Source organism: Anomaloglossus baeobatrachus, chromosome 7 (genome assembly GCF_048569485.1).
Source record: "Anomaloglossus baeobatrachus isolate aAnoBae1 chromosome 7, aAnoBae1.hap1, whole genome shotgun sequence".
Classification (NCBI taxonomy): Eukaryota; Metazoa; Chordata; class Amphibia; order Anura; family Aromobatidae; genus Anomaloglossus; species Anomaloglossus baeobatrachus.
In genome coordinates, this window is record NC_134359.1 from 309,359,319 (window position 1) to 309,431,407 (window position 72,089).

Here is a 72,089-nt window from a genome sequence, read left to right on the forward strand (position 1 = left end):
TGTATTTGCTCCTTGTGGTGACCCCTCTGTATTTGTTCCTTGTGGTGACTCCTCTGTATTTGCACCTTGTGGTGTCTTCTCTGTATTTGCTCCTTGTGGTGACTCCTCTGTATTTCCTCCTTGTGGTGACTCCTCTGTATTTGCTCCTTGTGGTGACCCCTCTGTATTTGCTCCTTGTGGTGACTCCTCTGTATTTGCCCCTTGTGGTGACTCCTCTGTATTTGCTCCTTGTGGTGACTCCTCTGTATTTGCTCCTTGTGGTGACTCCTCTGTATTTGCTCCTTGTGGTGACTCCTCTGTATTTGCCCCTTGTGGTGACCCCTCTGTATTTGCCCCTTGTGGTGACTCCTCTGTATTTGCTCCTTGTGGTGACTCCTCTGTATTTGCTCCTTGTGGTGACTCCTCTGTATTTGCACCTTGTGGTGACTCCTCTGTATTTGCTCCTTGTGGTGACTCCTCTGCATTTGCTACTTGTGGTGACTCCTCTGTATTTGCTCCTTGTGGTCACTCCTCTGTATTTGCTCCTTGTGGTGACCCCTCTGTATTTGTTCCTTGTGGTGACTCCTCTGTATTTGCACCTTGTGGTGTCTTCTCTGTATTTGCTCCTTGTGGTGACTCCTCTGTATTTGCTCCTTGTGGTGACTCCTCTGTATTTGCTCCTTGTGGTGACTCCTCTGTATTTGCTTCTTGTGGTGACTCCTCTGTATTTCCTCCTTGTGGTGACTCCTCTGTATTTGCTCCTTGTGGTGACTCCTCTGTATTTGCTCCTTGTGGTGACTCCTCTATATTTGTTCCTTGTGGTGACTCCTCTGTATTTGCTCCTTGTGGTGACCCCTCTGTATTTGCTCCTTGTGGTGACTCCTCTGTATTTGCTCCTTGTGGTAACCCCTCTGTATTTGTTCCTTGTGGTGACTCCTCTGTATTTGCACCTTGTGGTGACTCCTCTGTATTTGCTCCTTGTGGTGACCCTTCTGTATTTGCTCCTTGTGGTGACTCCTCTGTATTTGCTCCTTGTGGTGACTCCTCTGTATTTGCTCCTTGTGGTGACTCCTCTGTATTTGCTCCTTGTGGTGACTCCTCTGTATTTGCCCCTTGTGGTGACCCCTCTGTATTTGCTCCTTGTGGTGACCCCTCTGTATTTGCTCCTTGCGGTGACTCCTCTGTATTTGCTCCTTGCGGCGACTTTTCTGTATTTGCTCCTTGTGGCGACTCCTCTGTATTTACTCCTTGTGGTGACTCCTCTGTATTTGCTCCTTGTGGTGACTCCTCTGTATTTGCTCCTTGTGGTGACCCCTCTGTATTTGCCCCTTGTGGTGACTCCTCTGTATTTGCTCCTTGTGGTGACTCCTCTGTATTTGCTCCTTGTGGTGACCCCTCTCTATTTGCCCCTTGTGGTGACCCCTCTGTATTTGCCCCTTGTGGTGACTCCTCTGTTTTTCCACCTTGTGGTGACCCCTTTGTATTTGCTCCTTGTGGTGACCCCTCTGTATTTGCCCCTTGTGGTGACCCTCTGTATTTCCACCTTGTGGTGACCCCTCTGTATTTGCCCCTTGTGGTGACCCCTCTGTATTTCCACCTTGTGGTGACCCCTCTGTATTTGCACCTTGTGGTGACCCCTCTGTATTTGCTCCTTGTGGTGACTCCTCTGTATTTGCTCCTTGTGGTGACCCCTCTGTATTTGCTCCTTGTGGTGACCCCTCTGTATTTGCTCCTTGTGGTGACCCTCTGTATTTGCCCCTTGTGGTGACTCCTCTGTATTTGCTCCTTGTGGTGACCCCTCTGTATTTGCTCCTTGTGGTGACCCCTCTGTATTTGCCCCTTGTGGTGACTCCTCTGTATTTGCTCCTGTGGTGACTCCTCTGTATTTGCTCCTTGTGGTGACTCCTCTGTATTGCTCCTTGTGGTGACCCCTCTGTATTTGCTCCTTGTGGTGACCCCTCTGTATTTGCTCCTTGCGATGACTCCTCTGTATTTGCACCTTGTGGTGACTCCTCTGTATTTGCTCCTTGTGGTGACTCCTCTGTATTTGCTTCTTGTGGTGACCCTTCTGTATTTGCTCCTTGAGGTGACTCTCTGTATTTGCTCCTTGTGGTGACTCCTCTGTATTTGCTCCTTGTGGTGACTCCTCTGTATTTGCTCCTTGTGGTGCTTCTGTATTTGCTCCTTGTGGTGACCCTTCTGTATTTGCTCCTTGTGGTGACTCCTCTGTATTTCCTCCTTGTGGTGACTCCTCTGTATTTACACTTTGTGGTGACCCCTCTGTATTTGCTCCTTGTGGTGACTCTTCTGTATTTGCTCCTTGTGGTGACTCCTCTGTATTTGCCCCTTGTGGTGACCCCTCTGTATTTGCTCCTTGTGGTGACTCCTCTGTATTTGCTCCTTGTGGTGACTCCTCTGTATTTGCTCCTTGTGGTGACTCCTCTGTATTTGCTCCTTGTGGTGACTCCTCTGTATTTGCACCTTGCGGTGACTCCTCTGTATTTGCTCCTTGCGGTGACTCCTCTGTATTTGCACCTTGTGGTGACTCCTCTGTATTTGCTCCTTGTGGTGACTCCTCTGTATTTGCTTCTTGTGGTGACCCTTCTGTATTTGCTCCTTGAGGTGACTCCTCTGTATTTGCTCCTTGTGGTGACTCCTCTGTATTTGCTCCTTGTGGTGACTCCTCTGTATTTGCTCCTTGTGGTGACCCCTCTGTATTTGCTCCTTGTGGTGACCCCTCTGTATTTGCTCCTTGCGGTGACTCCTCTGTATTTGCACCTTGTGGTGACTCCTCTGTATTTGCTCCTTGTGGTGACCCCTCTGTATTTGCGCCTTGTGGTGACTCCTCTGTATTTGCTCCTTGTGGTGACTCCTCTGTATTTGCTCCTTGTGGTGACTCCTCTGTATTTGCTCCTTGTGGTGACTCCTCTGTATTTGCTCCTTGTGGTGACTCCTCTGTATTGCTCCTTGTGGTGACCCTTCTGTATTTGCTCCTTGTGGTGACCCCTCTGTATTTGCACCTTATGGTGACTCCTCTGTATTTGCTCCTTGTGGTGACTCCTCTGTATTTGCTCCTTGTGGTGACTCCTCTGCATTTGCTACTTGTGGTGACTCCTCTGTATTTGCTCCTTGTGGTCACTCCTCTGTATTTGCTCCTTGTGGTGACCCCTCTGTATTTGCTTCTTGTGGTGACTCCTCTGTATTTCCTCCTTGTGGTGACTCCTCTGTATTTGCTCCTTGTGGTGACTCCTCTGTATTTGCTCCTTGTGGTGACTCCTCTGTATTTGCTCCTTGTGGTGACTCCTCTGTATTTGCTCCTTGTGGTGACCCCTCTGTATTTGCTCCTTGTGGTGACTCCTCTGTATTTGCTCCTTGTGGTGACCCCTCTGTATTTGTTCCTTGTGGTGACTCCTCTGTATTTGCACCTTGTGGTGACTCCTCTGTATTTGCTCCTTGTGGTGACCCTTCTGTATTTGCTCCTTGTGGTGACTCCTCTGTATTTGCTCCTTGTGGTGACTCCTCTGTATTTGCTCCTTGTGGTGACTCCTCTGTATTTGCTCCTTGTGGTGACTCCTCTGTATTTGCTCCTTGTGGTGACTCCTCTGTATTTGCTCCTTGTGGTGACTCCTCTGTATTTGCCCCTTGTGGTGACTCTTCTGTATTTGCTCCTTGTGGTGACTCCTCTGTATTTGCCCCTTGTGGTGACTCCTCTGTATTTGCCCCTTGTGGTGACTCCTCTGTATTTGCTCCTTGTGGTGACTCCTCTGTATTTGCTCCTTGTGGTGACTCCTCTGTATTTGCTCCTTGTGGTGACTCCTCTGTATTTGCTCCTTGTGGTGACTCCTCTGTATTTGCTCCTTGTGGTGACTCTTCTGTATTTGCTCCTTGTGGTGACCCTTCTGTATTTACTCCTTGTGGTGACTCCTCTGTATTTACACTTTGTGGTGACCCCTCTGTATTTGCTCCTTGTGGTGACTCCTCTGTATTTGCTCCTTGTGGTGACTCCTCTGTATTTGCTCCTTGTGGTAACACCTCTGTATTTGCTCCTTGTGGTGACTCCTCTGTATTTGCTTCTTGTGGTGACTCCTCTGTATTTGCTCCTTGTGGTGACTCCTCTGTATTTGCCCCTTGTGGTGACTCCTCTGTATTTGCTCCTTGTGGTGACTCCTCTGTATTTGCTCCTTGTGGTGGCCCCTCTGTATTTGCTCCTTGTGGTGACTCCTCTGTATTTGCCCCTTGTGGTGACTCCTCTGTATTTGCTCCTTGTGGTGACTCCTCTGTATTTGCTCCTTGTGGTGACTCCTCTGTATTTGCCCCTTGTGGTGACCCATCTGTATTTGCTCCTTGTGGTGACTCCTCTGTATTTGCTCCTTGTGGTGACTCCTCTGTATTTGCTCCTTGTGGTGACTCCTCTGTATTTGCACCTTGTGGTGACTCCTCTGTATTTGCTACTTGTGGTGACTCCTCTGTATTTGCTCCTTGTGGTCACTCCTCTGTATTTGCACCTTGTGGTGACTCCTCTGTATTTGCTCCTTGTGGTGACTCCTCTGTATTTGCTCCTTGTGGTGACTCCTCTATATTTGCTCCTTGTGGTGACTCCTCTGTATTTGCTCCTTGTGGTGACCCCTCTGTATTTGCTCCTTGTGGTGACTCCTCTGTATTTGCTCCTTGTGGTGACCCCTCTGTATTTGTTCCTTGTGGTGACTCCTCTGTATTTGCACCTTGTGGTGTCTCCTCTGTATTTGCTCCTTGTGGTGACCCTTCTGTATTTGCTCCTTGTGGTGACTCCTCTGTATTTGCTCCTTGTGGTGACTCCTCTGTATTTGCTCCTTGTGGTGACTCCTCTGTATTTGCTCCTTGTGGTGACTCTTCTGTATTTGCTCCTTGTGGTGACCCTTCTGTATTTACTCCTTGTGGTGACTCCTCTGTATTTACACTTTGTGGTCACCCCTCTGTATTTGCTCCTTGTGGTGACTCCTCTGTATTTGCTCCTTGTGGTGACTCCTCTGTATTTGCTCCTTGTGATGACTCCTCTATATTTGCTCCTTGTGGTGACTCCTCTGTATTTGCTCCTTGTGGTGACTCCTCTGTATTTGCTCCTTGTGGTGACTCCTCTGTATTTGCCCCTTGTGGTGACCCCTCTGTATTTCCACCTTGTGGTGACCCCTCTGTATTTGCACCTTGTGGTGACCCCTCTGTATTTGCTCCTTGTGGTGACTCCTCTGTATTTGCTCCTTGTGGTGACCCCTCTGTATTTGCTCCTTGTGGTGACCCCTCTGTATTTGCTCCTTGTGGTGACCCCTCTGTATTTGCCCCTTGTGGTGACTCCTCTGTATTTGCTCCTTGTGGTGACCCCTCTGTATTTGCTCCTTGTGGTGACCCCTCTGTATTTGCCCCTTGTGGTGACTCCTCTGTATTTGCTCCTGCTTGGTGACTCCTCTGTATTTGCTCCTTGTGGTGACTCCTCTGTATTGCTCCTTTGTGGTGACCCCTCTGTATTTGCTCCTTGTGGTGACCCCTCTGTATTTGCTCCTTGCGGTGACTCCTCTGTATTTGCACCTTGTGGTGACTCCTCTGTATTTGCTCCTTGTGGTGACTCCTCTGTATTTGCTTCTTGTGGTGACCCTTCTGTATTTGCTCCTTGAGGTGACTCCTCTGTATTTGCTCCTTGTGGTGACTCCTCTGTATTTGCTCCTTGTGGTGACTCCTCTGTATTTGCTCCTTGTGGTGACTCCTCTGTATTTGCTCCTTGTGGTGACTTCTCTGTATTTGCTCCTTGTGGTGACTCTTCTGTATTTGCTCCTTGTGGTGACCCTTCTGTATTTACTCCTTGTGGTGACTCCTCTGTATTTACACTTTGTGGTGACCCCTCTGTATTTGCTCCTTGTGGTGACTTTTCTGTATTTGCTCCTTGTGGTGACTCCTCTGTATTTGCCCCTTGTGGTGACTCCTCTGTATTTGCTCCTTGTGGTGACTCCTCTGTATTTGCTCCTTGTGGTGACTCCTCTGTATTTGCCCCTTGTGGTGACCCATCTGTATTTGCTCCTTGTGGTGACTCCTCTGTATTTGCTCCTTGTGGTGACTCCTCTGTATTTGCTCCTTGTGGTGACTCCTCTGTATTTGCTCCTTGTGGTGACTCCTCTGTATTTGCTCCTTGTGGTGACTCCTCTGTATTTGCTCCTTGTGGTGACCCCTCTGTATTTGTTCCTTGTGGTGACTCCTCTGTATTTGCACCTTGTGGTGTCTCCTCTGTATTTGCTCCTTGTGGTGACCCTTCTGTATTTGCTCCTTGTGGTGACTCCTCTGTATTTGCTCCTTGTGGTGACTCCTCTGTATTTGCTCCTTGTGGTGACTCCTCTGTATTTGCTCCTTGTGGTGACTCTTCTGTATTTGCTCCTTGTGGTGACCCTTCTGTATTTACTCCTTGTGGTGACTCCTCTGTATTTACACTTTGTGGTGACCCCTCTGTATTTGCTCCTTGTGGTGACTCCTCTGTATTTGCTCCTTGTGGTGACTCCTCTGTATTTGCTCCTTGTGATGACTCCTCTATATTTGCTCCTTGTGGTGACTCCTCTGTATTTGCTCCTTGTGGTGACTCCTCTGTATTTGCTCCTTGTGGTGACTCCTCTGTATTTGCTCCTTGTGGTGACCCCTCTGTATTTGCTCCTTGTGGTGACTCCTCTGTATTTGCCCCTTGTGGTGACTCCTCTGTATTTGCTCCTTGTGGTGACTCCTCTGTATTTGCTCCTTGTGGTGACTCCTCTGTATTTGCCCCTTGTGGTGACCCCTCTGTATTTGCTCCTTGTGGTGACTCCTCTGTATTTGCTCCTTGTGGTGACTCCTCTGTATTTGTTCCTTGTGGTGACTCCTCTGTATTTGCACCTTGTGGTGACTCCTCTGTATTTGCTCCTTGTGGTGACTCCTCTGTATTTGCACCTTGTGGTGACTCCTCTGTATTTGCTCCTTGTGGTGACCCTTCTGTATTTGCACCTTGTGGTGACCCTTCTGTATTTGCACCTTGTGGTGACCCTTCTGTATTTGCACCTTGTGGTGACCCCTCTGTATTTGCTCCTTGTGGTGACCCCTCTGTATTTACTCCTTGTGGTGACTCCTCTGTATTTGCTCCTTGTGGTGACTCCTCTGTATTTGCTCCTTGTGGTGACTCCTCTGTATTTGCTCCTTGTGGTGACTCCTCTGTATTTGCTCCTTGTGGTGACTCTTCTGTATTTGCTCCTTGTGGTGACCCTTCTGTATTTACTCCTTGTGGTGACTCCTCTGTATTTACACTTTGTGGTGACCCCTCTGTATTTGCTCCTTGTGGTGACTCCTCTGTATTTGCTCCTTGTGGTGACTCCTCTGTATTTGCCCCTTGTGGTGACCCCTCTGTATTTGCTCCTTGTGGTGACCCCTCTGTATTTGCTCCTTGCGGTGACTCCTCTGTATTTGCTCCTTGCGGCGACTCCTCTGTATTTGCTCCTTGTGGCGACTCCTCTGTATTTACTCCTTGTGGTGACTCCTCTGTATTTGCCCCTTGTGGTGACTCCTCTGTATTTACACTTTGTGGTGACCCCTCTGTATTTACTCCTTGTGGTGACCCCTCTGTATTTGCTCCTTGTGGTGACTCCTCTGTATTTGCCCCTTGTGGTGACTCCTCTGTATTTGCTCCTTGTGGTGACCCCTCTGTATTTGCTCCTTGTGGTGACCCCTCTGTATTTGCCCCTTGTGGTGACTCCTCTGTTTTTCCACCTTGTGGTGACCCCTTTGTATTTGCTCCTTGTGGTGACTCCTCTGTATTTGCCCCTTGTGGTGACCCCTCAGTTTTTCCACCTTGTGGTGACCCCTTTGTATTTGCTCCTTGTGGTGACTCCTCTGTATTTGCCCCTTGTGGTGACCCCTCTGTATTTCCACCTTGTGGTGACCCCTCTGTATTTGCCTCTTGTGGTGACCCCTCTGTATTTCCACCTTGTGGTGACCCCTCTGTATTTGCCCCTTGTGGTGACTCCTCTGTATTTCCTCCTTGTGGTGACCCCTCTGTATTTGCTCCTTGTGGTGACTCCTCTGTATTTGCTCCTTGTGGTGACTCCTCTGTATTTGCTCCTTGTGGTGACCCCTCTGTATTTGCCCCTTGTGGTGACTCCTCTGTATTTGCTCCTGTGGTGACTCCTCTGTATTTGCTCCTTGTGTTGACTCCTCTGTATTGCTCCTTGTGGTGACCCCTCTGTATTTGCTCCTTGTGGTGACCCCTCTGTATTTGCTCCTTGCGGTGACTCCTTTGTATTTGCTCCTTGTGGCGACTCCTCTGTATTTACTTTTTGTGGTGACTCCTCTGTATTTGCCCCTTGTGGTGACCCCTCTGTATTTGCTCCTTGTGGTGACTCCTCTGTATTTGCTCCTTGTGGTGACCCCTCTCTATTTGCCCGTTTTGGTGACCCCTCTGTATTTGCCCCTTGTGGTGACTCCTCTGCATTTCCTCCTTGTGGTGACTCCTCTGCATTTGCTCCTTGTGGTGACTCCTCTGCATTTGAACCTTGTGGTGACTCCTCTGTATTTGCTCCTTGTGGTGACCCCTCTGTATTTGCTCCTTGTGGTGACCCCTCTGTATTTGCTCCTTGTGGTGACTCCTCTGTATTTGCTCCTTGTGGTGACTCCTCTGTATTTGCTCCTTGTGGTGACCCCTCTGTATTTGCTCCTTGTGGTGACCCCTCTGTATTTGCTCCTTGTGGTGACCCCTCTGTATTTGCCCCTTGTGGTGACCCCTCTGTATTTGCCCCTTGTGGTGACCCCTCTGTAATTGCTCCTTGTGTGACTCCTCTGTATTTGCCCCTTGTGGTGACCCCTCTGTATTTGCCCCTTGTGGTGACTCCTCTGCATTTCCTCCTTGTGGTGACTCCTCTGCATTTGCTCCTTGTGGTGACTCCTCTGTATTTGAACCTTGTGGTGACTCCTCTGTATTTGAACCTTGTGGTGACTCCTCTGTATTTGCTCCTTGTGGTGACTCCTCTGTATTTGCTCCTTGTGGTGACTCCTCTGTATTTGCTCCTTGTGGTGACTCCTCTGTATTTGCTCCTTGTGGTGACTCCTCTGTATTTGCTCCTTGTGGTGACTCCTCTGTATTGGCTCCTTGTGGTGACTCCTCTGTATTGGCCCCTTGTGGTGACTCCTCTGTATTGGCCCCTTGTGGTGACTCCTCTGTATTTGCTCCTTGTTGTGACTCCTCTGTATTGCTCCTTGTGGTGACCCCTCTGTATTTGCCCCGTGTGGTGACTCCTGTATTTGCTCCTTGTGGTGACTTTTCTGTATTTGCTCCTTGTAGTGACTCCTCTGTAGTTGCTCCTTTTGGTGACTCCTCTGTATTTGCTCCTTGTGGTGACTCCTCTGTATTTGCTCCTTGTGGTGACCCCTCTGTATTTGCTCCTTGTGGTGACTCCTCTGTATTTCCTCCTTGTGGTGACTCCTCTGTATTTGCTCCTTGTGGTGACTCCTCTGTATTTGCTCCTTGTGATGACTCCTCTATATTTGCTCCTTGTGGTGACTCCTCTGTATTTGCTCCTTGTGGTGACTCCTCTGTATTTGCTCCTTGTGGTGACTCCTCTGTATTTGCTCCTTGTGGTGACCCCTCTGTATTTGCTCCTTGTGGTGACTCCTCTGTATTTGCCCCTTGTGGTGACTCCTCTGTATTTGCTCCTTGTGGTGACTCCTCTGTATTTGCTCCTTGTGGTGACTCCTCTGTATTTGCCCCTTGTGGTGACCCCTCTGTATTTGCTCCTTGTGGTGACTCCTCTGTATTTGCTCCTTGTGGTGACTCCTCTGTATTTGTTCCTTGTGGTGACTCCTCTGTATTTGCACCTTGTGGTGACTCCTCTGTATTTGCTCCTTGTGGTGACTCCTCTGTATTTGCACCTTGTGGTGACTCCTCTGTATTTGCTCCTTGTGGTGACCCTTCTGTATTTGCACCTTGTGGTGACCCTTCTGTATTTGCACCTTGTGGTGACCCTTCTGTATTTGCACCTTGTGGTGACCCCTCTGTATTTGCTCCTTGTGGTGACCCCTCTGTATTTACTCCTTGTGGTGACTCCTCTGTATTTGCTCCTTGTGGTGACTCCTCTGTATTTGCTCCTTGTGGTGACTCCTCTGTATTTGCACCTTGTGGTGACTCCTCTGTATTTGCTCCTTGTGGTGACCCCTCTGTATTTACTCCTTGTGGTGACTCCTCTGTATTTGCTCCTTGTGGTGACTCCTCTGTATTTGCTCCTTGTGGTGACCCCTCTGTATTTGCACCTTGTGGTGACTCCTCTGTATTTGCTCCTTGTGGTGACTCCTCTGTATTTGCTCCTTGTGGTGACTCCTCTGTATTTGCTCCTTGTGGTGACTCCTCTGTATTTGCTCCTTGTGGTGACTCTTCTGTATTTGCTCCTTGTGGTGACCCTTCTGTATTTACTCCTTGTGGTGACTCCTCTGTATTTACACTTTGTGGTGACCCCTCTGTATTTGCTCCTTGTGGTGACTCCTCTGTATTTGCTCCTTGTGGTGACTCCTCTGTATTTGCCCCTTGTGGTGACCCCTCTGTATTTGCTCCTTGTGGTGACCCCTCTGTATTTGCTCCTTGCGGTGACTCCTCTGTATTTGCTCCTTGCGGCGACTCCTCTGTATTTGCTCCTTGTGGCGACTCCTCTGTATTTACTCCTTGTGGTGACTCCTCTGTATTTGCCCCTTGTGGTGACTCCTCTGTATTTACACTTTGTGGTGACCCCTCTGTATTTACTCCTTGTGGTGACCCCTCTGTATTTGCTCCTTGTGGTGACTCCTCTGTATTTGCCCCTTGTGGTGACTCCTCTGTATTTGCTCCTTGTGGTGACCCCTCTGTATTTGCTCCTTGTGGTGACCCCTCTGTATTTGCCCCTTGTGGTGACTCCTCTGTTTTTCCACCTTGTGGTGACCCCTTTGTATTTGCTCCTTGTGGTGACTCCTCTGTATTTGCCCCTTGTGGTGACCCCTCTGTTTTTCCACCTTGTGGTGACCCCTTTGTATTTGCTCCTTGTGGTGACTCCTCTGTATTTGCCCCTTGTGGTGACCCCTCTGTATTTCCACCTTGTGGTGACCCCTCTGTATTTGCCTCTTGTGGTGACCCCTCTGTATTTCCACCTTGTGGTGACCCCTCTGTATTTGCCCCTTGTGGTGACTCCTCTGTATTTCCTCCTTGTGGTGACCCCTCTGTATTTGCTCCTTGTGGTGACTCCTCTGTATTTGCTCCTTGTGGTGACTCCTCTGTATTTCCTCCTTGTGGTGACCCCTCTGTATTTGCTCCTTGTGGTGACTCCTCTGTATTTGCTCCTTGTGGTGACTCCTCTGTATTTGCTCCTTGTGGTGACTCCTCTGTATTTGCTCCTTGTGGTGACTCCTCTGTATTTGCTCCTTGTGGTGACTCCTCTGTATTGGCTCCTTGTGGTGACTCCTCTGTATTGGCCCCTTGTGGTGACTCCTCTGTATTAGCCCCTTGTGGTGACTCCTCTGTATTTGCTCCTTGTTGTGACTCCTCTGTATTGCTCCTTGTGGTGACCCCTCTGTATTTGCCCCGTGTGGTGACTCCTGTATTTGCTCCTTGTGGTGACTTTTCTGTATTTGCTCCTTGTAGTGACTCCTCTGTAGTGACTCCTCTGTAGTTGCTCCTTTTGGTGACTCCTCTGTATTTGCTCCTTGTGGTGACTCCTCTGTATTTGCTCCTTGTGGTGACCCCTCTGTATTTGCTCCTTGTGGTGACTCCTCTGTATTTCCTCCTTGTGGTGACTCCTCTGTATTTGCTCCTTGTGGTGACTCCTCTTTATTTGCTCCTTGTGGTGACTCCTCTGTATTTGCTCCTTGTGGTGACCCCTCTGTATTTGCCCCGTGTGGTGACTCCTGTATTTGCTCCTTGTGGTGACTCCTCTGTATTTGCTCCTTGTGGTGACTCCTCTGTATTTGCTCCTTGTGATGACCCCTCTGTATTAGCTCCTTGTAGTGACTCCTCTGTAGTTGCTCCTTGTGGTGACTCCTCTCTATTTGTGCCTTGCGGTGACCTCTCTGTATTTGCTCCTTGTGGTGACTCCTCTGTATTTGCTCCTTGTGATGACCCCTCTGTATTAGCTCCTTGTAGTGACTCCTCTGTAGTTGCTCCTTGTGGTGACTCCTCTCTATTTGTGCCTTGCGGTGACCTCTCTGTATTTCCTCCTTGTGGTGACTCCTCTGTATTTGCTCCTTGTGGTGACTCCTCTGTATTTGCTCCTTGTGATGACCCCTCTGTATTAGCTCCTTGTAGTGAGTCCTCTGTATTTGCTCCTTGTGGTGACTCCTCTCTATTTGTGCCTTGCGGTGACCTCTCTGTATTTCCTCCTTGTGGTGACCCCTCTGGTATTTGATCCTGTAACAACCAACGCTCAACTTACCAGCCTCCAAGAGCTTACTCGTCAGGAAGGCACGAAAGGTTGGGTGCTGGAGCATCTAGCCTCCGTTGACGAACGGTTGACGTCCCTGCAGAATGCTACCAGCCACCCCGCCACACCCCCAATCTTGGCGACTTCAGGTCCGACTCCTTTCCCAGCTGGCAGTCCGCCCCCTCGTCTCCCCAGGACCTCAGGACGCTGGTGATGAGGACCGCTCCACTGTGGCATACTCTCAGGACACTGGTGATGAGGACCGCTCCTCTGTGGCATACTCTCAGGACACTGGTGATGACCGCTCCTCTGCAGCATACTCTCAGGAGCTGGTGATGATGATGACCGCTCCTTTGTGGCATACTCTCAGGACACTGGTGATGATGACTGCTCCTCTGTGGTATACTCTCAGGAGCTGGTGATGATGACTGCTCCTCTGTGGCATCCTCTCACGACGCTGGTGATGATGACTGCTCCACTGTGGAATAGTCTCAGGACATTGGTGATGATGACCGCTCCTCTGTAGCATACTCTCAGGAGCTGGTGATGATGACCGCTCCTTTGTGGCATACTCAGGAGCTGGTGATGAGGACTGCTCCACTGTGGCATACTCTCATAACACTGGTGATGACCGCTCCTCTGCAGCATACTCTCAGGAGCTGGTGATGAGGATGACCGCTCCTTTGTGGCATACTCTCAGGACACTGGTGATGATGACCGCTCTTCTGTGGCATACTCTCAGGACACTGGTGATGATGACCGCTGCTCTGTGGCATACTCTCAGGACACTGGTGATGATGACCGCTCCTTTGTGGCATACTCTCAGGACACTGGTGATGATGACCGCTCCTCTGTGGCATACTCTCAGGACACTGGTGATGATGACCGCTCCTCTGTGGCATACTCTCAGGATACTGGTGATGATGACTGCTCCTCTGTGGTATACTCAGGAGCTGGTGATGATGACCGCTCTTTTGTGGCAAACTCAGGAGCTGGTGATAAAGATCGCTCCTTTGTGGCATACTCAGAAGCTGGTGATGATGACCGCTCCACTACGGCATACTCTCAGGACACTGGTGATGATGACTGCTCCTTTGTGGCATACTCAGGAGCTGGTGATGATGACCGCTCCTCTGTGGTATACTCAGGAGCTCGTGATGATGACTGCTCCTCTGTGGTATACTGGTATACTCAGGAGCTGGTGATGATGACTTCTCCTCTGTGGCATACTCTCAGGAGCTGGTGATGATGACTGCTTCTCTGCGGCATACTCTCAGGACATCTGTAATGATGTAACATGGGTAAAAGTCTAGAATCTAAGCCTTCAGCTTTGTTTTTGTCTGGGTCTATGACTCTTTATAATGGACAGTATGACATTTTCACCTCAGTGGCGATAGCTTAGTTGGGGATCGGGTTCATATGACAACGGTAGCATACAGAATATAACCAGAGCACCAATACTTCTAAGCTTCCATCATTAAATGAGTTGAATTACGAGGTTTGAGGTATACAGAGTAATCGGCAGAAGCTACAATGGTGAAGTCCATCAAGGATGAAGCCCTTTATCAGTGTGCAGAGATTTCCAAAGAAAACCCGTGTGTAGTGGATCCCGCCATCAGTGTTTCGCAGCCTCCATCACTAGCAGCCACCACCTTTGCAATTCGCAGATTTCTCCAACTACAGCGACCACGTCCAGATGGGTTCACAGATGCCATGTGACTTCTCTGTGGCATACTCTCAGGACACTGGTGATGATGACCGCTCCTCTGTGGCATACTCTCAGGACACTGGTGATGATGACCGCTCCTCTGCAGCATACTCTCAGGACACTGGTGATGACCGCTCCTCTGCAGCATACTCTCAGGAGCTGGTGATGATGACTGCTCCTTTGTGGCATACTCAGGAGCTGGTGATGATGACCGCTTCTTTGTGGCATACTCGGGAGCTGGTGATGATGACCGCTTCTTTGTGGCATACTCAGGAGCTGGTGATAAGGATCGCTCCTCTGTGGCATACTCTCAGGACACTGGTGATGACCGCTCCTCTGCAGCATACTCTCAGGAGCTGGTGATGATGACCGCTCCCTTGTGTCATACTCAGGAGCTGGTGATGAGAACCGCTTCTCTGTGGCATACTCTCAGGAGCTGGTGATGATGACCGCTCCTTTGTGTCATACTCAGGAGCTGGTGATGAGGACCGCTTCTCTGCAGCACACTCTCAGGACACTGGTGATGAGGACTGCTCCTCTGTGGCATACTCTCAGGACACGGTGATGATAACTGCTCCACTGTGGCATACTCTCAGGACACTGGTGATGATGACTGCTCCACTGTGGCATACTCTCAGGACACTGGTGATGATGACCACTCCACTGTGGCATACTCTCAGGACACTGGTGATGAGGACTGCTTCTCTGTGACATACTCTCAGGAGTTGGTGATGATGACCGCTCCTCTGTGGCATACTCTCAGGAGCAGGTGATGATGACTATTTATCTGCGGCATACTTTCAGGAGCTGGTGATGATGACTGCTCCTTTGTGTCATACTCAGGAGCTGGTGATGAGGACCGCTTCTCTGTGTCATACTCAGGAGCTGGTGATGAGGACCGCTTCTCTGTGTCATACTCAGGAGCTGGTGATGAGGACCGCTTCTCTGTGGCATACTCAGGAGCTGGTGATGAGGACCGCTTCTCTGTGGCATACTCAGGAGCTGGTGATGAGGACTGCTTCTCTGTGGCATACTCAGGAGCTGGTGATGATGACTTATCCTCTGTGGCATACTCTCAGGAGCTGGTGATGATGACCGCTCCTTTGTGTCATACTCAGGAGCTGGTGATGAGGACCGCTTCTCTGTGGCATACTCTCAGGAGCTCGTGATGATGACCGCTCCTTTGTGTCATACTCAGGAGCTGGTGATGAGGACCGCTTCTCTGTGGCATACTCTCAGGAGCTCGTGATGATGACCGCTCCTTTGTGTCATACTCAGGAGCTGGTGATGAGGACCGCTTCTCTGTGGCATACTCTCAGGAGCTCGTGATGATGACTGCTCCTTTGTGTCATACTCAGGAGCTGGTGATGAGGACCGCTCCTTTGTGTCATACTCAGGAGCTGGTGATGAGGACCGCTTCTCTGCAGCACACTCTCAGGACACTGGTGATGATGACTGCTCCACTGTGGCATACTCTCAGGACACTGGTGATGATAACTGCTCCACTGTGGCATACTCTCAGGACACTGGTGATGATGACCGCTCCTCTGTGGAATACTCTCAGGACACTGGTGATGATGACTGCTCCTCTGTGGCATACTCTCAGGACACTGGTGATGAGGACCGCTCCTCTGTGGCATACTCTCAGGACACTGGTGATGATGACCGCTCCTCTGCAGCATACTCTCAGGAGCTGGTGACGATGACCGCTCCTTTGTGTCATACTCAGGAGCTGGTGATGAGGACTGCTTCTCTGTGACATACTCTCAGGAGTTGGTGATGATGACCGCTCCTCTGTGGCATACTTTCAGGAGCTGGTGATGATGACTGCTCCTTTGTGTCATACTCAGGAGCTGGTGATGAGGACTGCTTCTCTGTGACATACTCTCAGGAGCTGGTGATGAGGACTGCTTCTCTGTGACATACTCTCAGGAGCTGGTGATGAGGACTGCTTCTCTGTGACATACTCTCAGGAGCTGGTGATGAGGACTGCTTCTCTGTGGCATACTCAGGAGCTGGTGATGAGGACTGCTTCTCTGTGACATACTCTCAGGAGCTGGTGATGATGACCGCTCCTTTGTGGCATACTCTCAGGAGCTGGTGATGAGGACTGCTTCTCTGTGGCATACTCAGGAGCTGGTGATGATGACCGCTCCTTTGTGTCATACTCTCAGGAGCTCGTGATGAACTCAGGAGCTGGTGATGATGACTTCTCCTCTGTGGCATACTCTCAGGAGCTGGTGATGATGACCGCTCCTTTGTGTCATACTCAGGAGCTGGTGATGAGGACCGCTTCTCTGTGGCATACTCTCAGGAGCTCGTGATGATGACCGCTCCTTTGTGTCATACTCAGGAGCTGGTGATGATGACTTCTCCTCTGTGGCATACTCTCAGGAGCTAGTGATGATGACCGCTCCTTTGTGTCATACTCAGGAGCTGGTGATGAGGACCGCTCCTCTGTGGCATACTCTCAGGAGCTCGTGATGATGACCGCTCCTTTGTGTCATACTCAGGAGCTGGTGATGAGGACCGCTTCTCTGTGGCATACTCTCAGGAGCTCGTGATGATGACTGCTCCTTTGTGTCATACTCAGGAGCTGGTGATGAGGACCGCTCCTCTGTGGCATACTCTCAGGAGCTCGTGATGAGGACCGCTCCTTTGTGTCATACTCAGGAGCTGGTGATGAGGACCGCTTCTCTGTGGCATACTCTCAGGAGCTGGTGATGATGACTGCTTCTCTGCGGCATACTCTCAGGACATCTGTAATGATGTAACATGGGTAAAAGTCTAGAATCTAAGCCTTCAGCTTTGTTTTTGTCTGGGTCTATGACTCTTTATAATGTACAGTATGACATTTTCACCTCAGTGGCGATAGCTTAGTTGGGGATCGGGTTCATATGACAACGGTAGCATACAGAATATAACCAGAGCACCAATACTTCTAAGCTTCCATCATTAAATGAGTTGAATTACGAGGTTTGAGGTATACAGAGTAATCGGCAGAAGCTACAATGGTGAAGTCCATCAAGGATGAAGCCCTTTATCAGTGTGCAGAGATTTCCAAAGAAAACCCGTGTGTAGTGGATCCCGCCATCAGTGTTTCGCAGCCTCCATCACTAGCAGCCACCACCTTTGCAATTCGCAGATTTCTCCAACTACAGCGACCACGTCCAGATGGGTTCACAGATGCCATGTGACTGATCTTTCCACGTGGTGCTTGAATTATTTTTCTACTGAATACCCATTTACAAATTTTTCCTAGGATCCATCGTCAGAATTTCAGTTTTGTGCAGAGAAAGTATTACCGCGAGACATAATGGTAATTCAGGGAGTACGCCATAACCAGCACCTCCATCAGTCTCCTCTGCTGTGACCGTTGTGTCCAAGGCTCGGTCAATGGAGAACATCCTCTTGTATATTATCCTCCATCAGTCTCCTCTGCTGGTAACGTTGTGTCCAAGGCTCGGTCCATGGAGAGGTCCATTCTCTTGTATATTAGATCAGAAGCATCAGATTTCAGGTGTGAGTGCAGATACTGAGGATGCTGCATAACACATTGAGTATACAGTGCTAGCAGGGACACAACCTGCACTGCCACCTACATGTACCCTTACCGCTTGACATTAAACCTCTCAATTATGAATGAGGGACACCTACTGTGTAGTGTGATGCAGTAAATTCTTGTTTTCCGCCAAGGTGCTTTCCTGACCTTCGCAGGTCTTTGCAGTGACCCACATACAAGTATCCAGCGTGCCTGTGTGTCTGGCCTCTTCGCGACCCATTCACGTGGCCGGAGGGTCCTTCATTCTCTACCTGGACAGTATGGTGTAGCATGGTGCTGATCGTTTCCTGCTCGACCATTGTGGAAATTTAGAACTGTCCCACCGGATCTGGAATAGTTATGATGTATGACAGGCACCCGCCAAGAGGGGCATATGCCCCCCATACCCACTGCAAGTATCTGTCCACCTCACTGCGGCAGCAATCAGGGTAGAGGGCCTGTGAGCACCACACCGAGACCAGCAGTGCTGAAACAGCAGGAGACAAGTGCAAGGATAGCCGATAGCCTGTACCTGCCCCTGCTCTCCCCAGCGCTGCCCATATTTGGGAGGTTACCGCGCACCAACATTACAGATCACACTCTGATCAGGGTTAAATTGGTGTAATGATGTCACAGAGGTCGAGGCATAAAAGAACAGTCACCTCATTACCAAACTGTACCCCAAATCCTCAGACTCCTAACATTAAATATAATCCAGTTCCAATCTTCAGTGCAGGAGACGACGTCAGAGGCGGAGCAGCAACGAAATGTATCATGCAGAACGTAAAGGGAGGCAGTATAGGAGGTGGCGCAGAGACAAGCCATTATAGGAGGTGGCGCAGAGACAAGCCATTATAGGAGGTGGAGTAGAGACAAGCCACTACAGGAGGTGGTACAGAAACAAGCTATTATAGGGGTGGAGCAGAGACAAGCCATGATTGGGGTGGAGCAGAGACAAGCCATTATAGGGGTGGAGTAGAGACAAGCCACTACAGGAGGTGGTGCAGAAACAAGCTATTATAGGGGTGGAGCAGAAAACAAGCCATTATAGGAGGTGGCGCAGAGACAAGCCATTATAGGAGGTGGAGTAGAGACAAGCCACTACAGGAAGTGGTGCTGAAACAAGCTATTATAGGGGTGGAGCAGAGACGAGCAATCATTGGGGTGGAGCAGAGACAAGCCATTATAGGGGTGGAGCAGAGACAAGCCATTATAGGAGGTGCAGCAGAGACAAGCCATTATTGGGGTGGAGCAGAGACAAGCCATTATAGGAGGTGTCACCGAGACAAGCCATTATAGGAGGTGGAGCAGAGACAAGCAATTATTAGGGTGGAGCAGAGACCATCCATTATAGGAGGTGGCACTGAGACAAGCCATTATAGGGGTGGAGCAGAGATAAGCTATTACAGGAAGTGGTGCAGAAACAAGCCATTATAGGGGTGGAGCAGAGAGCAGAGTATAGGAGGTGGAGCAGAGAGAACTCATGAATGTGGTGGGGCAGAGCGAGAACTCATATTGGGTGGAGCTGAGATCCCACAATAGGGGGAGAATCATATTATAGTGGGTAAAGCATAGAACATCTCATTATAGGGGGTGGAGCAAAGTTCATTATTGGGATGGAGCAGTGGGATAAGCTTACTAAAGGGGTAGAGCAGAGAGAAGAGTTCGTTATACAGGAGTATATCAGCAAGGAGCTCAGCATAGTGGGGAGAAGAATGCAGCTCAGAATGTGGGCGGGGGGTAGCAGAAAGTCGCATAGCCTTGGAGAGCAGGGGCGAGCTCAGCACGGGGGGGGGGGGAGCAGGGGCGAGCTCAGCACGGGGGGGGGGAGCAGGGGCAAGCTCAGCACGGGGGGGGGGGAGCAGGGGCGAGCTCAGCACGGGGGGGGGGGGAGCAGGGGCGAGCTCAGCACGGGGGGGGGGGAGCAGGGGCGAGCTCAGCACGGGGGGGGGGGAGCAGGGGCGAGCTCAGCACGGGGGGGGGGGAGCAGGGGCGAGCTCAGCACGGGGGGGGAGCAGGGGCGAGCTCAGCACGGGGGGGGGGGGAGCAGGGGCGAGCTCAGCACGGGGGGGGGGGGGAGCAGGGGCGAGCTCAGCACGGGGGGGGGGGGGAGCAGGGGCGAGCTCAGCACGGGGGGGGGGGAGCAGGGGCGAGCTCAGCACGGGGGGGGGGGGAGCAGGGGCGAGCTCAGCACGGGGGGGGGGGGAGCAGGGGCGAGCTCAGCACGGGGGGGGGGGGGAGCAGGGGCGAGCTCAGCACGGGGGGGGGGGGAGCAGGGGCGAGCTCAGCACGGGGGGGGGGAGCAGGGGCGAGCTCAGCACGGGGGGGGGGGAGCAGGGGCGAGCTCAGCACGGGGGGGGGAGCAGGGGCGAGCTCAGCACGGGAGGGAGCAGGGGCGAGCTCAGCACGGGAGGGAGCGGGAACGAGCTCAGCACGGGAGGGAGCGGGAACGAGCTCAGCACGGGAGGGAGCGGGAACGAGCTCAGCACGGGAGGGAGCGGGAACGAGCTCAGCACGGGAGGGAGCGGGAACGAGCTCAGCACGGGAGGGAGCGGGAACGAGCTCAGCACGGGAGGGAGCGGGAACGAGCTCAGCACGGGAGGGAGCGGGAACGAGCTCAGCACGGGAGGGAGCGGGAACGAGCTCAGCACGGGAGGGAGCTGGAACGAGCTCAGCACGGGAGGGAGCAGGAACGAGCTCAGCACGGGAGGCGAGCTCAGCACAGGGGGGAGCAGGAACGAGCTCAGCACAAGGGAAGGAACAAAGAAGCCCAGTACAGGGGAGTAGCGAAAAGGAGTGCAGCATGAGGGGGGGAATTATAAAGGAACACAGTATGGGGGGAGCAGGAAGTACAGCATGAGGGGTAGCAGAAAGGAGCACAGTATGGGGGGTGGTAGCAGAAAAGAGCACAGTATGGGGGTTGGTAGCAGAAAAGAGCACAGTATGGGGGGTGGCAGCAGAAAAGAGCTCAGTATGGGGGGTGGCAGCAGAAAAGAGCTCAGTAGGGGGGGTGGTAGCAGAAAAGAGCACAGTAGGGGGGGTGGTAGCAGATAAGAGCACAGTATGGGGGGTGGTAGCAGATAAGAGCACAGTATGGGGGGTGGTAGCAGAAAAGAGCACAGTATGGGGGTTGGTAGCAGAAAAGAGCACAGTATGGGGGGTGGCAGCAGAAAAGAGCACAGTAGGGGGGGTGGCAGCAGAAAAGAGCACAGTAGGGGGGGTGGTAGCAGATAAGAGCACAGTATGGGGGGTGGTAGCAGAAAAGAGCACAGTATGGGGGTTGGTAGCAGAAAAGAGCACAGTATGGGGGGTGGCAGCAGAAAAGAGCACAGTAGGGGGGGTGGTAGCAGAAAAGAGCACAGTAGGGGGGGTGGTAGCAGAAAAGAGCACAGTAGGGGGGGTGGTAGCAGAAAAGAGCACAGTAGGGGGGGTGGTAGCAGATAAGAGCACAGTATGGGGGGTGGTAGCAGAAAAGAGCACAGTATGGGGGTTGGTAGCAGAAAAGAGCACAGTAGGGGGGGTGGCAGCAGAAAAGAGCACAGTAGGGGGGGTGGTAGCAGAAAAGAGCACAGTAGGGGGGGTGGTAGCAGAAAAGAGCACAGTATGGGGGGTGGTAGCAGATAAGAGCACAGTATGGGGGGTGGTAGCAGAAAAGAGCACAGTATGGGGGTTGGTAGCAGAAAAGAGCACAGTATGGGGGGTGGCAGCAGAAAAGAGCACAGTAGGGGGGGTGGTAGCAGATAAGAGCACAGTATGGGGGGTGGTAGCAGATAAGAGCACAGTATGGGGGGTGGCAGCAGAAAAGAGCACAGTATGGGGGGTGGTAGCAGATAAGAGCACAGTATGGGGGGTGGTAGCAGATAAGAGCACAGTATGGGGGTGGTGGTAGCAGAAAGGATCTAATTAAAAAAGGTGTAGCAAAGGGTGGGGGTTATCATTGTAAGGGAGGCTAACATGGAGAGGATTAGCGTAGGATATGCAGGGAATGAATGCATTATAATATCAACCTCTCAGCACAGATCACGTCTCACCTTATAGATGCAGATAAATATACATGTATATACACAAGTTTTAGGTCCATATTGTTCGTCAGAGCTCGCCGTCCGATTAGCTGCATACGCTTTGATCAGTCTTTACGATGACAGAACAATCAAAAAATCACATAAAAACAGAAGGCGACGCAACCAAAATATATACAAATAAAAGTGAAATGTGGGGGGGGGGGGGCATCGTGCATCTCAGGACAGGGACACTAACCAAGTGCAACCCCTAGAATGGTTGTAAACAAGAACCTTCCATTCATTTCCATGTGGAGTGCAAAACGTGGCAACTGCTTCCTGTCTGTCCACAAGGCACCGCCATGGGCACATTACAGGGGCCAGAGAGATAAAAGACATGCTGGAAATATAAGGAAAAGAGGTCTAAAGTCAAATTCTCCTGAACGGACCACATTGTACAGATGTCACAGATGAGTCGAGGCCACTGTCACACACGTCTATATACAGAGGACATAGAGCAATGGCAAAAGCTGTGGCTGCAGATCAAGGCGTGCAAAAAAAAAAAAAAAAGTGCCTTGGAGTGAAGGATTTCCAGTTCTGAGATTTCCTATGACAAAGCGCGAGGGTTTACCAGTTCCCTAGTTGGCACAGCAGAGTCAGGGACCACAGGAGCACAATCCATAAGACTCTAGAGTGACCTACAAGCGCCCCTCAGAAGTAAGTGTCATGAGCCGCATTGCTCTCTGTGGCCCCAGAGCCACTGTTCCTTGGGGAGTCTGCGGCAGAAGAAGATTCTTTGCGCCTGAAGGAGAACTTCCGTTCCTTCCTCGGTCGAGATTCTGCTTTCTCTCGTTCTTTCTGCGCTCGCTTTTCCTCCTTCTCTTTCTGTTTTTCCCGCTCTTTCTCCTTCCTCCGCTCTTCTCGCTCTTCTTTTTCTCTCCTCTTTTCTTGCTCACGTTCTTCTTTCCCTCTTTTTTTCTCTTGCTCCTTTTGCTTCTCCTTGCCCTTCTTGGTAACTTCATTGGGAGGTCCGAGAGGAGCCTTGTTGGAGGTGGGAGATGGCAGGGCAGGGCGCAGTCCTTCAGACACCACCAAGGATTCTGGCTGGACAGCGAGTGCCGGCGTGGTCGGAGGGGAAGGTCGTCGGATGCTGGACAGGCTGAGTCGGCTGCCGCTCAGGGTGGGATTGAGACGCATCTTCTCTTCATAGATCTGCTTGGCTCCATGTAAACGTCTGGAGGGTCGGTACTGCAACTCCCCACGATTCTCCCTCCATTTCCGTAACTGTGTGTTGCTCTCTCTCTCGATTAACGAATCGGTGACAGGAAGAGAACTCACCTGTGAAAACAGAGATCAATGTGAAGACCACCCACAAGACCACCCATCAGACTGTACTAGGGTGGAGAGCTCACCTCAGGGAGCAGGACCTCCTCCTGCATACAGTAAACCGGGAGACTACGCAGCTTCTCCATTGTCTCATACATCCCCTGACAGCTTCGCAGCTTGTCCACCGAGCCCAGAGTGTGCCGTAGTAATACCAGTCCCACGCGAAATACGATCTTCACCCCTTCAATAAGATATACATTAATAGCATGACGTACAGCAAGACCCCCCCGTACTGCATCACGCCCTCATACCTTCACAGAAAAACATGTCCCACACACGCAACACAGATGACCAGGGTAGCGTGCGGGAGAAGATACACATGAACCACTCCGTCATATACAGGATGGGATCAATCTTAAACTTCTTCAGGTGTCTGTAGGCCATGGGGCAAATCCTGCGCAATAGGGCAAAGAAAATCTCTCCATCCAACTGTATGGCTTCCTAAAGGACAGCAAGAGGAATACTGAGCCTGATAGGAAGGAAGCGGCAACTGACATGATTGCCAAGTGACTGACAGGCGCCAACATGGAGGCCGGCCAAGGGACTGACGGGCGCCTACATGCAGGCCGGCCAAGGGACTGACGGGCGCCTACATGCAGGCCGGCCAAGGGACTGACGGGCGCCTACATGCAGGCCGGCCAAGGGACTGACGGGCGCCTACATGCAGGCCGGCCAAGGGACTGACGGGCGCCTACATGCAGGCCGGCCAAGGGACTGACGGGCGCCTACATGCAGGCCGGCCAAGGGACTGACGGGCGCCTACATGCAGGCCGGCCAAGGGACTGACGGGCGCCTACATGCAGGCCGGCCAAGGGACTGACGGGCGCCTACATGCAGGCCGGCCAAGGGACTGACGGGCGCCTACATGCAGGCCGGCCAAGGGACTGACGGGCGCCTACATGCAGGCCGGCCAAGGGACTGACGGGCGCCTACATGCAGGCCGGCCAAGGGACTGACGGGCGCCTACATGCAGGCCGGCCAAGGGACTGACGGGCGCCTACATGCAGGCCGGCCAAGGGACTGACGGGCGCCTACATGCAGGCCGGCCAAGGGACTGACGGGCGCCTACATGCAGGCCGGCCAAGGGACTGACGGGCGCCTACATGCAGGCCGGCCAAGGGACTGACGGGCGCCTACATGCAGGCCGGCCAAGGGACTGACGGGCGCCTACATGCAGGCCGGCCAAGGGACTGACGGGCGCCTACATGCAGGCCGGCCAAGGGACTGACGGGCGCCTACATGAAGGCCGGCCAAGGGACTGACGGGCGCCTACATGTAGGCCGGCCAAGGGACTGACGGGCGCCTACATGCAGGCCAGCCAAGGGACTGATGGGCACGAACATGCAGGCCAGCCTTGGGAGTGACTGACACTAAGGGATAGCCAAGCGCCGAAGGACATTCTCAGGAGTGATGGGCACCTCGGGAGGGCCAAAGTCAAGCAAACTGGCCAAGGGACATGTAGACCGGTCAAAGGACTGACGGGCCGACAACATGCAGGCCAGCCAAGGGACTGACGGGTGGCAACATACAGGCTGGCCAAGGGACTGGGATTGACGGGCGCCGACATGCAGGCCAGCCAATGGACTGGGACTGATGGCACAGATGCAGGCCGGCCAAGGGACTGACGGGCGCCTACATGAAGGCTGGCCAAGGGACTGACGGGCGCCTACATGCAGGCCGGCCAAGGGACTGACGGGTGCCCACATGCAAGGCCGGCCAAGGGACTGACGGACGCCAACATGCAGGCCGGCCAAAGGACGCAGACATGCAGGATAAGCAAATGTCTGACAGGCACTGACAGTGCAATGATGGATGGGACTCACCAGGCCGGCACTGTAATATCCTGGGAGATACTTGTCACAGATTTGGACGAGGCACCAGAACGCTTGCTGAGGATGACACAATCAGAGACAATAAGGGAGCGGGAAGTGGAATGCAGCTCTGCTATACACTATCTTCACTACCATACATACAGTTGTAATCAAAAGTTGACATACCCCAGTAGATTTTTTGCTTTCTTGGCCTGTTTTCAGAGAATATGAATGATAACACACTATCTTTTTTTCCACTCATGATCAGTGGTTGGGTGAAGCCATTTATTGTCATCTACAGTATTTTCTCTTTTTAAATCATAATGACAACCAAAAACATCTAAATGACCCTGATGAAATAAGTTCTCATCCCCCAGTTCTTAATACCATGTATTGCCCCCTCTAAACATCAATGACAGCTTGAAGTCTTTTGTGATAGTTGTGGATGAGGCTCTTTATTTTCTCAGATGGTGAAGCTGCCCATTCTTCTTGGTCAGAGGTTAAAGCTGCCCATTATTCTTGGCACCTCCAGTTCCTGTAAACTCCTGGGTTTTCTTGCATGAACTGCATACTTGTGTTCTCCCCAGAGCGGCTCAATGATATTAAGGTCAAGAGACTGAGATGGCCACTCCAGAATCTTCACTTTGTTCTGCTGTAACCAATGACAGGTCGACTTGGCCTTGTGTTTTGGATCGTTATGTTGAAATGTAGTCCCATGCGCAGCTTCCGGGCTGATGAGTACACATTTGCCTCCAGTATTTGCTGATAACATGCTGCATTCATCTTTCCTTCTGACCAAGTTTCGTGTGCCTTTGTAGCTCATAAATCATCAGCAATCCACCTATGTGCTTTACAGTGGAAATGGTGTTCCTTTCATCATAGGCCTTGCTGACACCACTCCAAATGTAACGTTTATGCTTGTGGCCAAAAAGTTCAATTTTTGGTCTCATCGCTCCAAATCACCTTGTTCCAGAAGTTTGGAGCCTCGTCTCTGGGCTGTTTGGTGTATTGTGAGATACTTTGTGACATTTGAGCAGTAATGGCTTTATTCTGAGGACTCGACCATGCAGTCCCATTTTTTTTTCCAGTGCCTCCTTATTGTGCATCTTGAAGCAGTGGCACCGCTAGTTTTCAGTGAGTCCAGGATTTCAGCTGATGTTATTTGTGGGTTTTTCTTTGGCTCCTGACTGTTGTGGCAGATATTTTTGTTGGTCTACCTGATCGTGGTTTGTTTTTTACAGAGCCCCTGATTTTCCATTTGTTAATCAGTTTGAACACTGCTGACTGGCATTATCAATTCCTTGGATCTCTTTTTGTATCCCTTTCCTGTTTTATACAATACAACTATCTTTTCCTGTAGATTCATTGACAATTCTTTTGCTTTCCCCATTACTCACAATCCAGAAATGTCAGTGGCTGGATGAAAGATGCAAGAGTCTGTCTGGACCCCAGAAATCACTCAGCTTTTATGCACTGATTACAAGCAGACAGGGCACAGGTGAGGAGGTCACCTTTATTCGGGTCACCTTCTGTGCATGTTATCAGCCAAAATCACCAGGGTGTGAGAACTTTCCATCAGGGTCATTTGGATGTTTTTGGTTGTGATTATGATTTATAAAGAGAAAACACAGTAGATGACAATAACCATGAGCGGAAAAAAAAGATTGTTATAATTCATATTCTCTGAAAAAAGGCCAAGAAAGTAAAACATCTGCCCGGGTGTGTAAACTTTTGAGCACAACTGTATAGTGGGGGAAATAAGTATTTGATCTCTTGCTGATTGTGTACGTTTGTCCCCTGACACAGACATGAACAGTCTATAATTTTAAGGGTCGGTTAATTGTAACAGTGATAGAATATCCAAAATACAATCCAGAAAATCACATTGTATAAATTATATAATTGTATTTGCATTTTGCTGAGAGGAATAAGTATTGGATCCCTCTGGCAAACAAGACAATACTTGGTGGCCGTCCCCTTGTTGCCGCCCAGCAGTCAGGTGTTTATGTAGTTGATGATGAGGTTTGATGTCAGGAGGATTTTGCTCCTCTCCTCTTTGCAGATCATCTCTAAATCTAAGATTTTGGGGCTGTTGGTTGGTCACTCAAAGCTTCAGCCACTTCATGACCTTATTGTGCTTCTTTTTGAGTCACTCTTTTGTTGCCTTAACTGTATGTTTTGGGTCATGTTGTGCTGGAAGACCCAGCCACGACCCATTTTTAATCAACTGGAGTAGGAAAGAAGGTTGTCACTCAAGATTTTATGGTACATGACTACACCCATTGTCCCATTGATGCGGAGAAGTAGTCCTGTGCCCTTAGCAGAGACACACCCTCAAAACATAATGTTTCCACCTTCATGCTTGACAGTGGGGATGGTGTTCATTGGGTCATAGGCAGCATTTCTCTTCCTGCAGACACGGCAAGTTGAGTTAAGGCCAAAGAGCTAAATTTTTGTTTCATCGGAACCCAGCACCTTCTCCCAATCACTCTCAGAATCATGCAGGTGTTCACTGGCAAACTTCAGACGGGCCAGCTGCACATCAGCCTTCTTCAGATGGGCCGGCCGCACATGGGCCTTCTTGATCAGTGGGACTTTGCGGGCACTATTATACGGTGTAATGTGTTACCAATGGTTTTCTTGGTGACCGTAGTCCCAGCTGCCTTGAGATCAGTAACAAGGGATTCCCCCCATGTAGTTTTAGGCTGATCTCTCACCTTCCTCATGATCCTGGAGACTCCACAAGATGAGATTTTGCATGGACTCCAGATCGATGGCGAATGACCCTCATTTTGTATTTCTTCCATTTTCTTACTATTGCACCAGCAGTTTCTTCTTCTCCCCCAGCGTCTTATGGTTTTGTAGCCCAATCCAGTCTTGTGCAGGGCTATGATGTTCTCCATTCCAGTCTTGTGCAGGTCTATGATCTTCTCCATTCCAGCCTTGTGCAGGTCTATGATCTTCTCCATTCCAGCCTTGTGCAGGTCTATGGTCTTGTCTATTCCAGCCTTGTGCAGGTCTATGATCTTCTCCATTCCAGCCTTGTGCAGGTCTATGATCTTCTCCATTCCAGCCTTGTGCAGGTCTATGATCTTCTCCATTCCAGCCTTGTGCAGGTCTATGATCTTCTCCATTCCAGCCTTGTGCAGGTCTATGATCTTCTCCATTCCAGCCTTGCGCAGGTCTATGGTCTTCTCCATTCCAGCCTTGTGCAGGTCTATGATCTTCTCCATTCCAGCCTTGTGCAGGTCTATGATATTCTCCATTCCAGCCTTGTGCAGGTCTATGATCTTCTCCATTCCAACCTTGTGCAGGTCTATGATCTTCTCCATTCCAGCCTTGTGCAGGTCTATGGTCTTCTCCACTCCAGCCTTGTGTAGGTCTATGATCTTCTCCATTCCAGCCTTGTGCAGGTCTATGATCTTCTCCATTCCAGCCTTGTGCAGGTCTATGATCTTCTCCATTCCAGCCTTGTGCAGGTCTATGATCTTCTCCATTCCAGCCTTGTGCAGGTCTATGATCTTCTCCATTCCAGCCTTGCGCAGGTCTATGGTCTTCTCCATTCCAGCCTTGTGCAGGTCTATGATCTTCTCCATTCCAGCCTTGTGCAGGTCTATGATATTCTCCATTCCAGCCTTGTGCAGGTCTATGATCTTCTCCATTCCAACCTTGTGCAGGTCTATGATCTTCTCCATTCCAGCCTTGTGCAGGTCTATGGTCTTCTCCACTCCAGCCTTGTGTAGGTCTATGGTCTTCCCCATTCCAGCCTTGTGCAGGTCTCTGGTCTTCTCCAGTCCAGCCTTGTGCAGGTCTATGGTCTTCTCCATTCCAGCCTTGTGCAGGTCTATGATCTTCTCCATTCCAGCCTTGTGCAGGTCTATGATCTTCTCCACTGCAGCCTTGTGCAGGTCTATGGTCTTCTCCACTCCAGCCTTGTGCAGGTCTATGGTCTTCTCCAGTCCAGCCTTGTGCAGGTCTATGGTCTTCTCCACTCCAGCCTTGTGCAGGTCTATGGTCTTCTCCATTCCATTCTTGTGCAGGTCTATGGTCTTCCCCCATTCCAGCCTTGTGCAGGTCTATGGTCTTCTCCACTGCAGCCTTGTGCAGGTCTATGATCTTCTCCACTGCAGCCTTGTGCAGGTCTATGGTCTTCTCCACTCCAGACTTGTGCAGGTCTATGGTCTTCTCCACTCCAGCCTTGTGCAGGTCTATGGTCTTCTCCACTCCAGCCTTGTGCAGGTCTATGGTCTTCTCCATTCCATTCTTGTGCAGGTCTATGGTCTTCCCCCATTCCAGCCTTGTGCAGGTCTATGGTCTTCTCCATTCCAGCCTTGTGCAGGTCTATGGTCTTCTCCATTCCAGCCTTGTGCAGGTCTATGATCTTCTCCATTCCAGCCTTGTGCAGGTCTATGGTCTTCTCTATTCCAGCCTTGTGCAAGTCTATGATCTTCTCCATTCCAGCCTTGTGCAAGTCTATGATCTTCTCCATTCCAGCCTTGTGCAAGTCTATGGTCTTCTCCATTCCAGCCTTGTGCAAGTCTATGATCTTCTCCATTCCAGCCTTGTGCAGGTTTATGGTCTTCCCCATTCCAGCCTTGTGCAGGTCTATGGTCTTCTCTATTCCAGCCTTGTGCAAGTCTATGATCTTCTCCATTCCAGCCTTGTGCAAGTCTATGATCTTCTCCATTCCAGCCTTGTGCAAGTCTATGATCTTCTCCATTCCAGCCTTGTGCAGGTCTATGATCTTCTCCATTCCAGCCTTGTGCAGGTCTATGGTCTTCTCCATTGCAGCCTTGTGCAGGTCTATGGTCTTCTCCATTCCAGCCTTGTGCAGGTTTATGGTCTTCTCCATTCCAGCCTTGTGCAGGTCTATGGTCTTCTCCATTCCAGCCTTGTGCAGGTCTATGGTCTTCTACATTCCAGCCTTGTGCAGGTCTATGGTCTTCTCCATTGCAGCCTTGTGCAGGTCTATGATCTTCTCCATTCCAGCCTTGTGCAGGTCTATGGTCTTCTCCATTGCAGCCTTGTGCAGGTCTATGGTCTTCTCCATTCCAGCCTTGTGCAGGTCTATGGTCTTCTACATTCCAGCCTTGTGCAGGTCTATGGTCTTCTCCATTCCAGCCTTGTGCAGGGCTATGGTCTTCTCCATTCCAGCCTTGTGCAGGTCTATGGTCTTCTCTATTCCAGCCTTGTGCAAGTCTATGATCTTCTCCATTCCAGCCTTGTGCAGGTCTATGGTCTTCTCCATTCCAGCCTTGTGCAGGTTTATGGTCTTCCCCATTCCAGCCTTGTGCAGGTCTATGGTCTTCTCCATTCCAGCCTTGTGCAGGTTTATGGTCTTCCCCATTCCAGCCTTGTGCAGGTTTATGGTCTTCCCCATTCCAGCCTTGTGCAGGTTTATGGTCTTGTCCCTGACGTTCTTAGAAAGCTCTCTGGTCGCCCATGTTGTGAAGGTTAAAGTCTGAGTGATTAATGGAGTGTGTGGACAGAAGGCTTTATACAGGGGACAATGTAATACAGCGTCTGTAATGCAGGGAACGAGGGGATTAGGAGCGGCTAAGTGTCTGTAGCCAGAACTCTTAGGCTATGTTCACACGCGACATCTTTTTTCTGACTGCATCATTTTCCTGTGGTCTCAGAAATTGCAGCTTGTGGCCCAAAAATGCATGACAATTTGCTGCATTTTTTAAAGGAGAAACAAAACATGATAGCATAACTTGATAGATAGCTAGAATAGATAGAGAATAAATAGATAACAGATAATAGAAAGAACATATAGAATAGATAGAAAGAAATAACAGCTCAATACAGTGATAGCTCGCTTTTCCAGCTGTTTTTTAAATTTCATTTTTGTTAAAAAAAAAAAAAATGACATGGGGTCCCCCCCATTTTTCATATCCAGCGCAGGAACAGCAGCAGATACAGACTGCAACTCTCAGCTGTCTGCTGTACCTTGGCCGATTATGAAAAATAGAGGGGATCCCACTTTTTTTTTTATTTACTTAAAAAAAAAAAAAAAAAAGACATGGGGTCCCCCCATTATTTTAAAACCAGACAAGGTACAGCAAAAAATTGGGGGGGATGATATTATTAGGTTGGGAAGGGCCATCGTTATTTGGTCCTTTCCAGCCTAACAACAGACAACAGCAGGCCCCAGCCACCCCAGAAGTGGTGCTGCTGGACCCGGCTCTTCCTGTTGCCCTGGTGCGGTGGCAATTGGGGTAATAAGGAGTTAATAGCAGCCCACAGCTGCTACTAAGCCCTAGATTAGTGATGGCAGGCATCACTAATCTAAGTGAAATGAAATAAACACATACAACGAAATAATGCTTTATTTTGAATAAAAGACAAAAAAGCCCCCCCCTTTCACCACTTTATTAACCTCCAAACACCCCTCCAGGTCCAACATAATCCACATGAGGTCCCACAATGCTTCCAGCTGTGCTACATCTGACAATCACAGCGAGCGGCCATAGAACAAGACTGCCCGCTGTGAGCTCCATGCAGCACTTGAAGTGAGTCTCGCGATAAGCAATGATGTCACTCAAGTTACCCGCGGCCACAGCTGGAGTCCTCCACCTGTGACCGCAACTCACCCAAGTGACTGAAGTGAGCTGTGCGATCAGTGGGACTTCACTCAGGTTATTTGCTGTCACAGGTGGAGACCATGGCCATGCTGTGGCTAACCTGAGTAACATCACCGCTGAGCGCGCGGTGTTGCGACCTGAACTTCACAGCGGGCAGTTCTGTTCTATGGCGCTCGCCGTGAGCTTCAGATATGTAGCAGTACTGGAAGCGTCGTGAGATCTCGTGTGAATTACGTCAGACCTGAAGGGTTGTGTTGGGGTTCATAAAGTGATGAAAGGGGGGGCTTTTTGTCTTTTATTCCAAATAAAGCATTATTTCTGTGTTTTTGTTTATTTATTTCACTACAGTTTAGTGATTGGAGGGTGTTTCATAGACGCCTGCAATTACTAATCTAGGACTTAGTGGCTTCTATGGGCTGCTGCCATTATCTCCTTATTATCCAGATTGCCACCGCATGAGGGCAATCGGATGAGCCGGGTAAAGTCCCGGGACCGTCACATCTTATGGATGCGGCAATTCCAGGCGGCTGAACATGGCCTTAATGATTGGTCGGGATCCAATACTTATTCCTCTCTGCACAATGCAAATACATTTATATAAGTTATACAATGCGATTCTCTGGATTGTATTTTGGATATTTTATCACTGTTACAATTAACTGACCCTTAAAATTATAGACGTTCCTGTCTGTGTCAGGGACAAACGTACACAATCAGCGAGGGATCCAATACTTATTCCCTTCACTGTACACCCCGCTACACACAGCAGAGGGGTAAGCCGTTACCTCAGCCGGCATGTGCATGAGCAGCACCGCTGCCACCGGAGCCTGTGCCTGGCAGTATCCTTCTTCTGGCCGGTATATGGTGTACGCCTTCAGGATGCGGTACAGATCCTGCTGCCTGTCAACGGAGAAGAGAGAAAGCATGGGGCACAATCCATCTACAGGTTGCCGATGTAGCGCCCCTGAAGCCATCAGGAGCTACAAGGAACTGCATCCTGTCAAAGATGCAGGGCCTACCCACAAGGACCCAGAAGACCAGTGCCGGTAACACCAAAACACATATAACCCCAGTTTTTCCCTTCCCCAAGGACTGGTGACAGGCTAGGGTTGGACGCAATGGATGGTCACCTGGGGCTGGAGCCGAGCCAGTCCACCAGACGACAACCAGGGAGGAGGGGTCAGACAGTCAGTCAGTGACAGTGAGAGGAGACGGACGTAACCGCACTGACAGGAGAGTAACAGTGACCTGTCAGGCACAGGCATGTGGTTGCCGGTGGAGTACTCACGGAACTATAGCACCTACGGGGTACAGAGCCCTAGGTCAGGCAAACGCTCCAGGCAGACCTGATAAACTCTGCACGGTGAGGACCATCCAGGACCTCACTGACTGTAAAGTCCGGGGCACCAGCAGTAACGGGAGAACCTGGGACCAGAACAGAACACCGCCCCTACTGTACAGGGTTCAGACTGCCAGCCGTACGGGCTAAGACTGAAAGACAACCAGGAGGGGACCCCCAGATGCTCCAAGCCGCGGGGACCCACCAACCAGAGACAGGTGCAGGGGAAATAGCCACCAGGTCACCCACCGGCACTGGGAGTAAGAGGACCAGTGGTGAGGACCAGCCTTCTCCGGGATGCCAGCCATAACAACGCTGTGAGTACAGAAGCCAGATACACTGCAAGCCCTTGTGTGGCTACCTTCTTTCCACGCCTAACTCCATCACCTATCCCCTGGGCCTACTAGTGGAGGACCCAACATCCAAGCTGCCACTAACACCAGCCCCAGCGGTGAGAGACTGTGCAGCGGTGGCCCTACCAAATAGCCGCAACCCGCAAGTGGCGTCACAACAAAAACTCTATTATCAATCCCATGTACATAACCCAAGCGAGCCCCAGGGTCACGAAACCGGGCAACGGCCCCCCAGTGACATATCCCAGCTATACACCGCCCGGGACCGAGTACCCCATAGCCCTGGGGCGAGTCACCGGCAGCTTCTCCAGGAGGCAGCCAATAACATCAACGTCGCCATATACCCCACCTTATTTGTGCTCCACCCTTCATCCTGCCCCCATCTTACCCGTGTCCCCCTCGTGCAGCCCCCATCTTACCCGTGCCCCCCTCATACTGCCCCCATCTTACCCGTGTCCCCCTCGTGCAGCCCCATCTTACCCATGTGCCCCTCATACTGCCCCCATCTTATCCGTGTCCCCCTCGTGCAGCCCCCATCTTACCCGTGCCCTCCTCGTGCAGCCCCATCTTACCCGTGCCCTCCTCGTGCAGCCCCTATCTTACCCGTGTGCCTCTCATACTGCCCCCATCTTACCCGTGCTCTCCTCGTGCAGCCCCCATCTTACCCGTGCCCTCCTCGTGCAGCCCCCATCTTACCCGTGTGCCCCTCATACTGCCCCCATCTTACCCGTGCTCTCCTCGTGCAGCCCCCATCTTACCCGTGTGCCCCTCATACTGCCCCCATCTTACCCGTGCTCTCCTCGTGCAGCCCCCATCTTACCCGTGCCCTCCTCGTGCAGCCCCCATCTTACCCGTGCCCTCCTCGTGCAGCCCCCATCTTACCCGTGCTCTCCTCGTGCAGCCCCCATCTTACCCGTGTGCCCCTCATACTGCCCCCATCTTACCCGTGCTCTCCTCGTGCAGCCCCCATGTTACCCGTGCCCTCCTCGTGCAGCCCCCATCTTACCCGTGCCTCCTCGTGCAGCCCCCATCTTACCCGTGTGCCCCTCATACTGCCCCCATCTTACCCGTGCTCTCCTCGTGCAGCCCCCATCTTACCCGTGTGCCCCTCATACTGCCCCCATCTTACCCGTTCCCTCCTCGTGCAGCCCCCATCTTACCCGTGTGCCCCTCATACTGCCCCCATCTTACCCGTTCCCTCCTCGTGCAGCCCCCATCTTACCCGTGTGCCCCTCATACTGCCCCCATCTTACCCGTTCCCTCCTCGTGCAGCCCCCATCTTACCCGTGTGCCCCTCATACTGCCCCCATCTTACCCGTTCCCTCCTTGTGCAGCCCCCATCTTACCCGTGTGCCCCTCATACTGCCCCCATCTTACCCGTGTCCCCCTCGTGCTGCAAACATCTCATGGAAAGGAAATTGTCGGTGAAGGTCTTTCTCGATTACATCCAGCCATTTGGGGTCTCCTTGTTGTCGCTCCATTTCCTACAATTGTAAGAGAAAGCATCAAATCCGAGCAGGAACAACCGGAGAGGAACGGCCTCCTCCACCCATTATCATGGCGTCCGCTCACCTCAAATTTTCCAGGATTTTTCGTCAGAAGATCATGGCTATTAGAGAGGTACTGCCAGGCCTTGGCCCTGAGGGACGAGGGGATCCCCTTCCTGCACCTCAGCTTCACCTGCAAACAAAGAGCTACAGTGACACAGACCAGGGGACAATAGCGCAGCAGCTGTAAAGTGAGAGCTGGCAACAAGCGCGCGTCCACAGCCTCCCCTGGTCCCCCGCACGTGCTCCATAGCCGCCCCCCCCAGAACTCCCCCCCGCTCCACAGGTGCCCCCGCTCCACCTATCACTGACATCCCGTCACCTCACCTTCTGAAATCGCCGTGTCAGCCATTTATCCCATGTACTGAACATGTCCAACCATTTCAGCTCTCGCTGGCGAGCGATCTCCACAGGAATGGCGGTGTCTCTGCAAAAGGAAGAAAAGCGACTATAGCCCTGAACATAGACACCTCCCACGCCTCAAATTACCGCCACACACCTCATCACACGCCTCGTATCCCCGCCACACACCTCGTATCACCGCCACACACCTCATCACACGCCTCGTATCACCACCACACCTCATCACACGCCTTGTATCCCCACCACATCTCATCACACGCCTCGTATCCCCACCACACCTCATCAAACGCCTTGTATCACCGCCACACCTCATCACACGCATCGTATCACCACCACACCTCATCATACGCCTCGTATCACCGCCACACCTCATCACACGCCTCGTATCACCGCCACACCTCATCACACGCCTCGTATCCCCACCACACCTCATCACACGCCTCGTATCACCGCCACACACCTCGTATCACCGCCACACCTCATCACACGCCTCGTATCACCGCCACACCTCATCACACGCCTCGTATCCCCACCACACCTCATCACACGCCTCGTATCACCACCACACACCTCATCACACGCCTCGTATCACCACCACACACCTCATCACACGCCTCGTATCACCACCACACACCTCATCACACGCCTCGTATCCCCACCACACCTCATCACACGCCTCGTATCACCGCCACACCTCATCACACGCCTCGTATCACCACCACACCTCATCACACGCCTCGTATCACCACCACACCTCATCACACGCCTCGTATCACCACCACACCTCATCACACGCCTTGTATCCCCACCACATCTCATCACACGCCTCGTATCCCCACCACACCTCATCAAACGCCTTGTATCACCGCCACACCTCATCACACGCCTCGTATCACCACCACACCTCATCACACGCCTCGTATCCCCACCACACCTCATCAAACGCCTCGTATCCCCACCACACCTCATCACACGCCTCGTATCCCCACCACACCTCATCACACGCCTCGTATCCCCACCACACCTCATCACACGCCTCGTATCACCGCCACACCTCATCACACGCATCGTATCACCACCACACCTCATCATACGCCTCGTATCACCACCACACCTCATCACACGCCTTGTATCCCCACCACATCTCATCACACGCCTCGTATCCCCACCACACCTCATCAAACGCCTTGTATCACCGCCACACCTCATCACACGCCTCGTATCCCCACCACACCTCATCACACGCCTCGTATCACCACCACACCTCATCACACGCCTCGTATCCCCACCACACCTCATCAAACGCCTTGTATCACCGCCACACCTCATCACACGCATCGTATCACCACCACACCTCATCATACGCCTCGTATCACCGCCACACCTCATCACACGCCTCGTATCCCCACCACACCTCATCACACGCCTCGTATCACCGCCACACCTCATCACACGCCTCGTATCCCCACCACACCTCATCACACGCCTCGTATCACCACCACACACCTCATCACACGCCTCGTATCACCACCACACCTCATCACACGCCTCGTATCACCACCACACCTCATCACACGCCTCGTATCACCACCACACCTCATCACACGCCTCGTATCACCACCACACCTCATCACACGCCTCGTATCACCGCCACACCTCATCACACGCCTCGTATCACCACACACCTCATCATACGCCTCGTATCACCACCACACACCTCATCACACGCCTCGTATCCCCACCACACCTCATTACACGCCTCGTATCACCACCACACCTCATCACACGCCTCGTATCCCCACCACACCTCACACGCCTCGTATCACCACCACACACCTCATCACACGCCTCGTATCCCCACCACACACCTCATCACACGCCTCGTATCACCACCACACACCTCATCACACGCCTCGTATCACCACACACCTCATCATACGCCTCGTATCACCACCACACCTCATCACACGCCTCGTATCCCCACCACACCTCATCACACGCCTCGTATCCCCACCACACCTCATCACACACCTCGTATCACCACCACACACCTCATCACACGCCTCGTATCCCCACCACACCTCATCACACGCCTCGTATCACCACCACACCTCATCACACGCCTCGTATCACCACACCTCATCACACGCCTCGTATCCCCACCACACCTCACACGCCTCGTATCACCACCACACACATCACACGCCTCGTATCCCCACCACACCTCATCACACGCCTCGTCTCACCACCACACACCTCATCACACGCCTCGTATCCCCACCACACCTCATCACACGCCTCGTATCCCCACCACACCTCATCACACGCCTCGTATCTCCACCACACCTCATCACATGCCTCGTATCTCCACCACACCTCATCACACGCCTTATATCACCACCACACACCTCATCACACGCCTCGTATCACCACCACACCTTATCACACGCCTCGTATCCCCACCACACCTCATCACACGCCTCGTATCCCCACCTCATCACACGCCTCGTATCCCCACCACACCTTATCACACGCCTCGTATCACCACCACACACCTCATCACACGCCTCGTATCCCCACCACACCTCCTCACACGCCTCGTATCCCCACCACACCTCATCACACGCCTCGTATCCCCACCACACCTCATCACACGCCTCGTATCCCCACCACACCTCATCACACGCCTCGTATCCCCACCACACCTCATCACACGCCTCGTATCACCGCCACACCTCATCACACGCCTCGTATCCCCACCACACACCTCATCACACGCCTCGTATCACCACCACACCTCATCACACGCCTCGTATCCCCACCACACCTCATCACACGCCTCGTATCCCCACCACACCTCATCACACGCCTCGTATCACCACCACACCTCATCACACGCCTCGTATCACCACCACACCTCATCACACGCCTCGTATCACCACCACACACCTCATCACACGCCTCGTATCACCACCACACACCTCATCACACGCCTCGTATCACCACCACACACCTCATCACACGCCTCGTATCCCCACCACACCTCATCACACGCCTCGTATCCCCACCACACCTCATCACACGCCTCGTATCTCCACCACACCTCATCACACGCCTCGTATCCCCACCACACCTCATCACACGCCTCGTATCACCACCACACACCTCATCACACGCCTCGTATCACCACCACACCTCATCACACGCCTCGTATCCCCACCACACACCTCATCACACGCCTCGTATCCCCACCACACCTCATCACACGCCTCGTATCCCCACCACACCTCATCACACGCCTCGTATCCCCACCACACCTCATCACACGCCTCGTATCCCCGCCACACACCTCATCACACGCCTCGTATCACCGCCACACACCTCATCACACGCCTCGTATCCTCACCACACCTCATCACACGCCTCGTATCCCCACCACACACCTCATCACACGCCTCGTATCCCCACCACACCTCATCACACGCCACGTATCCCCACCACACCTCATCACACGCCTCGTATCCCCACCACACCTCATCACACGCCTCGTATCCCCACCACACCGCATCACACGCCTCGTATCCCCACCACACCTCATCACACGCCTCGTATCCCCACCACACCTCATCACACGCCTCGTATCCCCACCACACCTCATCACACGCCTCGTATCCCCACCACACCTCATCACACGCCTCGTATCCCCACCACACCTCATCACACGCCTCGTATCCCCACCACACCTCATCACACGCCTCGTATCCCCACCACACACCTCATCACACGCCTCGTATCCCCACCACACACCTCATCACACGCCTCGTATCACCACCACACACCTCATCACACGCCTCGTATCACCACCACACACCTCATCACACGCCTCGTATCACCACCACACACCTCATCACACGCCTCGTATCCCCACCACACCTCATCACACGCCTCGTATCCCCACCACACCTCACACACCTCGTATCCCCACCACACACCTCATCACACGCCTCGTATCCCCACCACAGCTCATCACACGCCTCGTATCCCCACCACAGCTCATCACACGCCTCGTATCCCCACCACACGCCTCGTATCCCCACCACACCTCATCACACGCCTCGTATCCCCACCACACCTCATCACACGCCTCGTATCCCCACCACACCTCATCACAAGCCTCGTATCACCGCCACACACCTCATCACACGCCTCGTATCCCCACCACACACTTCATCACACGCCTCGTATCCCCACCACACACCTCATCACACGCCTCGTATCCCCACCACACCTCATCACACGCCTCGTATCCCCACCACACACCTCATCACACGCCTCGTATCCCCACCACACACCTCATCACACGCCTCGTATCCCCACCACACACCTCATCACACGCCTCGTATCACCACCACACCTCATCACACTCCGTATCATCGCCACACACCTCATCACACGCCTCGTATCACCACCACACATCTCACACGCCTCGTATCACCGCCACACCTCATCACACGCCTCGTATCCCCACCACACCTCATCACACGCCTCGTATCCCCACCACACATCTCACACGCCTATCACCACCACACACCTCATCACACGCCTCGTAACCCCACCACACATCTCACACGCCTCGTATCACCGCCACACCTCATCACACGCCTCGTATCCCCACCACACCTCATCACACGCCTCGTATCCCCACCACACATCTCACACGCCTCGTATCACCACCACACCTCATCACACGCCTCGTATCCCCACCACACATCTCACACGCCTATCACCACCACACACCTCATCACACGCCTCGTATCCCCACCACACATCTCACACGCCTCGTATCACCGCCACACCTCATCACACGCCTCGTATCCCCACCACACATCTCACACGCCTATCACCACCACACACCTCATCACACGCCTCGTATCCCCACCACACATCTCACACGCCTCGTATCACCGCCACACCTCATCACACGCCTCGTATCCCCACCACACCTCATCACACGCCTCGTATCCCCACCACACATCTCACACGCCTATCACCACCACACACCTCATCACACGCCTCGTATCCCCACCACACATCTCACACGCCTCGTATCCCCACCACACCTCATCACACGCCTCGTATCCCCACCACACACCTCATCACACGCCTCGTATCCCCACCACACATCTCACACGCCTTGTATCACCGCCACACCTCATCACACTCTGTATCACCGCCACAGCCTAACATGGTGAGCCACTCTCACATCGAATCCTCAGTCAGTCTAATGGCAGGTGATGGCACTGACCCGTTACCAGTGTACTGATTTCCTCCAAGAAAGCCGTATTTGTCCGTCTTCTTGTATGGCATGCCATTAATCTCCGAATCAGAGCCTAGAGAGCTGGCGTCGTCCAGCAGGGTGAGGGACTCCATGGTGCCTGACATCAGACTGACAGAATCCAGATAACTGAGTGTGTCTGGGGCTGGGGCCTTGGACCTAAAACTGGATAGCGAGGCCGTGTCATGACTAGCAGAAGACTCCTGCTCCCGGGCCTGATGGCCAGGGTACAGGTTGGATCGAGGGGGAATGGGAAGAGGTGGTTTAGTGGATATGCTCCTATGTGGGCTTGAAGGGCCTGGGACACGAATTGGGGATAATGATGACCTCCCAAGGCTTGGCTGTGCAGGAAGATTAGACATCTGAGAAGTGGAGTTCAGGTGACCCATCGCTAGACCTCCATCTTGCCGGTGCTCTGCTTCTTGTTTGATCAAGTTGAGTGAGATAATGGTAACGCTCCGCGGGTCCTCTGCCCTGGCGGCCGGGGCGCTCCGCGGGTCCTCTGCCCTGGCGGCCGGGGCGCTCCGCGGGTCCTCTGCCCTGGCGGCCGGGGCGCTCCGCGGGTCCTCTGCCCTGGCGGCCGGGGCGCTCCGCGGGTCCTCTGCCCTGGCGGCCGGGGCGCTCCGCGGGTCCTCTGCCCTGGCGGCCGGGGTGTGGTTCTGGGGATGTGGAATAGCACTCTGCGAGGCACCGTCAGTCAGTGAAACGTCACCCTTTATCTCCATGGCCGGCTGCAGTGCTGTACCTTCTCCATAGGTCGTAGTGCAGTCTCGGGCCCCTGTGTAATTAGGCAGTGCTATTGAGCCTTGTCTTAACATGTCGGCCGGGGGTGACATCCCCCTACTTTCTATCTTCTCTTCGGCTGAATGTTGAGGTGCGATTAGCTGGCTCTGTATCGATGGTGAAGAAACCACCCTGTCCTGCATCATGGTATCCGAAAGCTGCACCCTATGGTTCTCTTTTGGGGTGCCCTGCATTGGAGTCTGAATAGATTTCCCCAAACTTATCATGGTGTCCTGTGTGGGTTCCACTTGTCTTGGGGCGCTTGGTGGCGGTGCTGCAGCCCGGTCCTGCCCTGGGACGCTCTGTGGCGGTGCTGCAGCCCGGTCCTGCCCTGGGGAGCTCGGTGGCGGTGCTGCAGCCCGGTCCTGCCCTGGGGAGCTCGGTGGCGGTGCTGCAGCCCGGTCCTGCCCTGGGGAGCTCGGTGGCGGTGCTGCAGCCCGGTCCTGCCCTGGGGAGCTCGGTGGCGGTGCTGCAGCCCGGTCCTGCCCTAGGGAGCTCGGTGGCGGTGCTGCAGCCCGGTCCTGCCCTGGGGAGCTCGGTGGCGGTGCTGTACCCCGGTCCTGCCCTGGGGCGCTCGGTGGCGGTGCTGTACCCCGGTCCTGCCCTGGGGAGCTCGGTGGCGGTGCTGCACCCCGGTCCTGCCCTGGGGCGCTCGGTGGCTGTGCTGCACCCTGGTTCTGCCCTGGGGTGCTCGGTGGCGGTGCTGTACCCCGGTCCTGCCCTGGGGCGCTCGGCGGCTGTGATACACCCCGGTCCTGCCCTGGGGCGCTCGGTGGCCCTGCTGAACCCCGGTCCTGCCCTGGGGCGCTCGGTGGCGGTGCTGTACCCTGATCCTGCCCTGGGGAGCTCGGTGGCGGTGCTGTACCCCGGTCCTGCCCTGGGGTGCTCGGTGGCGGTGCTGTACCCCGGTCCTGCCCTGGGGCGCTCGGTGGCGGTGCTGTACCCCGGTCCTGCCCTGGGGTGCTTGGTGGCGGTGCTGTACCCCGGTCCTGCCCTGGGGTGCTTGGTGGCGGTGCTGTACCCCGGTCCTGCCCTGGGGCGCTCGGTGGCAGTGCTGTACCCCGGTCCTGCCCTGTGGTGCTTGGTGGTGGTGCTGCACCTCTCGGTGGGAGCTCGGAAACAGATATTATTGGGATGCTCTCTGAAGATGATGTCTCCTGAACTTCTTTTGAGGTTCTCACTGACATTGATGCACCCCAGTTTGATGCCAAAGTATACTGCAAAGCGTAGGCTTCACAGCCGGGCACCACAGGAGAGGAGGCTCCGCGCCCGGGCTCCGCAGGCGAGGAGGCTTCACAGCCGGGCTCCGCAGGCGAGGAGGCTCCGCGGCCGGGCTCCACAGAGGAGGAGGCTCCGTGGGCGGGTTTCGCAGGCGAGGAGGCTCCGCGGTCTGGCTCCGCAGGCGAAGAGGCTCCGCGGTCTGGCTCCGCAGGTGAGGAGGAGGCTCTGCGGTGTGGCTCCGCAGGCGAGGAGGCTCCGCGGCCGGGCTCCGCAGGCGAGGAGGCTCCGCGGTCTGGCTCCGCAGGCGAGGAGGCTCCGCGGTCTGGCTCCGCAGGCGAGGAGGCTCCGCGGTCTGGCTCCGCAGGCGAGGAGGCTCTGCGGTGTGGCTCCGCACTGTGCTGGGGGCTGCCATGGCTCTGCATTACTATCAGCACTCTCTGGGTGACTGTAGCCTTCTCAGGGGTCCCAGGCTTGCTCCCCCGGGCACGGCCATCGCCGGTGGCCCCCAGGTACTCGGCTCCTCTCCGGAGAGGGCTCAGGGGCCGGCGCTCCATGGAGCCTTTGCGCGGAGGCGGCACTGGCCGGGGCCCCGGGGGGGAGGAGCAGGACCCTGGCGGTGGCTCCATGTTTGGGAGCTGCTGAACGGAACAGGCCGGCGGCTGAGGCGCTCACCGGCCCGGACTGACAGGAGAGTCAGCGACCAATAAAAACCAGCAGATAGGTAATAATCAGCCAATCGGTGACTAGCCGGAAACGCGCTTGCCGAAAACAACAGCCAATCAACGTTAACGATAAAACTGTTAACGTGTTTGCACAAGAATTAAAGAAAGGGATTGGTCGTCACTGGGCAAAGCCGTCCAATCAACTGCAAGAACCATCAGGCGTCCACAAGGGTCGGGTCCGGAACAAGGAAAAGGAAGCAGCGGTCTCCGAGGAAAGGGTGGAGCCGCAACCAATCAGCTCGCATTTCATAGCCGAGAGTGGCCAATCAGCTTAGGGAGGTGGGGCAAACCAAGAAGAGAAGCGAAACTTCAATCCGAAAACTTTATTTATATGTGAAATCTAAACACAGCGTCTGTGAGGTGAGGGAAGTGCGCCCTCACACCCGGCACTGCCACAGAATGGTGGAGATGGACGGGACCTCCAGGGTCATAGAGTCCGAACCCCGGATCACAGGAGCAGTCTCTATCATCCCTCACAGGCGTCTGTCCAGCCTCCAGCAGTCTCTATCATCCCTCACAGGCGTCTGTCCGGCCTCCAGCAGTCTCTATCATCCCTCACAGGCGTCTGTCCGGCCTCCAGCAGTCACTATATCATCCCTCACAGGCGTCTGTCCAGCCTCCAGCAGTCACTATATCATCCCTCACAGGCGTCTGTCTGGCCTCCAGCAGTCTCTATCATCCCTCACAGGCGTCTGTCCGGCCTCCAGCAGTCACTATATCATCCCTCACAGGCGTCTGTCCGGCCTCCAGCAGTCTCTATATCATCCCTCACAGGCGTCTGTCCGGCCTCCAGCAGTCACTATATCATCCCTCACAGGCGTCTGTCTGGCCTCCAGCAGTCACTATATCATCCCTCACAGGTGTCTGTCCGGCCTCCAGCAGTCACTATATCATCCCTCACAGGTGTCTGTCCGGCCTCCAGCAGCCTCTATCATCCCTCACAGGCGTCTGTCCGGCCTCCAGCAGTCACTATATCATCCCTCACAGGCGTCTGTCCGGCCTCCAGCAGCCTCTATCATCCCTCACAGGTGTCTGTCCGGCCTCCAGCAGTCACTATATCATCCCTCACAGGTGTCTGTCTAGCCTCCAGCAGTCTCTATCATCCCTCACAGGCGTCTGTCCGGCCTCCAGCAGTCACTATATCATCCCTCACAGGCGTCTGTCCAGCCTCCAGCAGTCTCTATCATCCCTCACAGGCGTCTGTCCGGCCTCCAGCAGTCACTATATCATCCCTCACAGGCGTCTGTCCGGCCTCCAGCAGTCACTATATCATCCCTCACAGGCGTCTGTCCGGCCTCCAGCAGTCACTATATCATCCCTCACAGGCGTCTGTCCGGTCTCCAGCAGTCACTATATCATCCCTCACAGGCGTCTGTCCGGCCTTTAGCAGTCACTATATCATCCCTCACAGGCGTCTGTCCGGCCTCCAGCAGTCACTATATCATCCCTCACAGGCGTCTGTCCGGCCTCCAGCAGTCACTATATCATCCCTTACAGGCGTCTGTCCGGCCTCCAGCAGTCACTATATCATCCCTCACAGGCGTCTGTCCGGCCTCCAGCAGTCACTATCATCCCTCACAGGTGTCTGTCCGGCCTCCAGCAGTCACTCTATCATCCCTCACAGGCGTCTGTCCGGCCTCCAGCAGTCACTATATCATCCCTCACAGGCGTCTGTCCGGCCTCCAGCAGTCACTATATCATCCCTCACAGGCGTCTGTCCATCCTCCAGCAGCCTCTATCATCCCTCACAGGTGTCTGTCCGGCCTCCAGCAGTCACTCTATCATCCCTCACAGGCGTCTGTCCGGCCTCCAGCAGTCACTATATCATCCCTCACAGGTGTCTGTCCGGCCTCCAGCAGCCTCTATCATCCCTCACAGGCGTCTGTCCGGCCTCCAGCAGTCACTATATCATCCCTCACAGGCGTCTGTCCGGCCTCCAGCAGTCACTATATCATCCCTCACAGGCGTCTGTCCGGCCTCCAGCAGTCACTATATCATCCCTCACAGGCGTCTGTCCGGCCTCCAGCAGTCACTATATCATCCCTCACAGGCGCCTGTCCGGCCTCCAGCAGTCACTATATCATCCCTCACAGGCGTCTGTCCGGCCTCCAGCAGCCTCTATCATCCCTCACAGGCGTCTGTCCGGCCTCCAGCAGTCACTATATCATCCCTCACAGGCGTCTGTCCGGCCTCCAGCAGTCACTATATCATCCCTCACAGGCGTCTGTCCGGCCTCCAGCAGCCTCTATCATCCCTCACAGGCGTCTGTCCGGCCTCCAGCAGTCACTATATCATCCCTCACAGGCGTCTGTCCGGTCTCCAGCAGTCTCTATATCATCCCTCACAGGCGTCTGTCCGGCCTCCAGCAGTCTCTATATCATCCCTCACAGGCGTCTGTCCTGCCTCCAGCAGTCACTATATCATCCCTCACAGGCGTCTGTCCGGCCTCCAGCAGTCTCTATATCATCCCTCACAGGCGTCTGTCCGGCCTCCACCAGCCACTATATCATCCCTCACAGGCGTCTGTCCGGCCTCCAGCAGTCACTATATCATCCCTCACAGGCGTCTGTCCGGCCTCCAGCAGTCACTATATCATCCCTCACAGGCGTCTGTCCGGCCTCCAGCAGTCTCTATATCATCCCTCACAGGTGTCTGTCCGGTCTCCAGCAGTCACTATATCATCCCTCACAGGCGTCTGTCCGGCCTCCAGCAGTCACTATATCATCCCTCACAGGCGTCTGTCCGGCCTCCAGCAGTCACTATATCATCCCTCACAGGCGTCTGTCCGGCCTCCAGCAGTCACTATATCATCACTCACAGGTGTCTGTCCGGCCTCCAGCAGTCACTATATCATCCCTCACAGGCGTCTGTCCGGCCTCCAGCAGTCTCTATATCATCCCTCACAGGCGTCTGTCCGGCCTCCAGCAGTCTCTATATCATCCCTCACAGGCGTCTGTCCGGCCTCCAGCAATCACTATATCATCCCTCACAGGCGTCTGTCCGGCCTCCAGCAGTCACTATATCATCCCTCACAGGCGTCTGTCCTGCCTCCAGCAGTCACTATATCATCCCTCACAGGCGTCTGTCTGGCCTCCAGCAGTCACTATATCATCCCTCACAGGCGTCTGTCCGGCCTCCAGCAGTCACTATCATCCCTCACAGGTGTCTGTCCGGCCTCCAGCAGTCACTATATCATCCCTCACAGGCGTCTGTCCGGCCTCCAGCAGTCACTATATCATCCCTCACAGGCGTCTGTCCGGCCTCCAGCAGTCACTATATCATCCCTCACAGGCGTCTGTCCGGCCTCCAGCAGTCACTATATCATCCCTCACAGGCGTCTGTCTGGCCTCCAGCAGTCACTATATCATCCCTCACAGGCATCTGTCCGGCCTCCAGCAGTCACTATATCATCCCTCACAGGCGTCTGTCCGGCCTCCAGCAGTCTCTATCATCCCTCACAGGTGTCTGTCCGGCCTCCAGCAGCCTCTATCATCCCTCACAGGCGTCTGTCCGGCCTCCAGCAGTCTCTATCATCCCTCACAGGCGTCTGTCCGGCCTCCAGCAGTCACTATATCATCCCTCACAGGCGTCTGTCCGGCCTCCAGCAGTCTCTATCATCCCTCACAGGCGTCTGTCCGGCCTCCAGCAGTCACTATATCATCCCTCACAGGCGTCTGTCTGGCCTCCAGCAGTCACTATATCATCCCTCACAGGCATCTGTCCGGCCTCCAGCAGTCACTATATCATCCCTCACAGGCGTCTGTCCGGCCTCCAGCAGTCTCTATCATCCCTCACAGGTGTCTGTCCGGCCTCCAGCAGCCTCTATCATCCCTCACAGGCGTCTGTCCGGCCTCCAGCAGTCTCTATCATCCCTCACAGGTGTCTGTCCGGCCTCCAGCAGCCTCTATCATCCCTCACAGGTGTCTGTCCGGCCTCCAGCAGCCTCTATCATCCCTCACAGGCGTCTGTCCGGCCTCCAGCAGCCTCTATGATCCCTCACAGGCGTCTGTCCGGCCTCCAGCAGTCTCTATCATCCCTCACAGGCGTCTGTCCGGCCTCCAGCAGTCTCTATATCATCCCTCACAGGCGTCTGTCCGGCCTCCAGCAGTCACTATATCATCCCTCACAGGTGTCTGTCCGGCCTCCAGCAGTCACTATATCATCCCTCACAGGCGTCTGTCCGGCCTCCAGCAGTCACTATATCATCCCTCACAGGCGTCTGTCCGGCCTCCAGCAGTCACTATATCATCCCTCACAGGCGTCTGTCCGGCCTCCAGCAGTCTCTATATCATCCCTCACAGGCGTCTGTCCGGTCTCCAGCAGTCACTATATCATCCCTCACAGGCGTCTGTCCGGCCTCCAGCAGTCACTATATCATCCCTCACAGGCGTCTGTCCGGCCTCCAGCAGTCTCTATATCATCCCTCACAGGCGTCTGTCCGGTCTCCAGCAGTCTCTATATCATCCCTCACAGGCGTCTGTCCGGTCTCCAGCAGTCACTATATCATCCCTCACAGGCGTCTGTCCGGTCTCCAGCAGTCTCTATATCATCCCTCACAGGCGTCTGTCCGGTCTCCAGCAGTCACTATATCATCCCTCACAGGCGTCTGTCCGGCCTCCAGCAGGTACTATATCATCCCTCACAGGCGTCTGTCCGGCCTCCAGCAGTCTCTATATCATCCCTCACAGGCGTCTGTCCGGCCTCCAGCAGTCTCTATATCATCCCTCACAGGCGTCTGTCCGGCCTCCAGCAGTCTCTATATCATCCCTCACAGGCATCTGTCCGGCCTCCAGCAGTCTCTATCATCCCTCACAGGCGTCTGTCCGGCCTCCAGCAGTCTCTATATCATCCCTCACAGGCGTCTGTCCGGCCTCCAGCAGTCACTATATCATCCCTCACAGGCGTCTGTCCGGCCTCCAGCAGTCTCTATATCATCCCTCACAGGCGTCTGTCCGGCCTCCAGCAGTCACTATATCATCCCTCACAGGCGTCTGTCCGGCCTCCAGCAGTCTCTATCATCCCTCACAGGCGTCTGTCCGGCCTCCAGCAGTCTCTATCATCCCTCACAGGTGTCTGTCCGGCCTCCAGCAGTCACTATATCATCCCTCACAGGCGTCTGTCCGGCCTCCAGCAGTCACTATATCATCCCTCACAGGCATCTGTCCGGCCTCCAGCAGTCACTATATCGTCCCTCACAGGTGTCTGTCCGGCCTCCAGCAGTCACTATATCATCCCTCACAGGTGTCTGTCCGGCCTCCAGCAGTCACTATATCATCCCTCACAGGCGTCTGTCCGGTCTCCAGCAGTCACTATATCATCCCTCACAGGCGTCTGTCCGGCCTCCAGCAGTCACTATATCATCCCTCACAGGCGTCTGTCCGGCCTCCAGCAGTCACTATATCATCCCTCACAGGCGTCTGTCCGGCCTCCAGCAGTCACTATATCATCCCTCACAGGCGTCTGTCCGGCCTCCAGCAGTCACTATATCATCCCTCACAGGCGTCTGTCCGGCCTCCAGCAGTCACTATATCATCCCTCACAGGCGTCTGTCCGGCCTCCAGCAGTCACTATATCATCCCTCACAGGCGTCTGTCCGGCCTCCAGCAGTCACTATATCATCCCTCACAGGCGTCTGTCCGGCTTCCAGCAGTCACTATATCATCCCTCACAGGCGTCTGTCCGGCCTCCAGCAGTCACTATATCATCCCTCACGGGTGTCTGTCCGGCCTCCAGCAGCCTCTATCATCCCTCACAGGCGTCTGTCCGGCCTCCAGCAGTCACTATATCATCCCTCACAGGCGTCTGTCCGGCCTCCAGCAGTCTCTATATCATCCCTCACAGGCGTCTGTCCGGCCTCCAGCAGTCACTATATCATCCCTCACAGGTGTCTGTCCCGCCTCCAGCAGTCTCTATCATCCCTCACAGGTGTCTGTCCGGCCCACAGCAGTCACTATATCATCCCTCACAGGCGTCTGTCCGGCCTCCAGCAGTCACTATATCATCCCTCACAGGTGTCTGTCCGGCCTCCAGCAGTCTCTATCATCCCTCACAGGTGTCTGTCCGGCCTCCAGCAGTCACTATATCATCCCTCACAGGCGTCTGTCCGGCCTCCAGCAGTCACTATATCATCCCTCACAGGCGTCTGTCCGGCCTCCAGCAGTCACTATATCATCCCTCACAGGCGTCTGTCCGGCCTCCAGCAGTCTCTATATCATCCCTCACAGGTGTCTGTCCGGCCTCCAGCAGTCACTATATCATCCCTCACAGGTGTCTGTCCGGCCTCCAGCAGTCACTATATCATCCCTCACAGGCGTCTGTCCGGCCTCCATCAGTCACTATATCATCCCTCACAGGCGTCTGTCCGGCTTCCAGCAGTCACTATATCATCCCTCACAGGCGTCTGTCCGGCCTCCAGCAGTCACTATATCATCCCTCACAGGCGTCTGTCCGGCCTCCAGCAGTCACTATATCATCCCTCACAGGCGTCTGTCCGGCCTCCATCAGTCACTATATCATCCCTCACAGGCGTCTGTCCGGCTTCCAGCAGTCACTATATCATCCCTCACAGGCGTCTGTCCGGCCTCCAGCAGTCTCTATATCATCCCTCACAGGTGTCTGTCCGGCCTCCAGCAGTCACTATATCATCCCTCACAGGTGTCTGTCCGGCCTCCAGCAGTCTCTATATCATCCCTCACAGGCGTCTGTCCGGCCTCCATCAGTCACTATATCATCCCTCACAGGCGTCTGTCCGGCTTCCAGCAGTCACTATATCATCCCTCACAGGCGTCTGTCCGGCCTCCAGCAGTCACTATATCATCCCTCACAGGTGTCTGTCCGGCCTCCAGCAGCCTCTATCATCCCTCACAGGCGTCTGTCCGGCCTCCAGCAGTCACTATATCATCCCTCACAGGCGTCTGTCCGGTCTCCAGCAGTCACTATATCATCCCTCACAGGCGTCTGTCCGGCCTCCAGCAGTCTCTATATCATCCCTCACAGGCGTCTGTCCGGCCTCCAGCAGTCACTATATCATCCCTCACAGGTGTCTGTCCGGCCTCCAGCAGTCTCTATCATCCCTCACAGGTGTCTGTCCGGCCCACAGCAGTCACTATATCATCCCTCACAGGCGTCTGTCCGGCCTCCAGCAGTCACTATATCATCCCTCACAGGTGTCTGTCCGGCCTCCAGCAGTCTCTATCATCCCTCACAGGCATCTGTCCGGCCTCCAGCAGTCACTATATCATCCCTCACAGGCGTCTGTCCGGCCTCCAGCAGTCACTATATCATCCCTCACAGGTGTCTGTCCGGCCTCCAGCAGTCACTATATCATCCCTCACAGGCGTCTGTCCGGCCTCCGGCAGTCACTATATCATCCCTCACAGGCGTCTGTCCGGCCTCCAGCAGCCTCTATCATCCCTCACAGGTGTCTGTCCGGCCTGCAGCAGTCACTATCATCCCTCACAGGTGTCTGTCCTGCCTCCAGCAGTCACTATATCATCCCTCACAGGCGTCTGTCCGGCCTCCAGCAGTCACTATATCATCCCTCACAGGCGTCTGTCCGGCCTCCAGCAGTCACTATATCATCCCTCACAGGTGTCTGTCCGGCCTCCAGCAGTCACTATATCATCCCTCACAGGCGTCTGTCCGGCCTCCAGCAGTCACTATATCATCCCTCACAGGCGTCTGTCCGGCCTCCAGCAGTCACTATATCATCCCTCACAGGTGTCTGTCCAGCCTCCAGCAGTCACTATATCATCCCTCACAGGCGTCTGTCCGGCCTCCAGCAGTCACTATATCATCCCTCACAGGCGTCTGTCCGGCCTCCAGCAGTCACTATATCATCCCTCACAGGCGTCTGTCCGGCCTCCAGCAGTCACTATATCATCCCTCACAGGCGTCTGTCCGGCCTCCAGCAGTCACTATATCATCCCTCACAGGTGTCTGTCCGGCCTCCAGCAGTCACTATATCATCCCTCACAGGCGTCTGTCCGGCCTCCAGCAGTCACTATATCATCCCTCACAGGCGTCTGTCCGGCCTCCAGCAGTCACTATATCATCCCTCACAGGCGTCTGTCCGGCCTCCAGCAGTCACTATATCATCCCTCACAGGCGTCTGTCCGGCCTCCAGCAGTCTCTATATCATCCCTCACAGGCGTCTGTCCGGCCTCCAGCAGTCACTATATCATCCCTCACAGGTGTCTGTCCTGCCTCCAGCAGTCACTATATCATCCCTCACAGGCGTCTGTCCGGCCTCCAGCAGCCTCTATCATCCCTCACAGGTGTCTGTCCGGCCTGCAGCAGTCACTATCATCCCTCACAGGTGTCTGTCCTGCCTCCAGCAGTCACTATATCATCCCTCACAGGCGTCTGTCCGGCCTCCAGCAGTCACTATATCATCCCTCACAGGCGTCTGTCCGGCCTCCAGCAGTCACTATATCATCCCTCACAGGTGTCTGTCCGGCCTCCAGCAGTCACTATATCATCCCTCACAGGTGTCTGTCCTGCCTCCAGCAGTCACTATATCATCCCTCACAGGCGTCTGTCCGGCCTACAGCAGTCACTATATCATCCCTCACAGGCGTCTGTCCATCATCCAGCAGTCACTATATCATCCCTCACAGGCGTCTGCCCGGCCTCCAGCAGTCACTATCATCCCTCACAGGTGTCTGTCCGGTCTCCAGCAGTCACTATATCATCCCTCACAGGCGTCTGTCCGGCCTCCAGCAGTCACTATATCATCCCTCACAGGTGTCTGTCCGGCCTCCAGCAGTCACTATATCATCCCTCACAGGCGTCTGTCCGGCCTCCAGCAGTCACTATATCATCCCTCACAGGTGTCTGTCCGGTCTCCAGCAGTCACTATATCATCCCTCACAGGCGTCTGTCCGGCCTCCAGCAGTCACTATATCATCCCTCACAGGCGTCTGTCCGGCTTCCAGCAGTCTATATCATCCCTCACAGGTGTCTGTCCGGCCTCCAGCAGTCACTATATCATCCCTCACAGGCGTCTGTCCGGCCTCCAGCAATCACTATATCATCCCTCACAGGCGTCTGTCCGGCCTCCAGCAGTCACTATATCATCCCTCACAGGCGTCTGTCCGGCCTGCAGCAGTCACTATATCATCCCTCACAGGCATCTGTCCGGCCTCCAGCAGTCACTATATCATCCCTCACAGGCGTCTGTCCGGCCTGCAGCAGTCTCTATCATCCCTCACAGGTGTCTGTCCGGCCTCCGGCAGTCACTATATCATCCCTCACAGGCGTCTGTCCGGCCTCCAGCAGTCTCTATCATCCCTCACAGGCGTCTGTCCGGCCTCCAGCAGTCACTATATCATCCCTCACAGGCGTCTGTCCGGCCTGCAGCAGTCACTATATCATCCCTCACAGGTGTCTGTCCGGCCTCCAGCAATCACTATATCATCCCTCACAGGCGTCTGTCCGGCCTCCAGCAGTCACTATATCATCCCTCACAGGCATCTGTCTTGCCTCCAGCAGTCACTATATCATCCCTCACAGGCGTCTGTCCGGCCTCCAGCAGTCACTATATCATCCCTCACAGGCATCTGTCCGGCCTCCAGCAGTCTCTATATCATCCCTCACAGGCGTCTGTCCGGCCTCCAACAGTCACTATATCATCCCTCACAGGCGTCTGTCCGGCCTCCAGCAGTCTCTATCATCCCTCACAGGCGTCTGTCTGGCCTCCAGCAGTCACTATATCATCCCTCACAGGCGTCTGTCTGGCCTCCAGCAGTCACTATATCATCCCTCACAGGCGTCTGTCCGGCCTCCAGAAGTCCCTATATCATCCCTCACAGGCGTCTGTCCGGCCTCCAGCAGTCACTATATCATCCCTCACAGGCGTCTGTCCGGCCTCCAGCAGTCACTATATCATCCCTCACAGGCGTCTGTCTGGCCTCCAGCAGTCACTATATCATCCCTCACAGGCGTCTGTCCGGCCTGCAGCAGTCACTATATCATCCCTCACAGGCGTCTGTCCAGCCTGCAGCAGTCACTATATCATCCCTCACAGGCATCTGTCCGGCCTCCAGCAATCACTATATCATCCCTCACAGGCGTCTGTCCGGCCTGCAGCAGTCACTATATCATCCCTCACAGGCATCTGTCCGGCCTCCAGCAATCACTATATCATCCCTCACAGGCGTCTGTCCGGCCTCCAGCAGTCACTATATCATCCCTCACAGGCGTCTGTCCGGCCTCCAGCAGTCACTATATCATCCCTCACAGGCGTCTGTCTGGCCTCCAGCAGTCACTACATCATCCCTCACAGGCGTCTGTCCGGCCTGCAGCAGTCACTATATCATCCCTCACAGGCGTCTGTCCGGCCTGCAGCAGTCACTATATCATCCCTCACAGGCATCTGTCCGGCCTCCAGCAATCACTATATCATCCCTCACAGGCGTCTGTCCGGCCTGCAGCAGTCACTATATCATCCCTCACAGGCATCTGTCCGGCCTCCAGCAATCACTATATCATCCCTCACAGGCATCTGTCCGGCCTCCAGCAATCACTATATCATCCCTCACAGGCGTCTGTCTGGCCTCCAGCAGTCACTATATCATCCCTCACAGGCGTCTGTCCGGCCTCCAGCAGTCACTATATCATCCCTCACAGGCGTCTGTCCGGCCTCCAGCAGTCTCTATCATCCCTCACAGGCGTCTGTCTGGCCTCCAGCAGTCACTATATCATCCCTCACAGGCATCTGTCTGGCCTCCAGCAGTCACTATATCATCCCTCACAGGCGTCTGTCCGGCCTCCAGCAGTCCCTATATCATCCCTCACAGGCGTCTGTCCGGCCTCCAGCAGTCACTATATCATCCCTCACAGGCGTCTGTCCGGCCTCCAGCAGTCACTATATCATCCCTCACAGGCGTCTGTCCGGCCTCCAGCAGTCACTATATCATCCCTCACAGGCGTCTGTCTGGCCTCCAGCAGTCACTATATCATCCCTCACAGGCGTCTGTCCGGCCTGCAGCAGTCACTATATCATCCCTCACAGGCATCTGTCCGGCCTCCAGCAATCACTATATCATCCCTCACAGGCGTCTGTCCGGCCTGCAGCAGTCACTATATCATCCCTCACAGGCATCTGTCCGGCCTCCAGCAATCACTATATCATCCCTCACAGGCATCTGTCCGGCCTCCAGCAATCACTATATCATCCCTCACAGGCGTCTGTCTGGCCTCCAGCAGTCACTATATCATCCCTCACAGGCGTCTGTCCGGCCTCCAGCAGTCACTATATCATCCCTCACAGGCGTCTGTCCGGCCTCCAGCAGTCACTATATCATCCCTCACAGGCGTCTGTCCGGCCTCCAGCAGTCACTATATCATCCCTCACAGGCGTCTGTCCGGCCTGCAGCAGTCACTATATCATCCCTCACAGGCATATGTCCGGCCTCCAGCAATCACTATATCATCCCTCACAGGCGTCTGTCCGGCCTCCAGCAGGTACTATATCATCCCTCACAGGCGTCTGTCCGGCCTGCAGCAGGTACTATATCATCCCTCACAGGCATCTGTCCGGCCTCCAGCAATCACTATATCATCCCTCACAGGCGTCTGTCCGGCCTCCAGCAGGTACTATATCATCCCTCACAGGTGTCTGTCCGGCCTGCAGCAGTCACTATATCATCCCTCACAGGCATCTGTCCGGCCTCCAGCAATCACTATATCATCCCTCACAGGCATCTGTCCGGCCTCCAGCAATCACTATATCATCCCTCACAGGCGTCTGTCCGGCCTCCAGCAGTCTCTATCATCCCTCACAGGCGTCTGTCCGGCCTCCAGCAGTCACTATATCATCCCTCACAGGCGTCTGTCCGGCCTCCAGCAATCACTATATCATCCCTCACAGGCGTCTGTCCGGCCTCCAGCAGTCACTATATCATCCCTCACAGGCGTCTGTCCGGCCTGCAGCAGTCACTATATCATCCCTCACAGGCATCTGTCCGGCCTCCAGCACTCACTATATCATCCCTCACAGGCGTCTGTCCGGCCTCCAGCAGTCACTATATCATCCCTCACAGGCGTCTGTCCGGCCTGCAGCAGTCACTATATCATCCCTCACAGGCATCTGTCCGGCCTCCAGCAGTCACTATATCATCCCTCACAGGCGTCTGTCCGGCCTGCAGCAGTCTCTATCATCCCTCACAGGTGTCTGTCCGGCCTCCGGCAGTCACTATATCATCCCTCACAGGCGTCTGTCCGGCCTCCAGCAGTCTCTACCATCCCTCACAGGCGTCTGTCCGGCCTCCAGCAGTCACTATATCATCCCTCACAGGCGTCTGTCCGGCCTCCAGCAGTCTCTACCATCCCTCACAGGCGTCTGTCCGGCCTCCAGCAGTCACTATATCATCCCTCACAGGCGTCTGTCCGGCCTGCAGCAGTCACTATATCATCCCTCACAGGTGTCTGTCCGGCCTCCAGCAATCACTATATCATCCCTCACAGGCGTCTGTCCGGCCTCCAGCAGTCACTATATCATCCCTCACAGGCATCTGTCCGGCCTCCAGCAGTCACTATATCATCCCTCACAGGCGTCTGTCCGGCCTCCAGCAGTCACTATATCATCCCTCACAGGCATCTGTCCGGCCTCCAGCAGTCTCTATATCATCCCTCACAGGCGTCTGTCCGGCCTCCAGCAGTCACTATATCATCCCTCACAGGCGTCTGTCCGGCCTCCAGCAGTCTCTATCATCCCTCACAGGCGTCTGTCTGGCCTCCAGCAGTCACTATATCATCCCTCACAGGCGTCTGTCTGGCCTCCAGCAGTCACTATATCATCCCTCACAGGCATCTGTCCGGCCTCCAGCAGTCACTATATCATCCCTCACAGGCGTCTGTCCGGCCTGCAGCAGTCACTATATCATCCCTCACAGGTGTCTGTCCGGCCTCCAGCAATCACTATATCATCCCTCACAGGCGTCTGTCCGGCCTCCAGCAGTCACTATATCATCCCTCACAGGCATCTGTCCGGCCTCCAGCAGTCACTATATCATCCCTCACAGGCGTCTGTCCGGCCTCCAGCAGTCACTATATCATCCCTCACAGGCATCTGTCCGGCCTCCAGCAGTCTCTATATCATCCCTCACAGGCGTCTGTCCGGCCTCCAGCAGTCACTATATCATCCCTCACAGGCGTCTGTCCGGCCTCCAGCAGTCTCTATCATCCCTCACAGGCGTCTGTCTGGCCTCCAGCAGTCACTATATCATCCCTCACAGGCGTCTGTCTGGCCTCCAGCAGTCACTATATCATCCCTCACAGGCGTCTGTCCGGCCTCCAGAAGTCCCTATATCATCCCTCACAGGCGTCTGTCCGGCCTCCAGCAGTCACTATATCATCCCTCACAGGCGTCTGTCCGGCCTCCAGCAGTCACTATATCATCCCTCACAGGCGTCTGTCCGGCCTCCAGCAGTCACTATATCATCCCTCACAGGCGTCTGTCTGGCCTCCAGCAGTCACTATATCATCCCTCACAGGCGTCTGTCCGGCCTGCAGCAGTCACTATATCATCCCTCACAGGCGTCTGTCCGGCCTGCAGCAGTCACTATATCATCCCTCACAGGCATCTGTCCGGCCTCCAGCAATCACTATATCATCCCTCACAGGCGTCTGTCCGGCCTGCAGCAGTCACTATATCATCCCTCACAGGCATCTGTCCGGCCTCCAGCAATCACTATATCATCCCTCACAGGCATCTGTCCGGCCTCCAGCAGTCACTATATCATCCCTCACAGGCATCTGTCCGGCCTCCAGCAATCACTATATCATCCCTCACAGGCGTCTGTCCGGCCTCCAGCAGTCTCTATCATCCCTCACAGGCGTCTGTCTGGCCTCCAGCAATCACTATATCATCCCTCACAGGCGTCTGTCTGGCCTCCAGCAGTCACTATATCATCCCTCACAGGCGTCTGTCCGGCCTCCAGCAGTCACTATATCATCCCTCACAGGCGTCTGTCCGGCCTCCAGCAGTCTCTATCATCCCTCACAGGCGTCTGTCTGGCCTCCAGCAGTCACTATATCATCCCTCACAGGCGTCTGTCTGGCCTCCAGCAGTCACTATATCATCCCTCACAGGCGTCTGTCCGGCCTCCAGCAGTCCCTATATCATCCCTCACAGGCGTCTGTCCGGCCTCCAGCAGTCACTATATCATCCCTCACAGGCGTCTGTCCGGCCTCCAGCAGTCACTATATCATCCCTCACAGGCGTCTGTCCGGCCTCCAGCAGTCACTATATCATCCCTCACAGGCGTCTGTCTGGCCTCCAGCAGTCACTATATCATCCCTCACAGGCGTCTGTCCGGCCTGCAGCAGTCACTATATCATCCCTCACAGGCGTCTGTCCGGCCTGCAGCAGTCACTATATCATCCCTCACAGGCATCTGTCCGGCCTCCAGCAATCACTATATCATCCCTCACAGGCGTCTGTCCGGCCTGCAGCAGTCACTATATCATCCCTCACAGGCATCTGTCCGGCCTCCAGCAATCACTATATCATCCCTCACAGGCATCTGTCCGGCCTCCAGCAATCACTATATCATCCCTCACAGGCGTCTGTCTGGCCTCCAGCAGTCACTATATCATCCCTCACAGGCGTCTGTCCGGCCTCCAGCAGTCACTATATCATCCCTCACAGGCGTCTGTCCGGCCTCCAGCAGTCACTATATCATCCCTCACAGGCGTCTGTCCGGCCTCCAGCAGTCACTATATCATCCCTCACAGGCGTCTGTCCGGCCTGCAGCAGTCACTATATCATCCCTCACAGGCGGCTGTCCGGCCTGCAGCAGTCACTATATCATCCCTCACAGGCATCTGTCCGGCCTCCAGCAATCACTATATCATCCCTCACAGGCGTCTGTCCGGCCTCCAGCAGGTACTATATGATCCCTCACAGGCGTCTGTCCGGCCTGCAGCAGGTACTATATCATCCCTCACAGGCATCTGTCCGGCCTCCAGCAATCACTATATCATCCCTCACAGGCGTCTGTCCGGCCTCCAGCAGGTACTATATCATCCCTCACAGGTGTCTGTCCGGCCTCCAGCAGTCACTATATCATCCCTCACAGGCGTCTGTCCGGCCTCCAGCAGTCACTATATCATCCCTCACAGGCGTCTGTCCGGCCTCCAGCAGTCACTATATCATCCCTCACAGGCATCTGTCCGGCCTCCAGCAATCACTATATCATCCCTCACAGGCATCTGTCCGGCCTCCAGCAATCACTATATCATCCCTCACAGGCGTCTGTCCGGCCTCCAGCAGTCTCTATCATCCCTCACAGGCGTCTGTCCGGCCTCCAGCAGTCTCTATCATCCCTCACAGGCATCTTTCCGGCCTCCAGCAGTCACTATATCATCCCTCACAGGCGTCTGTCCGGCCTCCAGCAGTCACTATATCATCCCTCACAGGCGTCTGTCCGGTCTCCAGCAGTCACTATATTATCCCTCACAGGCGTCTGTCCGGCCTCCAGCAGTCTCTATCATCCCTCACAGGCGTCTGTCCGGCCTCCAGCAGTCTCTATCATCCCTCACAGGCGTCTGTCCGGCCTCCAGCAGTCACTATATCATCCCTCACAGGCGTCTGTCCGGTCTCCAGCAGTCACTATATCATCCCTCACAGGTGTCTGTCCGGCCTCCAGCAGTCACTATATCATCCCTCACAGGTGTCTGTCCGGTCTCCAGCAGTCACTATATCATCCCTCACAGGCGTCTGTCCGGCCTCCATCAGTCACTATATCATCCCTCACAGGCGTCTGTCCGGTCTCCAGCAGTCACTATATTATCCCTCACAGGCGTCTGTCCGGCCTCCAGCAGTCACTATATCATCCCTCACAGGCGTCTGTCCGGCCTCCATCAGTCACTATATCATCCCTCACAGGCGTCTGTCCGGCCTCCATCAGTCACTATATCATCCCTCACAGGCGTCTGTCCGGCCTCTAGCAGTCACTATATCATCCCTCACAGGCGTCTGTCCGGCCTCCAGCAGTCACTATATCATCCCTCACAGGCGTCTGTCCGGCCTCTAGCAGTCACTATATCATCCCTCACAGGCGTCTGTCCAGCCTCCAGCAGTCACTATATCATCCCTCACAGGCGTCTGTCCGGCCTCTAGCAGCCACTATATCATCCCTCACAGGCGTCTGTCCGGTCTCTAGCAGTCACTATATCATCCCTCACAGGTGTCTGTCCGGCCTCCAGCAGTCACTATATCATCCCTCACAGGTGTCTGTCCGGTCTCCAGCAGTCACTATATCATCCCTCACAGGCGTCTGTCCGGCCTCCAGCAGCCACTATATCATCCCTCACAGGTGTCTGTCCGGTCTCCAGCAGTCACTATATCATCCCTCACAGGCGTCTGTCCGGCCTCCAGCAGTCTCTATATCATCCCTCACAGGCGTCTGTCCGGCCTCCAGCAGTCACTATATCATCCCTCACAGGTGTCTGTCCGGCCTCCAGCAGTTACTATATCATCCCTCACAGGAGTCTGTCCGGCCTCCAGCAGTCACTATATCATCCCTCACAGGTGTCTGTCCGGCCTCCAGCAGTCACTATATCATCCCTCACAGGCGTCTGTCCGGCCTCCAGCAGTCACTATATCATCCCTCACAGGTGTCTGTCCGGCCTCCAGCAGTCACTATATCATCCCTCACAGGCGTCTGTCCGGCCTCCAGCAGTCACTATATCATCCCTCACAGGTGTCTGTCCATCCTCCAGCAGTCACTATATCATCCCTCACAGGCGTCTGTCCGGCCTCCAGCAGTCACTATATCATCCCTCACAGGTGTCTGTCCATCCTCCAGCAGTCACTATATCATCCCTCACAGGCGTCTGTCCGGCCTCCAGCAGTCACTATATCATCCCTCACAGGTGTCTGTCCATCCTCCAGCAGTCACTATATCATCCCTCACAGGTGTCTGTCCGGCCTCCAGCAGTCACTATATCATCCCTCACAGGCGTCTGTCCGGTCTCCAGCAGTCACTATATCATCCCTCACAGGCGTCTGTCCGGCCTCCAGCAGTCACTATATCATCCCTCACAGGCGTCTGTCCGGCCTCCAGCAGGTACTATATCATCCCTCACAGGCGTCTGTCCGGTCTCCAGCAGTCAGTATATCATCCCTCACAGGCGTCTGTCCGGCCTCCAGCAGTCACTATATCATCCCTCACAGGTGTCTATCCGGCCTCCAGCAGTCACTATATCATCCCTCACAGGTGTCTGTCCGGCCTCCAGCAGTTACTATATCATCCCTCACAGGAGTCTGTCCGGCCTTCAGCAGTCACTATATCATCCCTCACAGGCGTCTGTCCGGCCTCCAGCAGTCTCTATATCATCCCTCACAGGCGTCTGTCCGGCCTCCAGCAGTCACTATATCATCCCTCACAGGCGTCTGTCCGGCCTCCAGCAGTCTCTATATCATCCCTCACAGGCGTCTGTCCGGCCTCCAGCAGTCTCTATATCATCCCTCACAGGCGTCTGTCCGGCCTCCAGCAGTTACTATATCATCCCTCACAGGCGTCTGTCCGGCCTCCAGCAGTCACTATATCATCCCTCACAGGTGTCTGTCCGGTCTCCAGCAGTCACTATATCATCCCCCACAGGCGTCTGTCCGGCCTCCAGCAGTCACTATATCATCCCTCACAGGCGTCTGTCCGGCTTCCAGCAGTCTATATCATCCCTCACAGGTGTCTGTCCGGCCTCCAGCTGTCACTATATCATCCCTCACAGGCGTCTGTCCGGCCTCCAGCAATCACTATATCATCCCTCACAGGCGTCTGTCCGGCCTCCAGCAGTCACTATATCATCCCTCACAGGCGTCTGTCCGGCCTGCAGCAGTCACTATATCATCCCTCACAGGCATCTGTCCGGCCTCCAGCAGTCACGATATCATCCCTCACAGGCGTCTGTCCGGCCTGCAGCAGTCTCTATCATCCCTCACAGGTGTCTGTCCGGCCTCCGGCAGTCACTATATCATCCCTCACAGGCGTCTGTCCGGCCTCCAGCAGTCTCTATCATCCCTCACAGGCGTCTGTCCGGCCTCCAGCAGTCACTATATCATCCCTCACAGGCGTCTGTCCGGCCTGCAGCAGTCACTATATCATCCCTCACAGGTGTCTGTCCGGCCTCCAGCAATCACTATATCATCCCTCACAGGCGTCTGTCCGGCCTCCAGCAGTCACTATATCATCCCTCACAGGCATCTGTCCGGCCTCCAGCAGTCACTATATCATCCCTCACAGGCGTCTGTCCGGCCTCCAGCAGTCACTATATCATCCCTCACAGGCATCTGTCCGGCCTCCAGCAGTCTCTATATCATCCCTCACAGGCGTCTGTCCGGCCTCCAGCAGTCACTATATCATCCCTCACAGGCGTCTGTCCGGCCTGCAGCAGTCTCTATCATCCCTCACAGGTGTCTGTCCGGCCTCCGGCAGTCACTATATCATCCCTCACAGGCGTCTGTCCGGCCTCCAGCAGTCTCTATCATCCCTCACAGGCGTCTGTCCGGCCTCCAGCAGTCACTATATCATCCCTCACAGGCGTCTGTCCGGCCTGCAGCAGTCACTATATCATCCCTCACAGGTGTCTGTCCGGCCTCCAGCAATCACTATATCATCCCTCACAGGCATCTGTCCGGCCTCCAGCAGTCACTATATCATCCCTCACAGGCATCTGTCCGGCCTCCAGCAGTCACTATATCATCCCTCACAGGCGTCTGTCCGGCCTCCAGCAGTCACTATATCATCCCTCACAGGCATCTGTCCGGCCTCCAGCAGTCTCTATATCATCCCTCACAGGCGTCTGTCCGGCCTCCAGCAGTCACTATATCATCCCTCACAGGCGTCTGTCCGGCCTCCAGCAGTCTCTATCATCCCTCACAGGCGTCTGTCTGGCCTCCAGCAGTCACTATATCATCCCTCACAGGCGTCTGTCTGGCCTCCAGCAGTCACTATATCATCCCTCACAGGCGTCTGTCCGGCCTCCAGAAGTCCCTATATCATCCCTCACAGGCGTCTGTTCGGCCTCCAGCAGTCACTATATCATCCCTCACAGGCGTCTGTCCGGCCTCCAGCAGTCACTATATCATCCCTCACAGGCGTCTGTCCGGCCTCCAGCAGTCACTATATCATCCCTCACAGGCGTCTGTCTGGCCTCCAGCAGTCACTATATCATCCCTCACAGGCGTCTGTCCGGCCTCCAGCAGTCACTATATCATCCCTCACAGGCGTCTGTCCGGCCTCCAGCAGTCACTATATCATCCCTCACAGGCGTCTGTCCGGCCTCCAGCAGTCACTATATCATCCCTCACAGGCGTCTGTCCGGCCTGCAGCAGTCACTATATCATCCCTCACAGGCGTCTGTCCGGCCTGCAGCAGTCACTATATCATCCCTCACAGGCATCTGTCCGGCCTCCAGCAATCACTATATCGTCCCTCACAGGCGTCTGTCCGGCCTGCAGCAGTCACTATATCATCCCTCACAGGCATCTGTCCGGCCTCCAGCAATCACTATATCATCCCTCACAGGCATCTGTCCGGCCTCCAGCAATCACTATATCATCCCTCACAGGCGTCTGTCTGGCCTCCAGCAGTCACTATATCATCCCTCACAGGCGTCTGTCCGGCCTCCAGCAGTCACTATATCATCCCTCACAGGCGTCTGTCTGGCCTCCAGCAGTCTCTATCATCCCTCACAGGCGTCTGTCTGGCCTCCAGCAGTCACTATATCATCCCTCACAGGCATCTGTCTGGCCTCCAGCAGTCACTATATCATCCCTCACAGGCGTCTGTCCGGCCTCCAGCAGTCCCTATATCATCCCTCACAGGCGTCTGTCCGGCCTCCAGCAGTCACTATATCATCCCTCACAGGCGTCTGTCCGGCCTCCAGCAGTCACTATATCATCCCTCACAGGCGTCTGTCCGGCCTCCAGCAGTCACTATATCATCCCTCACAGGCGTCTGTCTGGCCTCCAGCAGTCACTATATCATCCCTCACAGGCGTCTGTCCGGCCTGCAGCAGTCACTATATCATCCCTCACAGGCATCTGTCCGGCCTCCAGCAATCACTATATCATCCCTCACAGGCGTCTGTCCGGCCTGCAGCAGTCACTATATCATCCCTCACAGGCATCTGTCCGGCCTCCAGCAATCACTATATCATCCCTCACAGGCATCTGTCCGGCCTCCAGCAATCACTATATCATCCCTCACAGGCGTCTGTCTGGCCTCCAGCAGTCACTATATCATCCCTCACAGGCGTCTGTCCGGCCTCCAGCAGTCACTATATCATCCCTCACAGGCGTCTGTCCGGCCTCCAGCAGTCACTATATCATCCCTCACAGGCGTCTGTCCGGCCTCCAGCAGTCACTATATCATCCCTCACAGGCGTCTGTCCGGCCTGCAGCAGTCACTATATCATCCCTCACAGGCATCTGTCCGGCCTCCAGCAATCACTATATCATCCCTCACAGGCGTCTGTCCGGCCTCCAGCAGGTACTATATCATCCCTCACAGGCGTCTGTCCGGCCTGCAGCAGGTACTATATCATCCCTCACAGGCATCTGTCCGGCCTCCAGCAATCACTATATCATCCCTCACAGGCGTCTGTCCGGCCTCCAGCAGGTACTATATCATCCCTCACAGGTGTCTGTCCGGCCTGCAGCAGTCACTATATCATCCCTCACAGGCATCTGTCCGGCCTCCAGCAATCACTATATCATCCCTCACAGGCATCTGTCCGGCCTCCAGCAATCACTATATCATCCCTCACAGGCGTCTGTCCGGCCTCCAGCAGTCTCTATCATCCCTCACAGGCGTCTGTCCGGCCTCCAGCAGTCTCTATCATCCCTCACAGGCATCTTTCCGGCCTCCAGCAGTCACTATATCATCCCTCACAGGTGTCTGTCCGGCCTCCAGCAGTCACTATATCATCCCTCACAGGCGTCTGTCCGGCCTCCAGCAGTCACTATATCATCCCTCACAGGTGTCTGTCCGGTCTCCAGCAGTCACTATATCATCCCTCACAGGCGTCTGTCCGGCCTCCAGCAGTCACTATATCATCCCTCACAGGCGTCTGTCCGGCTTCCAGCAGTCTATATCATCCCTCACAGGTGTCTGTCCGGCCTCCAGCAGTCACTATATCATCCCTCACAGGCGTCTGTCCGGCCTCCAGCAATCACTATATCATCCCTCACAGGCGTCTGTCCGGCCTCCAGCAGTCACTATATCATCCCTCACAGGCGTCTGTCCGGCCTGCAGCAGTCACTATATCATCCCTCACAGGCATCTGTCCGGCCTCCAGCAGTCACTATATCATCCCTCACAGGCGTCTGTCCGGCCTGCAGCAGTCTCTATCATCCCTCACAGGTGTCTGTCCGGCCTCCGGCAGTCACTATATCATCCCTCACAGGCGTCTGTCCGGCCTCCAGCAGTCTCTACCATCCCTCACAGGCGTCTGTCCGGCCTCCAGCAGTCACTATATCATCCCTCACAGGCGTCTGTCCGGCCTCCAGCAGTCTCTACCATCCCTCACAGGCGTCTGTCCGGCCTCCAGCAGTCACTATATCATCCCTCACAGGCGTCTGTCCGGCCTGCAGCAGTCACTATATCATCCCTCACAGGTGTCTGTCCGGCCTCCAGCAATCACTATATCATCCCTCACAGGCGTCTGTCCGGCCTCCAGCAGTCACTATATCATCCCTCACAGGCATCTGTCCGGCCTCAAGCAGTCACTATATCATCCCTCACAGGCGTCTGTCCGGCCTCCAGCAGTCACTATATCATCCCTCACAGGCATCTGTCCGGCCTCCAGCAGTCTCTATATCATCCCTCACAGGCGTCTGTCCGGCCTCCAGCAGTCACTATATCATCCCTCACAGGCGTCTGTCCGGCCTCCAGCAGTCTCTATCATCCCTCACAGGCGTCTGTCTGGCCTCCAGCAGTCACTATATCATCCCTCACAGGCGTCTGTCTGGCCTGCAGCAGTCACTATATCATCCCTCACAGGTGTCTGTCCGGCCTCCAGCAATCACTATATCATCCCTCACAGGCGTCTGTCCGGCCTCCAGCAGTCACTATATCATCCCTCACAGGCATCTGTCCGGCCTCCAGCAGTCACTATATCATCCCTCACAGGCGTCTGTCCGGCCTCCAGCAGTCACTATATCATCCCTCACAGGCATCTGTCCGGCCTCCAGCAGTCTCTATATCATCCCTCACAGGCGTCTGTCCGGCCTCCAGCAGTCACTATATCATCCCTCACAGGCGTCTGTCCGGCCTCCAGCAGTCTCTATCATCCCTCACAGGCGTCTGTCTGGCCTCCAGCAGTCACTATATCATCCCTCACAGGCGTCTGTCTGGCCTCCAGCAGTCACTATATCATCCCTCACAGGCGTCTGTCCGGCCTCCAGAAGTCCCTATATCATCCCTCACAGGCGTCTGTCCGGCCTCCAGCAGTCACTATATCATCCCTCACAGGCGTCTGTCCGGCCTCCAGCAGTCACTATATCATCCCTCACAGGCGTCTGTCCGGCCTCCAGCAGTCACTATATCATCCCTCACAGGCGTCTGTCTGGCCTCCAGCAGTCACTATATCATCCCTCACAGGCGTCTGTCCGGCCTGCAGCAGTCACTATATCATCCCTCACAGGCGTCTGTCCGGCCTGCAGCAGTCACTATATCATCCCTCACAGGCATCTGTCCGGCCTCCAGCAATCACTATATCATCCCTCACAGGCGTCTGTCCGGCCTGCAGCAGTCACTATATCATCCCTCACAGGCATCTGTCCGGCCTCCAGCAATCACTATATCATCCCTCACAGGCATCTGTCCGGCCTCCAGCAATCACTATATCATCCCTCACAGGCGTCTGTCTGGCCTCCAGCAGTCACTATATCATCCCTCACAGGCGTCTGTCCGGCCTCCAGCAGTCACTATATCATCCCTCACAGGCGTCTGTCCGGCCTCCAGCAGTCACTATATCATCCCTCACAGGCGTCTGTCCGGCCTCCAGCAGTCCCTATATCATCCCTCACAGGCGTCTGTCCGGCCTCCAGCAGTCACTATATCATCCCTCACAGGTGTCTGTCCGGCCTCCAGCAGTCACTATATCATCCCTCACAGGCGTCTGTCCGGCCTCCAGCAGTCTCTATCATCCCTCACAGGCGTCTGTCTGGCCTCCAGCAGTCACTATATCATCCCTCACAGGCGTCTGTCTGGCCTCCAGCAGTCACTATATCATCCCTCACAGGCGTCTGTCCGGCCTCCAGCAGTCCCTATATCATCCCTCACAGGCGTCTGTCCGGCCTCCAGCAGTCACTATATCATCCCTCACAGGCGTCTGTCCGGCCTCCAGCAGTCACTATATCATCCCTCACAGGCGTCTGTCCGGCCTCCAGCAGTCACTATATCATCCCTCACAGGCGTCTGTCTGGCCTCCAGCAGTCACTATATCATCCCTCACAGGCGTCTGTCCGGCCTGCAGCAGTCACTATATCATCCCTCACAGGCGTCTGTCCGGCCTGCAGCAGTCACTATATCATCCCTCACAGGCATCTGTCCGGCCTCCAGCAATCACTATATCATCCCTCACAGGCGTCTGTCCGGCCTGCAGCAGTCACTATATCATCCCTCACAGGCATCTGTCCGGCCTCCAGCAATCACTATATCATCCCTCACAGGCATCTGTCCGGCCTCCAGCAATCACTATATCATCCCTCACAGGCGTCTGTCTGGCCTCCAGCAGTCACTATATCATCCCTCACAGGCGTCTGTCCGGCCTCCAGCAGTCACTATATCATCCCTCACAGGCGTCTGTCCGGCCTCCAGCAGTCACTATATCATCCCTCACAGGCGTCTGTCCGGCCTCCAGCAGTCACTATATCATCCCTCACAGGCGTCTGTCCGGCCTGCAGCAGTCACTATATCATCCCTCACAGGCGGCTGTCCGGCCTGCAGCAGTCACTATATCATCCCTCACAGGCATCTGTCCGGCCTCCAGCAATCACTATATCATCCCTCACAGGCGTCTGTCCGGCCTGCAGCAGGTACTATATCATCCCTCACAGGCATCTGTCCGGCCTCCAGCAATCACTATATCATCCCTCACAGGCGTCTGTCCGGCCTCCAGCAGGTACTATATCATCCCTCACAGGTGTCTGTCCGGCCTCCAGCAGTCACTATATCATCCCTCACAGGCGTCTGTCCGGCCTCCAGCAGTCACTATATCATCCCTCACAGGCGTCTGTCCGGCCTCCAGCAGTCACTATATCATCCCTCACAGGCATCTGTCCGGCCTCCAGCAATCACTATATCATCCCTCACAGGCATCTGTCCGGCCTCCAGCAATCACTATATCATCCCTCACAGGCGTCTGTCCGGCCTCCAGCAGTCTCTATCATCCCTCACAGGCGTCTGTCCGGCCTCCAGCAGTCTCTATCATCCCTCACAGGCATCTTTCCGGCCTCCAGCAGTCACTATATCATCCCTCACAGGCGTCTGTCCGGCCTCCAGCAGTCACTATATCATCCCTCACAGGCGTCTGTCCGGTCTCCAGCAGTCACTATATTATCCCTCACAGGCGTCTGTCCGGCCTCCAGCAGTCTCTATCATCCCTCACAGGCGTCTGTCCGGCCTCCAGCAGTCTCTATCATCCCTCACAGGCGTCTGTCCGGCCTCCAGCAGTCACTATATCATCCCTCACAGGCGTCTGTCCGGTCTCCAGCAGTCACTATATCATCCCTCACAGGTGTCTGTCCGGCCTCCAGCAGTCACTATATCATCCCTCACAGGTGTCTGTCCGGTCTCCAGCAGTCACTATATCATCCCTCACAGGCGTCTGTCCGGCCTCCATCAGTCACTATATCATCCCTCACAGGCGTCTGTCCGGTCTCCAGCAGTCACTATATTATCCCTCACAGGCGTCTGTCCGGCCTCCAGCAGTCACTATATCATCCCTCACAGGCGTCTGTCCGGCCTCCATCAGTCACTATATCATCCCTCACAGGCGTCTGTCCGGCCTCCATCAGTCACTATATCATCCCTCACAGGCGTCTGTCCGGCCTCTAGCAGTCACTATATCATCCCTCACAGGCGTCTGTCCGGCCTCCAGCAGTCACTATATCATCCCTCACAGGCGTCTGTCCGGCCTCTAGCAGTCACTATATCATCCCTCACAGGCGTCTGTCCAGCCTCCAGCAGTCACTATATCATCCCTCACAGGCGTCTGTCCGGCCTCTAGCAGCCACTATATCATCCCTCACAGGCGTCTGTCCGGTCTCCAGCAGTCACTATATCATCCCTCACAGGTGTCTGTCCGGCCTCCAGCAGTCACTATATCATCCCTCACAGGTGTCTGTCCGGTCTCCAGCAGTCACTATATCATCCCTCACAGGCGTCTGTCCGGCCTCCAGCAGCCACTATATCATCCCTCACAGGTGTCTGTCCGGTCTCCAGCAGTCACTATATCATCCCTCACAGGCGTCTGTCCGGCCTCCAGCAGTCTCTATATCATCCCTCACAGGCGTCTGTCCGGCCTCCAGCAGTCACTATATCATCCCTCACAGGTGTCTGTCCGGCCTTCAGCAGTTACTATATCATCCCTCACAGGAGTCTGTCCGGCCTCCAGCAGTCACTATATCATCCCTCACAGGTGTCTGTCCGGCCTCCAGCAGTCACTATATCATCCCTCACAGGCGTCTGTCCGGCCTCCAGCAGTCACTATATCATCCCTCACAGGTGTCTGTCCGGCCTCCAGCAGTCACTATATCATCCCTCACAGGCGTCTGTCCGGCCTCCAGCAGTCACTATATCATCCCTCACAGGTGTCTGTCCATCCTCCAGCAGTCACTATATCATCCCTCACAGGCGTCTGTCCGGCCTCCAGCAGTCACTATATCATCCCTCACAGGTGTCTGTCCATCCTCCAGCAGTCACTATATCATCCCTCACAGGCGTCTGTCCGGCCTCCAGCAGTCACTATATCATCCCTCACAGGTGTCTGTCCATCCTCCAGCAGTCACTATATCATCCCTCACAGGTGTCTGTCCGGCCTCCAGCAGTCACTATATCATCCCTCACAGGCGTCTGTCCGGTCTCCAGCAGTCACTATATCATCCCTCACAGGCGTCTGTCCGGCCTCCAGCAGTCACTATATCATCCCTCACAGGCGTCTGTCCGGCCTCCAGCAGGTACTATATCATCCCTCACAGGCGTCTGTCCGGTCTCCAGCAGTCAGTATATCATCCCTCACAGGCGTCTGTCCGGCCTCCAGCAGTCACTATATCATCCCTCACAGGTGTCTATCCGGCCTCCAGCAGTCACTATATCATCCCTCACAGGTGTCTGTCCGGCCTCCAGCAGTTACTATATCATCCCTCACAGGAGTCTGTCCGGCCTTCAGCAGTCACTATATCATCCCTCACAGGCGTCTGTCCGGCCTCCAGCAGTCTCTATATCATCCCTCACAGGCGTCTGTCCGGCCTCCAGCAGTCACTATATCATCCCTCACAGGTGTCTGTCCGGCCTCCAGCAGTTACTATATCATCCCTCACAGGAGTCTGTCCGGCCTCCAGCAGTCACTATATCATCCCTCACAGGTGTCTGTCCGGCCTCCAGCAGTCACTATATCATCCCTCACAGGCGTCTGTCCGGCCTCCAGCAGTCACTATATCATCCCTCACAGGTGTCTGTCCGGCCTCCAGCAGTCACTATATCATCCCTCACAGGCGTCTGTCCGGCCTCCAGCAGTCACTATATCATCCCTCACAGGTGTCTGTCCATCCTCCAGCAGTCACTATATCATCCCTCACAGGCGTCTGTCCGGCCTCCAGCAGTCACTATATCATCCCTCACAGGTGTCTGTCCATCCTCCAGCAGTCACTATATCATCCCTCACAGGCGTCTGTCCGGCCTCCAGCAGTCACTATATCATCCCTCACAGGTGTCTGTCCATCCTCCAGCAGTCACTATATCATCCCTCACAGGTGTCTGTCCGGCCTCCAGCAGTCACTATATCATCCCTCACAGGCGTCTGTCCGGTCTCCAGCAGTCACTATATCATCCCTCACAGGCGTCTGTCCGGCCTCCAGCAGTCACTATATCATCCCTCACAGGCGTCTGTCCGGCCTCCAGCAGTCACTATATCATCCCTCACAGGCGTCTGTCCGGTCTCCAGCAGTCAGTATATCATCCCTCACAGGCGTCTGTCCGGCCTCCAGCAGTCACTATATCATCCCTCACAGGCGTCTGTCCGGCCTCCAGCAGTCTCTATCATCCCTCACAGGCGTCTGTCCGGCCTCCAGCAGCCTCTATCATCCCTCACAGGCGTCTGTCCGGCCTCCAGCAGTCACTATATCATCCCTCACAGGCGTCTGTCCGGCCTCCAGCAGTCACTATATCATCCCTCACAGGCGTCTGTCCGGCCTCCAGCAGTCTCTATATCATCCCTCACAGGCGTCTGTCCGGCCTCCAGCAGGCACTATCATCCCTCACAGGCGTCTGTCCGGCCTCCAGCAGTCACTATATCATCCCTCACTGGCGTCTGTCCGGCCTCCAGCAGTCACTATATCATCCCTCACAGGCGTCTGTCCGGCCTCCAGCAGCCTCTATCATCCCTCACAGGCGTCTGTCCGGCCTCCAGCAGTCACTATATCATCCCTCACAGGCATCTGTCCGGCCTCCAGCAGTCACTATATCATCCCTCACAGGTGTATGTCCGGCCTCCAGCAGTTACTATATCATCCCTCACAGGCGTCTGTCCGGCCTCCAGCAGTCCCTATATCATCCCTCACAGGCGTCTGTCCGGTCTCCAGCAGTCAGTATATCATCCCTCACAGGCGTCTGTCCGGCCTCCAGCAGTCTCTATCATCCCTCACAGGCGTCTGTCCGGCCTCCAGCAGTCTCTATATCATCCCTCACAGGCGTCTGTCCGGCCTCCAGCAGTCACTATATCATCCCTCACAGGCGTCTGTCCGGCCTCCAGCAGTCACTATATCATCCCTCACAGGCGTCTGTCCAGCCTCCAGCAGTCACTATATCATCCCTCACAGGCGTCTGTCCAGCCTTTAGCAGTCACTATATCATCCCTCACAGGCATCTGTCCGGTCTCCAGCAGTCACTATATCATCCCTCACAGGCGTCTGTCCGGCCTCCAGCAGTCACTATATCATCCCTCACAGGCGTCTGTCCGGCCTCCAGCAGTCACTATATCATCCCTCAGGTGTCTGTCCGGCCTCCAGCAGTCACTATATCATCCCTCACAGGCGTCTGTCCGGCCTCCAGCAGCCTCTATCATCCCTCACAGGCGTCTGTCCGGCCTCCAGCAGTCACTATATCATCCCTCACTGGCGTCTGTCCGGCCTCCAGCAGTCACTATATCATCCCTCACAGGCGTCTGTCCGGCCTCCAGCAGTCTCTATATCATCCCTCACAGGCGTCTGTCCGGCCTCCAGCAGTCACTATATCATCCCTCACAGGCGTCTGTCCGGCCTCCAGCAGTCACTATATCATCCCTCACAGGCGTCTGTCCGGCCTCCAGCAGTCACTATATCATCCCTCACAGGTGTCTGTCCATCCTCCAGCAGTCACTATATCATCCCTCACAGGCGTCTGTCCGGCCTCCAGCAGTCACTATATCATCCCTCACAGGGGTCTGTCCATCCTCCAGCAGTCACTATATCATCCCTCACAGGTGTCTGTCCGGCCTCCAGCAGTCACTATATCATCCCTCACAGGCGTCTGTCCGGCCTCCAGCAGTCACTATATCATCCCTCACAGGCGTCTGTCCGGTCTCCAGCAGTCACTATATCATCCCTCACAGGCGTCTGTCCGGTCTCCAGCAGTCAGTATATCATCCCTCACAGGCGTCTGTCCGGCCTCCAGCAGTCACTATATCATCCCTCACAGGCGTCTGTCCGGCCTCCAGCAGTCTCTATCATCCCTCAAAGGCGTCTGTCCGGCCTCCAGCAGCCTCTATCATCCCTCACAGGCGTCTGTCCGGCCTCC

At 54.6% G+C, this 72,089-nt stretch overlaps 1 protein-coding gene across 1 annotated transcript; it reads right to left on the reverse strand.

Annotated features, from left to right (window-relative positions):
- Positions 1–21,017: 21,017 nt before the first annotated feature.
- On the reverse strand, positions 21,018–43,058 carry TBC1D10B (TBC1 domain family member 10B). The gene is made up of 9 exons (XM_075318685.1): positions 40,325–43,058; positions 34,984–35,083; positions 34,682–34,789; positions 34,487–34,593; positions 32,203–32,317; positions 24,843–24,908; positions 23,271–23,460; positions 23,046–23,200; positions 21,018–22,971 (listed from the first exon to the last, which is right to left on the reverse strand). The coding sequence occupies exons 1-9, from the start codon at positions 42,982–42,984 to the stop codon at positions 22,345–22,347; spliced, it is 4,128 nt and encodes a 1,375-aa protein (XP_075174800.1). The 5' UTR covers positions 42,985–43,058; the 3' UTR covers positions 21,018–22,344.
- Between the last annotated feature and the right edge of the window lie 29,031 nt (positions 43,059–72,089).

Coding starts and splice junctions, on each gene's coding strand:
- TBC1D10B (XM_075318685.1), bottom strand. CDS start 42,984: ATGGAGCCACCGCCAGGGTCCTGCTCCTCCCCCCCGGGGCCCCGGCCA. Junction 23,461..24,842: donor GATATTACAGTGCCGGCCTG/GTGAGTCCCATC, acceptor GCTGTCCTTTAG/GAAGCCATACAGTTGGATGG. Junction 23,201..23,270: donor GGACATGTTTTTCTGTGAAG/GTATGAGGGCGT, acceptor ATCTTATTGAAG/GGGTGAAGATCGTATTTCGC.